The sequence below is a fragment of the Trachemys scripta genome, chromosome 11 (assembly GCF_013100865.1).
Source record: "Trachemys scripta elegans isolate TJP31775 chromosome 11, CAS_Tse_1.0, whole genome shotgun sequence".
Lineage (NCBI taxonomy): Eukaryota > Metazoa > Chordata > Testudines > Emydidae > Trachemys > Trachemys scripta.
In genome coordinates this window covers 49,746,753-49,802,031 of record NC_048308.1, presented here as the reverse complement: position 1 = coordinate 49,802,031, position 55,279 = coordinate 49,746,753, and the positions used below count along the sequence as shown (strand labels likewise).

Here is a 55,279-nt window from a genome sequence, read left to right as displayed (position 1 = left end):
GGAGGGGGAAGAGCGGCAGTGTGCACACAGCTCCGTAGAGGAGGCAGAGAGAGGTAGGGACGGAGCCTGGGGGAAGGGGGTGGAACAGGGCATATCCCTTCCAGCCCCCTGCCTTGAGCTGCTCAGTGCAGGGGGGCTGGGAGCACCCCCACGAGCCGAGCACCCCAGCCTTCTGCCCTGCACCGCCCACCCCCAGCCCTCTTCCCTGACCTCCCCACACCCCCAGCCCTCTGCCCTGCACCCCCCCCAACACCCAGCCCTCTGCCCTGCACCACCCCCAGCCCTCTGCCCTGACTTCCCTCAACACCCAGCCTTCTGCCCTGCACCCCCACACCCCCCAGCCCTCTGCCCTGACCTCGAGTCGCCCCGCTCAGCCCACTGCAGGCCTAGGTGAACAGAACCCCAGGCTGGAAGCGGGCTGAGCAGGCTGGCGGCGTAAGATCAGCATTTTAATTTAATTTTAAAGGAAGCTTCTTAAACATTTTGAAAACCTTGTTTACTTTACATACAAACAATAATTTAGTTCTATAATATAGACTTATAGAGAGAGACCGTCCAAAGAACGTTAACATGTATTACCGGCATGCGAAACCTTAAATTAAAGTGAATAAATGAAGACTCGGCACACCACTTCTGAAAGATTGCCTACCCCTGACATAGATGCTAATGACATATCAACATTCACAGAAGACAAGATTCTGCCCCACCCTCCTCCCAAGGCATATCTGCCCTGAACTATATCAGAACCACCACAGTTCCACTATCAAAATATGGAAGAAGCCACGGAGATACTTCTCTATAACTCCCCATTCACCAGGAAGCAGAGCTCAGCAGTATTGCTCTCTGCATGAGCATGTGGAACATTCCTGGGTGTGGGAAGACCATGGACTAGAAGGTCCTCCAGCCACACAGACCCTTGTTACAGGCAGCAGGTTGCAATAGGGAGGGCTTGGGCCCAGGTTAGGATAGGCATGGATAGGATAGACACAGCATTCTGCCAAGTGCTCAAACAGCACAATAGTCTTAAGAGGAACCGCTACCATACACCTTGAAACATCTCAATATTATTCCTAAACCTTGAGGGAGAAGAGTCTCAAGACTGCTCTTGATATTATGCCAATGCACCAGTTTTATATGTAAAATACTTTGCCAAAGCACATCCAATTCAGACTTCAGAGTGGAAGAAGAAATAAATATTCTTAACAGCATTCGAGATTTTTCCTGTGTGCCTGTGTTAAACAGGGGGAAACAGTGACCACAAGTCACTGCATAGAAAGGCTAGCAGAAACACTTAAAAGCCCAGTCTACAGAGTCAAAACAACAGAAACTCTGCTGTGGCTGAACCAGGTTCTAAAATGGTTTGGTCCAACCCAGAGAGATGGGGCTAAATCTTTATAAAAAAGAGTTGAAGGCACCTTTTCAGGCCTTGGTTACACTTGCAGCTGTACAGCGCTGTGAGGTAAACCTGTCTTCGTACAGCTGCGTAGGGAAAAGCGCTGTAGTCTGTCCACACTGACAGCTGCCAGCGCAGTGGTGTGGCCACACTTGTAACATCTGCAGCTGTGTTGGGAGCGGTGCATTATGGGCAGCTATCCCAGCATTCATGTGGTTGCAACGTGCTTTTCAAAATGGGGGCGTGAGGTGGATTGTGACAGGGAGCGTGGGGGGAGAGAGTGCTTTTTGGAGCATGTCAACTATTTTGCAAGTTCCGAACTCCTGGCCCCCTGCTCATTCATTTACTCACTCAAAGCAAGCTGCAAATTGTTTGCTTTTCTCTGTGGTACGAGCTTTGAAACCAGCACTTCCGCATTCCTGCAGCCGGTCACAACAATGGAGAGGATTGGCCACTTGACAAGGTGATTAGTACAGCGCTGCAAGCGTTTACACTCACACCTGTGAGTCGTAGCCACTCCGCTGCAGCTGTTATTCCTCTCGGAGATGTGGAGTACCTGCAGCGGTGTATCCAGGGAGATATAGCGCTGCAAGTGCCCTGCCAGTGTGGACGGGGAGTGAGTTACAGCACTGGGGGAGGCTTTACAGCGCTGTAACTTGCAAGTGTAGCCACGGCCTCAGAAAGTCTGTTTGGAATATCATTTGGTCCCACTCACACAGACTGAGCCAGATCATGTTACAACCATGTTCCGCCACAAGAGAGTTTAACAGCAGTTGTTCTGCTTGGCTGTTTTGTCTGTGTAGATGGGTCCCAAGACTCCTGTCTTATGTGTGAATAGTTATTGCATCTCCTGCCCAAAGCATAACTGAAAACATGGCAATACTTAAATCTCTCATCAAATGTTCGGTATGTTTCTAGATTAACAAGTCATTCAGAGGTTTCAGTTGCAGCTTGGTTTCAAGGTATCAATCTGCAGATGGTGTTTAGGAACAAAATTCTTCTTTGAAAGGGATAAGTAGGTGTGTGGCTCCCCACAAACTTTCTGAAAGCCACCTGTGAATGGATGTTACGGGGCAATTTGTGGTGCTTTGCAATGGATAACTCTTACCTGAGGGCTGAGACTTTGCCTCACCACTGGAGTAAAGTCGGATCAGGTCACTGCACAGAGGTTTTCCTACGTGCTGCTCTCCATCTAGCGAAATGTGTTGCAACTGTCTATTTTGCAGATTTGACATTCGGAGATTCAGGGGCCTCTCACCTGAAAGAGGTCAATACTGAAATATTCAATATTAAGTATGAATCAAAGCAATGCTAGAAATCAAAATTAAGGCTTAAAAAAAAAAAAAAAAAAAAAGGACACCACCATTTGATCAGTGAAAAAACATTCTAGATTTCAATCATGCCGGAGAGATTTATAGTACGTAAAATGCTGATTTGCAGATGACCTCTCTTCCTCTCCAGGCTGCTAGTGCTGCTACAGATTTGGTATGGCTGAGCATCAATCCCTCATTTTGCTCAAAAACACTTCAAGATCCAACTTTCCCTTCCACGTTGCGCTGCGTTAGTCATAGAATTTAAGGCCAGAAGGTACCATCAAGTCATCTAATCTGACCTCCTGCATACTACAGGCCACCAACACATTAAAGCTAACAATCAAAGTTAGACCAAAGTATCACAGCCCACAAGTGACTAGACTATCATGTGCCACAGCAGAGAATAGAAGAGACCAAAGTGCCCAAGACTCCTGTAGTGGCAGGGAAACAATTGAGACATACCCAGATAGTGAGTGACCCTCACCCACATGCTGTAGAGGTCCCAGTTACAAAAGTCTACATATAGAACATCTCCACTGAAGTCAATGGGGTTTCCCTAGAGTTACTGAGCAGAATCTGGCTCTATATCTGGTTGTATCATTTAGACCAGTGGTTTTCAAACTTTCCAGACTACTGTACCCCTTTCAGGAGTCTGATCTGTCTTGTGTACCCCCAAGTTTTGCTTCACTTAAAAACTATTTGCTTACAAAATGAGACAAAAATACAAAGTGTTGCAGCACACTATTACTGAAAAACTGCTTACTCTCTCATTTTTACCATATAATTATAAAATAAACTGATTGCAATATAAATATTGTACCTACATTTTTGTGTGATACTTGAGCCTGTTTTTCACTTGTGAGCCTTGTCTGAAGCCAGAGTCCCGGGTGGCAGGGCTCAAGCCCAAGCCCAAGCATGTAACTTAGCTTTGCAGGGCCCCCTGTAGCATGGGGCCTCAGGCAACTGCCCTGCTTGCCACCCCTTAAGACCAGCCCTGCACTTGTGATCCCTCTAAACCCATCCCATGACCTTCCTGGGAGTCACAACCCCCAGGTTGAGAAACACTGATCTAGATGAGTTGACTACCCCCTCCAAGTCCTCTGCGTACCCCCAGGGGTACATGTACCCGTAGTTGAGAATCACTGATTTTGACTGTAAGCTCTTCCAGGCAGGGATCTTGTCTTTACTTGTCTGCTTAGCCTCCTCCACACTGCTGATGCTATATGAATAACATCAGTACTAATAATGATTGCATAACACCAGACAAATTGGGTGGCTGCAATATCATGCCTGGAAGCTACTATACCTTGTCCATCCGCATTATCTAACGTCATGCCATTGGGGCTGTGCTCTTCTGAGCTTTGTCTGTAGTACCCTGTGGAAAGGCGTCTCTCTGAGTGTTGTAGTCTCTCTAACCCTGCTTGGTTACAAAGAAACTCCATCTGTTTTGCCATCACCTTTTCAGACTGCAAATAAAGCAAGAATATATATATATGGATGTTGTTGTACAGGAAAAAAATAATACCAGCCGGTAATAAAGCAAGCAGTCTAGATATAGTTCTTTGTTGGCTCATATGTACATGTGTGCTTTACAGCTACCTCAAAACTATCAAGCAAACAAAATATTTTTGCACCCACTAAAGCAATGGAACACAGTGTCATTCAAAGTGCATAAAAACATGTGTTCTCTTTTAGCCGGTCTACATGATATTTCTTAGTTCTTACCTGAGGAGAACAAACTTTCTGCACTCTAGGACTGCAGTCTACACTTAGAGAAATTCCCAAATGCAAGATCTGTCTCTTAATTATCAAATTTAGCCCTATTGGAATAAATGGCTCTACAAAATATTCCAACAGCAATGGCAACATCTGCTAAAAACTTATGCCAAGATTTTACCAGACATCTTGGAGTCTTTATTTTAGGAAATTGCAGTACACAAGTTTAAAAATCTGCCATTGTGAAAGTGTAGGATGACAGTATGTTTGTGGGGGATAAAGGTGTGAAATGTCTGTCTAGAAGATGAAGAAGACCTATACACCTCTAGAGAGTGAAATTAAACAATGTAGAGCAACGTGGGAGGGAATGGTGTATAAATGTTTGTCATCAACTTTAGTGCCAAGAAAATTTTAACTTTCAATATGATCATGTTCTCAAGACTGTGACTAAACATCTTATGGAAATAAAAAAATAAAAATAAAAATAAAAATAAAATAAAAAAATCACCAGTTAAAAAAATGTCTGTTTCAAAGAGCCACACAGAAGCATACAAATAGAAAGGGAAGCAAAAATATGCAGAATTAGCATCCACAGATGCTAGCAAACTGTAAAGTTCATTGATTTCTCTTTGTAGATATTTTATAAGTGTCTCCATTACGAATTGTCTCTATTAAAAAAGAAAGCGGATTCTTGCAAGGAGCTGAGCCTCTCTTGGGAGATGTGAAGCGACCTCAACTCCCACTGACATCTGTGTGCTCAAAAGATAACACTACAAATTAGCTGACAAAGTAAAGGAGAAGACCACATCCTAGGTTCTCCAGTAAACTGATGACAATTAGAGCAGGGAAGGAACCTGTTCTATATTTACTCACACCACTTTAGATATCATCATGTTCTAGAGGAGAAACACAGAACCCTGACCTTAGGTCTTGGCAGACAGAAAATTGTTTCTCCCTTTACCTAACAGTTTGCTTTCAAGTGTATTTTAATCGACGGTCTACCTGAGGATTCTGTTAATATTTTACAAACTGAAATATTACTTTTATTTTTAAAAGGGTTTCACTTCTGTGCGGCATGTACTGTACTATCGCATTTGTTCCCAACAGTAGATGGTGCATTCCTTCTCTTGTCTCAAGCCTAGAAGGTGAGATCCTTACTTCCTTGCAATGAATGAAGATAAAACTATAGAGTGTCATAACAGCTCCAAGAGTTAAACCCATATTAGCAGTGATAATATCTCAGCTAGCCCAGGTGATCTTTGAAAACTGGAGGTAATGATTTTAGTCATCAAAATATTATACAAAATCAACCTAGAAAGCAACTGTTATTATTCTAGACAGCATCTCAGTAGAAAGCTGATAATTTCATGTGGTTTGTCTACCTGGGAATTAAGAGCTGCCAAATCTTCACTTTTGCCTTTGGCCAAGGCAAGTGGTACTTTCTCTTGTTGATAAAGTGTCTGGACTGTGTCCTGGAAATCAGGAAAACCATCCTGTTGAGCAAAAACAAACAGGGCATATGATTTTGTTTTGCTTTTAAAGAAAAAGCAATGTATCATAAGAGTTATAAGAGAATATTCTTTAACTCTGGTGAAAAACTTGAACTGGGATTTAGACTCTGAGGCTTGTGCCACGCCTAACACATCCAAGTATAAATCCAGAGTAACGCCACTGACTTCAATGGAGTTACTCTGGAGCTAAGCCAATGTAACAGAGCAGAATTAGGCCCAGTATTTTGTGGTCTTCTTTTGGATTTAGCAGCTTGGGTTTTTTTGGATTTTTTTAAAGAAATCAATGTTATAAATGCAGACTATTGCTCTAACTTTGACTATTTGCATCTGTAACATCCATGAGGCTTGCTGTACATGCAGAGTAAGACCTTGAGACTGATCTTAGATACACAGCCATGCATGTACTTGCCTATCTTACAGAAAACACAGTAGCAGAATTTAGTAGCTTAGAAAATTGGGCAAACCACCACAAAATTCAACATGCTGCAAAGACACATACAAACTATACTGGTCTCCCTGTAAAATGGTAGTGGCTTATCTTTATAAATTCTCTGCATAACAAGCTGCCCACTGAAAAGTGAAGTAGCATGCACTTTGTATGCTGCAAGGAACAGTTCTGCTCTGCCAGGTGCCTGGATGCGAAGCCCCTAAAATTATTTATCCATCTCTAACTTTTATGACTTGCAAATCTCCTTCGTCTCTTGTGCATGGGAAAATTGCAAGTTCCATTACAGTCATTTTCTGTATGTAGCAAGATTCAAGATTAAATATTCATGCAGGTTAGTGCTGTACAAACAAAACTCATGTAAAGCAATGGCGATGCATCATTATTCACAAGAAAATGCAGCAGGGAAGAGAGCTAAATCAAGGGAGCAGGCTGGAGAAAGAAGTAGGATCTAAAAACAATGAAATTCATAACTAAGAGATCATAGGCCCCTTGTGCCAAAGTAACATTTTTAGGAGGATTACAGGCAGTACCTATAGCATGCTAGGTACTCACACACAGGAAAACAGTGTCTGCCCAAAGAGTTTATAATCTAAGAAAGGGAAAGGTAGCATCCCCAGAAGAAGAAAAAAAACTGTAGAATGATACACCTCCTCTGACTAACAAAGGAAAGGGAAAAAAAAAAGACAGAAATACCTAGTGAACAGGGAGGCCTGTGCAGTCAGTGGCCTACGCAACAGTGACCAGACACATCTGTGTCACTGTGAATGCTGTCAGGAGGTCTGCTTCCCCCTCACAGTGCAACTCCACTCACTTCAATGAGGTTACTCTCGCTCTTTGAGAGGAGAATCAGGCCCAGAGTGTTTTACGCAGCTCTAGCCCACCACACCCCACCCAAGTTTCCCCAACGGAAAAATACAATCCAATGAGTATTTACCACTTTAGAACAGTGTAAATTATCCATAAAACCTCACCTGGAAACAGAAAGATGCTGGAAGTGCACTACAAAACACTAGCTACTTCTACACTTAGACCTTAGTTTATTGTGGGGTGGGAGTTTTGTTTTATTTTTAAGAAGAGGCCTCCACTCTGCCTTTGCATGCCTTCCATCCATATGTACATGTAGCTGAAATTTTGAATGTGGACGTACAACAGCACCAATGATGTAATTTAGTGGTATAAAATGTGCTTGCATAAATTTACACCAGCAATTGTACGCCAGTGTAAAATTGAAGTCTGTTTTTCGAAAGCAGGCCCACTGAGTATATATGGTTTCTGCTGCTTTGTGTTATCCTCACATACATTTCTTCAATAGGCAATTGGATTCTAGATCACCTTTCCTGAGATGTGCCCCTACCACACTGTTCTTTTGTTCACAAAGACTTATGATATAGGAATGGATGATTAAGAAAGAGGTAGCAGGTTAGACAATTCAGTATGACATCCGTCCATGGCCTACTCCTAGCTAAGCATGCCTCTCCCCATTCCTCCTCCCTACTGTGTACTAGGGGTCTGCTCCACACAGCGCATGTGTTTCTTCCATGCTGCTCGATTGTTTTTAAAGTGGTTTCTTATAGCAGATGTTCTCAGTCTCACATGTGTACTTTCTTTCCCGCCAATGACACTTTTCTTACATGAACAGCAGATTTTAGTGCTTCTGTTCTTTTGATCGGGCGAGAAAGAGAAACCCCACACCTCTGATCTTGGTTCTCTTTTCAACCTGCCTGGCAATGGTGTAGGTGGGCATCTGTCTTCCCTCTTCTCTCTCCAGAGCCAGCACTGACTGCAGATGTTTCCTTTGAGCCTCCTCTTTAGTCTCGCATTCCCCTCTGGGTCTTCTACTCCCACTGAGCTTTTTGAACTTGGCTGTCTCAGGCTCTCCCACTCCCCCACCTCTGTTTTAACATTGCCACTCACTTGAAGATTCCTTTGTTATTACCAGCACATGGAAGAGCAATAACTTTATAATTCTCCTCTTCTTTCCCCTCCTGGCTGTCAATACTATATGTGGAAAGCGAACCTCTTCTCACACAATTTAAAAAGGCAGAAATGAGAACGAGTAGCCACTCTCTCTAGGCCATTTGCGCGATATACCTGTGACCTGTTTTGTTTTCTGAGTTGCTGCCACAGCAGCTCATTGCTTTGCGCAGCATTACCAGTGACTCAGAGATGACAAAATAAGTGGTGTCCCCCCTCCGCCATAGCCTTCACAGAATGAGATGGCTGCTTAGTGGGAGAAGAGAATGCTGTTTGCATCTTTACTCTTCCCTACTGCTCTTTTTCCAGAAGAAATTTAAGAGCCACAGCACTTTCTTTTTATTCACGCTCAACTCCCATCCATGTTACTGCATTCCTTCTCTCACTCCCTCTATTCCTTTAGCCTGTTGTTTTCCTAGAATCTCTCTCTTTTCTCTACACTCAACTCCCACAGCCTCGCTGCCCACTCTACCAACAAAAAGGGAAGGGCACACGGGGGAAGAGAAAGGCTTTTACAGGTAATCTGATGTAATTCGTGGTATTTTGTTTCTTTGTAATGCTTGTGTGAATTTAGTGCTTATGAAGAGGAAGGATTTGCAAGAGTGGCTGGAGGCAGGCAATGTGTAACTTTGCCCACACAGCCCTGCTGGTACACCTACATCAAGCCTAACCTGCAAAATCCCAGATTTTTTTTTTTTTTTCTTTTTTAAAAAGGTCACTTTGCCTGTTTCCGAAAGCAGTCATTTACACCCATGCAACGTGAGGTATGAAACACTTCTAAGTCAGCATATTGGCCTTTCACACTGCACTTTGCAGAGGTACGACTACCTAATTGGCAAGGCAATGGCAAATCACGCTCCAATGTTCCAATCCTGCCTCACGCAAGAAGTGAAATTACCTTTTAAAAAGAAAAGCCAAGATCAGGCCTGATGTCTCCACAAGTGAAAAGCCAGAATACTAACCCACCACACTTCCTCACTCTCTGTATTCAGAGATCGAAGATGCAGCAGTACAACTTTCAAAAGCACGGATGGACACTATTTCCATCCAGTATGGAGAGAGAATTCTACAGTATTTGCTACCATGTTTTGTCATACTTCTACCTTTTGTTAGAAAAATACTGCTAACAAAAAATAAAAGGTCAATAGAGAGAGATGTTTTCCCAATAAAATAACCCTGCAAAGGAAATGTGTAGTGAAACAATCTAACTATATATTTTTGAAAAATTAATATAACCTGGAATGTAAATTAGAGCCACAACTCATTAACACAAGTGAAATAACTGTCCTGCCACATAAATGCTATCTACAATAATCCAGAACTCCCAAACATACAGAAAAACGTGGTGGTAAAATTGGGCCTCACCACTTCGTCAGTCATTCTGTATTAGTCGGGACGATGTCCTCTTTAATGAAACAATGTTTTGCAGCGCACAGCAGTAACAGGAAAATTCAGAAAAATATCATTTTGTAGACTGAGGACATTCAGTTCTTCAAGGGGGGGGGGGGGGAAATCAGATGATTGACCTACTAGCCTTTTAAAATAAGTAGAAAAAGAGTGAACATATTTCTTCTGAACTATTGCAATGAAACAGTGAACAAAAAGCCTGAAGGTTCACTACTCTGTAAATACGAGAATACTTTCTCCTAGTGGTATTTAAGTCTCCTCTCCCAAACAACAGCCTTCCAAAGAACAGCCTAAAGTTTCAGCTTAAATCTACTATGTTTTTCCATGTTTCCTTTTTTCCCCATAAAAAAAAAAAAATCCTCCCCCCCACTTCCCCCCAAAAAATCACTCTCTCATGGCTTATCATTTCAGTTGCTTAACCTTTGTTAACTGCTACTGAGCAAAGGAAAAAAATTCCTAATGGTGAGATCTCAGACTGTGGAATAATCTAGCAAGAGAAGCAGTGGAAGCACCACTGCTTGAGTAATTTACAACTAGATTGGGCAAAAGACATTGGAGAATATACTATAGGGAACCACAGTACTGTATATTGGCCATGGATAGTGATGGTGTAGATGACTCAATAGGGCTTTTCCTAGCTCTAAATTCTGGGTTTATAATACTAAAAAGCCAAGACAGGTCAAAGTGAATCCCAACACAAACACAGAATTACTGGCATGGGAGCTGTGAGTAAACCTTCAGAGCACACATTTACAGAATTCAAATTACTGTATATATTTTAAATGCTGTCCAGGGCTGTAATCCATGTGTTGCACAACAAAATGACCAGGCTGCAATATGACTAAATTTTAAAAATGCTTTTATTTATATCTGGCTTTCAAACTAACTTCTCATTTTCAAGGAGAAAAAATGCACTTGTTTGAGTATTTGCCACATGAGACTGGCCGTTGCTTAGATAACAAATGTAAATCCTTGCACTACTTTGAAATAGTAGATTTTACATATGACATATCATTCCTCAATGAAGGAATTAAATATGAAAAAAGTGCTATTTCAGTGTATTGCAAACCCTTACATTACAATTACATGATGAAGAACATACCACATACCTCCATGTTACATGCTATTATAATGCAGACCCATACTTAGCACATCGTAACGTACTATACCATTTATTTTAGTAGATGATATAAGGAGAATTGTAGCTGCATCAGATGATACCCAAGCAGCAGTGAAAAGGCTAATCGGTTAAAAAAAAATAACATAAAAGAAGATGAGCCAGTCATATTGGATACTTATCCATATCTATGTAATGAGCTATTTAAAATGGACTTAAGTTTCTGTGCTGGAAAGTAAATTAAGATACTTAAGACTTTAAGTAATCCTTAAGGTACTGCATATGCTGTCAGTCTGACCTTGAGAATATTTCCTCTTAACAAAGAATTTCCAATAGAACTTATGTTTAATTAAAGTTGTGTGTAGATGTGAATTTGTGTGTGTGTGTGTGTGTGTGTGTGTGTGTGTGTGTGTGTGTGTGTGTGAGAGAGAGATGCATGCAGACAGATATAAGTACACACACACTGTGTGTGTGTGTGTGTGTGTGTGTGTGTGTGTGCACACGCGCTGATAGATACATTTTCATTTGCAATTGATTTCTCACTTATTGACAGTTTTGGTGATTTAGTTATAGGCACATATGACCCATATCCTGCCATCAATTCCTATGCAAAACTCTCAATGAAATCAATAGAGAGTTCTGCATTTTGGATTTGATCCAAAGCCCACTGAAGTCAATGGAAAGACTCCCACTGACTTCAGTGCAATTGGGCCCTACAAGAAAAAAACTGATGGGAGGATATTGCCTAGAGCTTGCAGTACATTTTCCAATGGGAAGAGTCCCACTCACACATGGAAAGCAGAATACTTGGACTAGATGTTCCATGGGGATCACAGGGCAGAATTCTGGCCTATGTTTTTATAATCTAAAGAAAACCAGTCCAATGCACTTTCTATATATTTAATTTTTTAAAAAATTAAAAATAGGATACAAACAACAAGTATCTGAGTAATCTATTTGGTATTTATTTTTCCTAAATTAATATTAATACTATGACAGAGGTGCCTAATTAAAAGTAAAAATTATTTTCTCTAAGTTTACAGAACTATGTCAGAGCCTTATAAGAATTTCCCTGAGCCACAGAAAAACAACATAAAAAACACACAAGACAACTGAGTTCAAGGGAAGGAAATCTCCATGAGGAATCTCTGATAGCTTCCCCCACATTGGTCTCTCAGGGGTGGGCAGGATTTGTCTCCCAATCTCATGGCCCAAATCACAGAGACTGCAGAAAAAGCCTGAATATCCCTTGGGATCTGAAGCAAGCCCTCTGCACAGCGGTGGCCATACATCTATGTCAGCTCTGCCCCAACAGTGCTATCTCCGGTCCCTCTTCCCCTACTCCACCTAGTATTTTCCCCCTCTCCACACACAGATCCCTGGTCCAAAAAGGAAGAATGTTATCACAAACAAAATGGATACTGCTATACAAAATTGTAAGCCATCAACAAATCATAAGCCATCAGCATATCAAGTGCTCTCTAAACTATTTCTTTTAACAGGTTCTCTAACTTCGGGGCAAATCAATTTTTTTAATGTAAAACTTGGCATGTAGGAGTCACAATATCATACCTCTAGCTTAATTCTCTTCGGTGACAGTTCATCTCTATCTCCACATTTAGATCTAGAAGGAAAAAAAAAACACACACACACACACACAATATTGATAAACAATATAAATATCCTGTCTTTACATATAAAAAGAGAGACAAATTTATCTCTGCTATAACTCACTAGATTCAACACCATTAAAATCAAGGGTGAATATGACCCAATGAGTGGGGGAAAACATTAATTTAGGGCCCCATCCTGCAACTCTTAACCACCCAACTGATACAGTGGAAGTCATTGGGAGTACTCGGCAAGCAAGGATTTGCAGGATTGGGCACTTAGACAGGAAAGCAGTTGAAACTCAACTAAGGGCAAGAAAGTCTGGTCAACACGATGAGGTGACAGAGCTGAAAGGTCTACTGTTTGTGCTGATCAGCTGTTAGGTAGAAAGGGCATTATTGGAGGAAAACAAGGGGAATAGAATTGGGGCAAAACCAGAAAAGATCATGCAGTGGGACAAAAAAAAGCCCCCCCAATAAATTAACCCAAATTAGGGTGAAATTCAGCCCTGTGCAGAGGAGTAGCAGAAGGTGCATGCATCACTTAAGTCCTCAATAAAGCAGTACGTAGGCTTATGTGCTGGTGTTTTGAACAGAGATGAATTTCACCTTAAAGCAGAAAGTTCCAGCATGATCTTTAAGACAAAACGCCCTTTGGCGTCTGTTACCCAGGATGGGAGAAGACGCTAGCACAGTCGGGCATGCGTATTAAACAATATTCTTAAAAAATTCCTGAAAACATATGAAAAATATATTTTCAACACTGTGTGTAATATCCAAGATATATCAACTTTTGATAGTAATATATAGAACATACTGAAAAATATTAGTCATATCTATGGACATGTTTTGTAAAATGCATTTATTCTGTAATACAGACAATAACCTGATATAAACACGTATCCTGTTTTCCACTGCTTGATTTGATAACTATTTTAAAAAGGGACATTGTCCATTTAAATTTGGTCCCAAATTATTAATTTTTAAAACAAGTGTTTATAAACTACCCTTGACTACCTTTGTCTTTCATACATGCTCTGGGTAGGCTGTTTAAGCCCTGACGATTTATATTAACCTTGAAATAACAAATGACTCAAAATTTAAAATGCTTGCTTCTTAGAGATGGTATATTGAAGGGTACTGTATACACAGTTACTGAATCTGGAGAACCAAAAGGCTGGTGAAAGGATTAAAATAGCTCCATGCCAATAAAAGTGATTGTAACAATATGAAAGGTTCCATGGTTTACACGGGATTACTGATGATTTCTATTTTCCATATGTATATGCTCCCTCCCGCCTAATGTAAACATTTTGCTAGCAGCAGAGGAGGAAGAATGAAAAGAAATTTCTAATGCTTCACAAGAAATTCTATTAAATGGATTACTTCATAGAAAATAAAGTTCCCCTGAGTTTATTAAAGCTTACTTGGTGGTCCTGTAAGTGTACTTGTATGTAACTTCTCGAGAGATCTGCCGAGCCAGCGCAAAGAGTTCATCTCTCCTGGTTAACAATGCATTATCTTTAACACACAGCTGAGCGGCTGCTTCATTAACTGTTAGCTGGAAGTTAAACACACAAAAATATTCTTGACTTCCTCAAAACATCACCTATTGACCCTTGTAAAAGTATCCAATTGTGTGACATGATGACAGATTTCAACAGAGTCACATTACTTACAATTTTATAATGAATCTGGAGGATTTCCTCAAATTGTGAATACTCATCCTTTCCCAGATACTTGCCTCAGTTATAAAGAGACATAAATATGGTAGATACATTTAATGTTCTTTAAAGTGTTTATTATAACTCTCTCTGATGTAAGCTACCTTTTCCTCACTCCAATGTTAACTAAACCCCAGTATGAAACAGCACCTCCTAATGTTCAAAGATTTGGCTCCCAAAGATTATTTTTTATAAATGCCAGTGCAGAAGAACATGCACAAGGCTTGAAAAATCCACTTGACAGTGGTGCGTAGGAAGATTTCCCTGATGAATGACGTGTAAGCCATCAGTTTCTGCAGAATGTAAACGGTCTTATAAAAAAAGTATGTTTCTCACCCTTATACTTGTGAAAATTATATCTGAATGCAAATCAAATCTAAACCAATGCAGTGATGTCTTCCTGAGCCTGCTGGGACACCATCCCAGTGTGTCTGAGGCTGCCCATAGCTTTACAAAGCAGCAAAACGAAATTAACAAGGCTCAAGTCAGTTTCACTACTGCTATGAAATCATGTAGGGCAGTGGTTCTCAACCTATTTACCATTTTGGGCCACATATGAGGCCCACAATGTGTTATGTGGGCTGCATCCAATATTCTCTGTATGACCCTGGGAGCAGGACAGTAGGCTTGCAGTTACACTGAAGCATTGGCAAAAACTATGAACAACTTGTCACCCGCTCCTCCCCTCCCGTGCTTTATACCTTGGTATCTAGGAAGCCATCCCCACATCTCTCATGAAGAACCCTTCGTAAGCAGGCTTTTTGAAAAAAAAAATTGCCTTAAAGGATGAAACTGGTCACACAAACTTTTTATTTATCAGACAAGTTTATTGGCTTCAGTTGGAAGTTCTTTGGAAATATACCTTAAAAATTATCTTCAATTCAATTAGAGTTTGTGACGTGGCCTGTTTTGTGGATTTAAAGAATATTAAGAAGCGGACCAGTCCTCAACTAAATCATTCCAGCCAGGGCTTTGTCAAGCCTGACCTTAAAAACCTCTAAGGAAGGAGATTCCACCACCTCCCTAGGTAACCCATTGGCCTGCTAAACCCAGGGTTTTGAGTTCAATCCTTGAGGGGGCCATTTAGGGATCTGGGGCAAAAATCTGTCTGGGGATTGGTCTTGCTTTGAGCAGGGGGTTGGACTAGATGACCTCCTGAGGTCCCTTCCAACCCTGATATTCTATGATTATATGACCGCAGAAGTAACTACTGTTCATAATTATATTTCTTAAGCATATTTCATGTACTCGGTGTGAATTTACACTAAACTACACTATTTAAAATATGGACCTGAAGACCCAGGAGAGGCATTCTGGCCTAGTAGTTACTGCACTACATATACTTAATAGATAAACTACATGTATTGTTTGATCCTACAGTCACTGAAAGACCAAACCGCTTACTGAAGTCAGATGCACTAGAGTGACAGGATCAGACCCATTTTATCCTGCAGTTACTATATATTGTCAACACAGCAGACTGTATTAAAATCATGAATAAGACAGTTGCCTAGCAGACCAGAAAACTCAAGGGGTGATTTAAAAAAAAAAAAAAAAAATCAAAAAGAAACCCATCTTATATATTCTTTTACAGAAAGATTACTGCAAAACAAATAAATGGAAAGGCAAGAGATTTATGAATACAACACTCATATAAAAACTGATATTCAAGTGTTAATCTCTGTATATTGCTTTTCATTTACTATGTTTTAGATATCCTTTGAGGATCATTCTTCACACACAATGCTTACTACTTCAGCATCAGTATGTTATTCATACTGTACACTTGCATAACAATTCACATTACTTCATAACTGGATATAGTCTTAGAAGGTTGCAATAATAAAAAAGATAACGAACACTTTTGTTTACTCCTGGCAAGTGCTTTATCATAATACTGAAGGATAGCCAACTATTTGATGGGGTTTTGTTTTTGTTTTTTTTTGGGGGGGGGGGAGGTTTGTTTTCCTTTCTTCTCTTAGTCAGTTTCTCCATGATCACTGCAAACCCAGCCTTATTGAGCCAGAAGTACAGGTCATGGCTTCCTCCCTTTTCAATAGGCAGCAGACTGCAGCTAGCAGGTAGAAAAATTCAGTGCTGTGTGCCACAAAATGAGAATCCCTTCCTGGGAATTCTAATTGTAAAAAGCAGGGATTTCTAGCAACCATTCCAATTAAGTATACATTTCCATCAACAGAGTTAGAAGATTCCCCTGCCACACAGACAGAGAAAATTAAATATAAAGTCTCTCCCCCAGCTCCTATAAGTCAAAAAAAGTAAATAATTTAAGTGAAGTCAGACAACATATAATACTCATTTTTGATATTCCCGTGTTTTCTTCACCCCATAATTTTCTTGTGTTTTACACGTAGTCATACGAACACCAAAATATTAAATACACAAAGTTACATTTGTAAAACGGAGCTGAATCAAACACCTAAGAGCCACCAAATTCAAGAGTATGGCCAAAACAAGCTTCCTTTAATCCAATCCATTGTGCCTCAGTCTCATAGCCCCATATTTGGAAACCTGTGCAATACTGAGACAATGGGATAGGTTAAAGACAGTGTTTTAATATATTAACTCAGAACTTCCTTGTTCTGAGGGTTTTATGTCAGACCTTAACATTAAGTCAATGTTGGTTTTAGTTTTTTTCTTTTTTCCTTTGTAGATAGTCATGATTAAAAAAACCCCAATAAGTCCACACCTCTCTCTGGCTTCTACTGACTGCACAGCACTTTTGAAAGTGCACCTGACATGGTAAAGAATGAGAGGTCTGAAGAGGAGCTCTGTGTAAGCTTGAAAGCTTCTCTCTCTAACCAACAGATGTTAGTCCAATAAAAGATATCACCTCACCCACCTGGTCTCCCTATTATTATATATTAACAGAAAGGAGTGAATCCTGCCTCTCTGCAATTCTTCAGCATTCTGTTTAGCTTGTAGTGTCAACATGCAACCACATCATTTGTTGTAGCAGCTCCTTCAGAGCCATGCACTCACAAGACAACTTAATGTTCAGTATGGGACAAATCCTCTCCTCAATATTCAACCCAAGAAACTCAGCTGGATGATGGGGAATTCTCCACAGGAAGAATCCCCTTCCCAGGCTTCAATGCCTCTCTGCAGCTGCTACTCCAGACAGAAGGCTAGAGTAGAGTCTGCAAGCCTTGTGTGCCTCTATTCTATGAGAGGGAAGAAAATGAAGGGTCATTGAGGATCCACCCGGCCCCAAATCCTGACTGTGCAGCAATGTACACAGATCTCCCAGAGCCTGCAGGGATTGCACATGCCTGGCAGGGACTCTTCAAATTCTGTCTCCAACACCGGTGCACTGAGACTGCACTTGGCCTGCAGTCATAAAGTAACAGGACAGGATTTGCATCTGTATGTTGGATGACCTCATAACACTGAGCTATGCATTTTCAATGTAGTGCACAAGTAGGAATTGCACTGCTAAATGGGCATGTTAGACACATGGCCAAATCGCCACAAGTTTCATCAAAATGTATCACCAATATGTAATAAAAATCCCTATGAGAAGTTATTACTGGTGTGACGTTGCAGTCTATATGGTTTTATAAAAATATGTTAATGAGTGAATATAATGTAACCAGAATACGCTTCATGCAAAAGGTCTTTTGTAAGGTATCATTACAAAGCTTATAATCTACTGAGTGTAATCATCCTATTTGTATAAATGTACCACTCTTGTATCTGAAACTAGAAATATGAAATACAACTCTGAGGGCCTATTGTAATTATGCAAAGTGTGGGCCATTAATGGGGGTGTGGAATCTTGATGACTCCAATTAACCAGGACAATTGTCTGCAGATGGTTGTGTTTTACCTATAAGTCTTCCTGTATACGTGTGTGCTGGCAAGTGGGCAATGAAGTTTTGCAGTGACATGTGATCATGTCACCTGAACTGGAATCCATTTTTAACCTGGTGTCTGTCCATTGAGAAAGAGGGGATGGGAACCCAGAGAGGGACAAAGGATTCCCGCCTTATGCAAAAGATATATAAAGGGGCGGAACAGAATAAAGGGGGAAGAGGAGCCATCATGAAGAATCCCCTAGCTACCACCTGAGTTGGAACAAGAGCTGTATTGGGGAAAGAATTGTGCCCAGGCCTGGAAGGTATCCAGTCAGAGGAAAAAATTTACTGAAGCATCTCTGAGGGTGAGATTATCTGTATTCAGTTTGATTAGACATAGATTTGCGCATTTTATTTTATTTTGCTTGGTGACTAACTTTGTTCTGTCTGTTACTACTTGGAACCACTTAAATCCTACTTTCGGTATTTAATAAAATCACCTTTTACTTATTAATTAACTCAGAGTATGTATTAATACCTGGGGGAGCAAACAACTGTGCATCTCTCTATCAGTGTTATAGAGGGCGAACAATTTATGAGTTTACTCTGCATAAGGTTTATACAGGGTAAAACGGATTTATTTGGGTTTAGATCCCATTGGGAGTTGGGCATCTGAGTGTTAAAGACAGGAACACTTCTGTTAGCTGCTTTCAGGTAAACCTGCAGCTTTTGGGCAAGTAATTCAGACCCTGGGTCTGTGTTGGAGCAGATGGGAGTGTCTGGCTCAGCAAAACAGGGTGCTGGGGTTCCGAGCTGGCAGGGAAGGGAGGGGTAGAAGTAGTCTTGGCACATTAGGTGGCAGCTCCCAAGGGGGGGATTCTGTATTCCAACCCATCACAACTGGGTATGTGCAATTGCTTCTTAAAAGTAAATATTAATTTTAACTGAGCTTGGTGTTTTTTTCCAAAACACCAAGAGGGTCTAGTTTACATTATGGATGACACACCTACAAAAACTTCTTTTTAAATTGTCATTTTAAGTTACAGAAATGAAAACAAGTGTAAAACCAGTAAGCTTCTTTGGCACGCCTATAATGTGAACATAACCCTTCCTTTTGGGAAGTACACCTCATGACAAATCTCAAATCAGACTGAAATGTTGCAATCACTTAACTGTCAAGTGGTGATGCAGCATTCATTATATCAACACTTATCTGGCACTGCTTTAGTTTATGTTTATTCTTCTGTAGTACCCTACTTGAGCACTAAAACACCAATTCCCAATAGAGACAACCCTATTGCATTACAACATATACAGTTACTAGCTTCCAGAAAGAAGGCTAGAATGAAAAAGGAGTACATGCGTGTGTATGTTTAAAGCAAGGTATGTAAGCAACTCTGCTATTCTTCAGGCATCCAAGGACAAGCCCTCAGGTCAGAGCCTACTCTTCACTGGGGCTATCCTCCACCCCTGCAGATGACAACAGCACATACTTTTTACAGCCTAGGCAATCACCCCAGATTACCTGTACTGGGCCCAAGGAAATGCAAAGGTTTTACAACTAATCTCGAACCCAATCCAGAGAATAACTAGGTCTTGTGGGCCCTTGTCTGCAGAATTCCCTCTGCCTCACACCAGCTACACAGTGAGGCCTAGAGCAGAGGGAAGGCAGTGGAGCTGTATTAATCAAGCCAGGTAACAAGGTCACCTGAAACAAGCAGTTTCAAATATATACAGAGGAGACTTGTTTACTCTCTAAAAGTGGAAAGAGGTACAGAAAGGCAAGACTGGTCTGGAGAGAGGCCCAGCCTTTAGAAGCCTTTGTATAACAACGATTTGCTGTTTAAAGGGTTGATCTGTTCATTTCTATTTGTTCATGTCTTCTAAGTCTCTCTGAAATAGATCTCGGAAGATGTGCATTTTAAATCACTAATGCAAACACATACAAACACAGGAAAAAGAACAGGAGTACTTGTGGCACCTTAGAGACTAACAAATTTATTAGTCTCTAAGGTGCCACAAGTACTCCTTTTCTTTTTACGGATACAGACTAACACGGCTGCTACTCTGAAACACAGGAAAGGTTTCCTATTTCATCCCATAACTCAGTGGCAGTGCTGACTTGCACAGACACACACACACTCTTCTCATTATATAATAGGAAGTGAAACAAGTGTCCATAGGAAAACAGCATCCTACCATCTAAAAAGGGGGATGGTAACGAGGAAAGCTCATTCCAGACTCAGTTATTTTTACCTCATGGAGGGTGAGATGTTTGCCATCCTTTCTTTTCGAGTCAAATCTGCCATATATTGCACTGTATTTCCTAATCTCCTCCTCTTTGCGAGGGTCCTCGTCATTCATCTCAAAAATGTGACCAATCATCTTTGCCAGCTTCTTGTTCGTTTTCAGTAACTCCTTTACCTCATTCAAGTCACTTTTGGGCAGGGAGGGAACCATACGTTCCACGCATTCGGCAACTGACAGAGCAGCCGCAGCATCTAGAGTCTCAGTGTTTTCCTTTGGTGAAGCTGGAGAGCCAAGGTCAGCAGGGGAAAGGCTGTGTTCGCTCTCTGTAGTGTGGTGACCTTGCCAGAGTCTTGGTTCATTGCCACTCTGCAGCGCTAAGTTTCCTACCACATCAGATTTGCCCGCACCCACACTTTGCACGCATGTGGTGGCAACACATTTTGGAATCTTCAAGTGAGGCTCCCTGGTATTACTATTCCTTTCGTAACTAGGGCAGGATATTCCCAGCCAAGCAGGGGACCCTTCTGGTAATTTATAGATTGGAATGCTACTGACTGGTAAAGAAGTGAGAGGCTGATTAAAAAGACCAGGGTTTGTGACCCAGTCCCTCAAAGCCTTTTGCAGTCTTCGGACATGAAGAGGCTTGCTAGCCATGCCTACGAGAGCCATTATCTCCAAGAACTCCTCTTCGCCTGCTTCACATAGCTGTTGCACATCATCACCTCCCTGCTGAATGAAGGCATCAAAGTAGAATAAGAGATTTGCTTTTTGTAATATTCGATAGAGTTGCAACTCCCCAAGGGTTCTGGGTAAAGCTGACGCCATCACAGATGATAGAACCTGCAAAGAGTAAGAATGTTAATTACAGAATAGTCTTTACACTACAAAATCTTACTCATATTCCTAAACCTAAGGATGTTAGAGAGACCAGATAGGTGAGGTAATATCTTTTATTGGACCAACTTCTGTTGGTGAGAAGCTTTCAAGCTTACACAGAGCTCTTCTCCTGGTCTGGGCAAAGAAGAGCTCTGTGTAAGCTCGAAAGCTTGCCTCTCTCACCAACAGAAGTTGGTCCAATAAGATATCATCTCACCCATGGCTACAACACTGCACAGACTTCAGGTTATTAACTCAGAGGGGAGGATATTTTCTCTCATTTTAAGATCTTTAACAGCTACAAAGAAAGGTGTTGCATTTTGCCCTTTGATCAATAGGCATGCTATTGGATAAGGTGCTTTCATTTTTAGGGATGAAAATCCATGGCTGAAACATTTCTGAATAAAGCTCAACGGACCCCAGGCTGAAATTTCAATGAAACCGTGAAAGAAAAAAAGTAATTCAAGGATGGACTTAGCTTATTTTCAGTTTCCCCCTTCAGATTTGTTCCTAAGACCACCACACTATATTTCTTTTGCTGCTGCTTAGTGGAGCTCTTTGTGACTATTTCAAGTCAAAACATAACAGACTACCTCAATGGTAACATAGTATTTGCCTACACAATAAAGGAAACAGACCCCCCAACTCTGACTTCTCTTACCCCTGGACTCACGCTGTCCCCAAATGCCTGGATTAGGGCTGGGAAAATAACCTTTCAGGCATGCTGTAACACCTATCAAATTTGTGCTCTGGTGGACTGTGATGGGAAGGTGCTGAAGTATCAAGAGTTCCTCAGATATCTTGTGAAGACTTCCCATTTTCAAAACAGAGGGGGACCTAGTGCCTGCCTCTGCTCATTTCAATTTTGGCAATATCACCCAAAGGGACAGAGAGAGGGACTGACTAATACTCTCTCTCGGTTAGTGAAGTACTGAAGAATTCAGGGCTGTTACAGCTTAAATCCACATCTTGAACTCTGCCTGGTAACTAATAGGCAGCCCATACATATTATACTGATGTTCATGCCCTTGACATGAAGCCCCATTCAGTAAAAGGGCTGTTGCATTCTGAATAGTCCCAACATGCAGCCCCACCTCCACGCTCCATGGAAGAAGTGATCTACTTTCATATTTGCAGACAGAGTATTTGTATTTGTTTCACTATAGGGAAAGGGGCATCAAAGTCCCTTGTTACCCATAAATCCTGTGAATGTTACTGCTGATAAAAGCCCTGGGGAATTTCAATTTTTTTTAAATTATAAATATCAAATCAAAGGTTAGTTTTACAGATTCAATGGGGTAGTTTCCAGTATTATTGTTTTAAGCTAAATCATTGGTCATGAAAGGCTGGATTGCATAATTTATAGTCTGCTATGGAAGTACTGGGACTACAATGTGAAACAGGACAGCTAATATTCTTCCTGATCTCCTCTCACACAGCACTTTAAAATGGACAGATTAGAAGCCTACAGGGAAAATTTTACAAAATGTGATGAATTCTACAAATTACTGGTCAGTGCAATAGCTTTCAAAAACACTTAAATACCAGAATGAATAACTGTGTGTGTGCAGGGACGTTACTAAGAAAAAATTAAGAAGAAATTATTTTTACATTTTTATGACCTTTTGCTATCAACAACAACCCTTAAGCATCCCAAGAAAATTGCAGGAACCAATAATGTTAGAGCTGAACTTTGGTAACAAAGATTTAGTTTTTAGATGCCTATTAAAAAAAGCTTTGATTTAATACTACCAATGAAACTGAAAATTAAGAGAACTATGTCAACTTCTCAAGCCAGATATGGGAGTGACAGGACGTGTGTGAACATTCAGGTAAGAAAAGGACTTGCACAAGTTTTATTAAATTTTCTCCACTGGTGTGTCTAAATCACAATTGATAGCATTAACTGTTTTGAGCAGCCACCTTAAGTGTCACAACTGGTTAGACCAGAACCTAACAAGTTATAACCTATGAAAAGGTAATATGAAATTGTATAGATTTATAAACATTAAATATTGCTGCAAAATAGTTTAACTTACTGCAGATACCAATACAGATAGTCATCATCCTCACATGAAAAGTTATGCATTTGACAGATTTCATTAAAAGTTACATAACTCAACAATTTATGAACTTTCATTAACAGAATGCCAATATACTAAATGGACTTTGTTCAAATTTTGGGAAAAAGCAGCAGTGGAATTACATCCAGCCCATAAGCCCTAGGCAAGGCATGGACCTGCCTTTCTGGTCTATAGGCTGGAAGGGTGGCCACAGCCCAGCAGCCCTTACCCAGAGGTTCTAACCAACAAATCTGCTCATGACAGATAAAACTGGATTCATATATACTATGGAGAAATCGGTAATGAGTCCACAGTACTGGCTGTGCTGGATTCGCATTTAGAGCAAGAGTAAAATCCCTCTGTCTTGCACTTTAGAAACTGAATTTAGTCTTCAAATTTAGCATTATAACTCTTCAGAGGATGAGTAAATTTTCTACATAATTTTTTTAATAAGATAATTACTAATGTTTGCAGAGGAGACATTTACAAATGGTCCTTTTTGAGATATTGCCCTCTTTTCCCCCTGTCACATTTATCTGGGTTCTTCTAGCTCAATTTCACACATACTAATAACATCTCAGATACGGGCCACCTCTGGATTTTTAAAATTAAACAGAAACTGTCATTCCCCTTGCTGAAGTATAACCTTACACGGTCAGATACTGCCGTTTTCTGATGCTGCCAGCCTGCCTCCCTGACTCACTAGCTCCATTCAGCCCACAGACCCTAAAGCCAGGGGGTAGGCAGGATGGTCAGGAGCATGGGGGAAAGAGATGGTGCTTGAGCAGGAAGGAAGGCTACAGGAAGGAGGACTGTGAGGAATGCTGTGCAGGGAACTGGAGTCTCTGTGGGAGCCCATATTAGATCTAAGCTCACAGACTGGACTCCCAGATGCATTGTTGCCTGGACTGCTGAGGGAGTCAGGCATCACTGCCAAGGTGTCAGCGCATCCATCCAGGGTCCTCATGGCATTGTTGCTTGCCATGCCAGGGAACTTGATGCATGTCTTGTCTTGACATGCTGCCTCATCAGTACTTCAGCGTTGCTGACATAGCTTCCTAGCATGGCAAGCAGCAGTGATGAGGAGACCATGAGAAGCAACTATATAAAAAAAGGCAACAGTGAGACCTCTATGCACACCCATCCAAGACCCTCATTTATATCCCCCACCAAAGGGAAAGAGTTGGCGATTTTACCAAAGGAGGCATGGGGGCCATATATGTGCCCTCCTTCACACCCTTCTTGGGAGATCTCAGCCTCCCAATCTCTAGTCCCAGTGCTATGACCGGCTTGGGTCCGGTAGATTCATACTCTCCTCTGGCAACACACAGGAACGTGCCCAGAAAAAGCTGACACTGCAGGAGGCAGCCAATAGCTCCGTCTGTCAGACACTTCCAACTGCAAGTCTCTGCCCTCTGTTGTGATGTGAGAAGGAGACTTGAACTACCAGCACACTGGCATTACAGCTGGGGGACGTGAAAACCTCTCCACAGAGTCTGTGGGGAGCATGGTTTCCTCCGCCCCCCATCCTCTATCCCTGCTAACCTTTTCGTGACAGCTTCAAGCCTCATTCTTCCTGTCAACTCACTGTGGGGGAAGAGGCAGGGAAGAGCATAAGGGGAGCAGGTGTGTGTGTATAATTAAAGAGCAATCCAGACTGGGCATGGAGGACCATGGGACTCTACAGAGGGGATATGGGAAAGAAACGTGTAGAAAGCCAGAACAGAGAACAGGGTTGGGACACAATGAGGAGAATCCAGATTAACATTCATGTGAATAGGTACAAATAACACTAATGCAGATTTTTTTAAACATACAAAACACCTAATCTAGGGAATTCCCCTAAACAAGAACACTTTAAAATAAATTTAAGGTTACATACATCAACAATACAGCCACTAGTTAAATCGTTACCCATCCTTTGCAACCCACAGCCATGCATTCTTCTTCTGACATCTCCTCACTCTCACTCCCCACCCACCGTGTGTGTTCTCCCTCTGAACACCACGTCATCTGAACTCTGACCACAAATATTAAATACTAAAAAAACAAAATACAGCGTTATTACAGACTTTCAACAATAACTTCCCAGAATGCTAAAGCTTTATTACAAGCAATTCCCTCCATTAACACACAAACATAAACAATCAGAAGTCTACACCACACATAATCATTTACTTCAACGCCACACCAACATCCTGAACAATCAGAAAGCAACCATTTCTAGCCATTCCAGCTGGTAGGAGCAGAGGATGCACATTTTGCGTGGAGATAGAGGGAGGAGGCATACTAGCTGTACACGGTGGATGTGGGGAGGTAATGCAGAGTAGAACTCAGGGTTGTGGGCTTCAAGTGATTTCCCAGCTTTTTTATGGTTGTGTTTTTGCAGTTGAGCAATTTTAACAGTGTTTTTAGTAGAAGTTTTTGTTTAGGAGGGATAGTATTATAATTAAGCCATCACTAATTTAAATAGGAGTTGGCATAAGAAAAAAAAAATGAAGTGTCTTGCTTTTTCTTAACCTGTAAAGTTAAATTTATTACAGCCAAAGCATGTTAGTACTACAGTACTTCTGCATCATTACAACCTGAGGCAAGAAGTTTTGTTTTTGTTACCAGCTTGTATTTTTGAAGAATTTTGAACTGTGACATCAAGTTCGTTCTGCCCTGAAATGGAACAAAAGGCCTAAACCTAAGATTGTGTTTAGAAGGAAACTGGTGAGGTTAGCGGGTCCAAATTTGGAAAATCTTTTCAAGTGTTTGAGCAGACTGTGCTAATTTACTGATTTCCCCACTATGGCTATGCCACATTCACCTGCTCCCCGGCCAGATTCTCAGCTCACACGCATTGAAAATTAGGTGCTACGAGTTGGATGTCAGTGCCATCTTCAGCGAACAAGTGTGTGCACATGTTGGGAAGTTCAATAAGAGTTAATGAATCTTCACTGCATCTTTTAGATTTCAAATATAATCTAAACTGCGTTAGTCTCTCTAAAGGGAGACAAAAATAGGGTACCAGTGCTCTGATCCTGCAAGCTGCTCAGCACAGGTGGACACCTGATCCTACATGGAGCTCCACTGACATCAATAGAGCTTCACGCGGGCATAGGGGTCTGCTGTGCAGAGCATGTTACAGGATCTATTCTAGTCAGGGTCCTACATCACCATCCTTACTGTTGTAGCTTTGCTTCCAGGCTTGGGTTATTACAACAGTACCCATAAGTAAATCCTGCATATAAAAAAGGCAATTATTCCATAATATATTCTGATCACTCTTGGTGTTTTGAAAAGTCTCCAAAGACAAACTACATTCAGATTTGAGAGTTAGCTGCTATGCATATTCGTTATATTTTTGTAGCAAGTCTTTCTAAAAGACTTTTAACTATGGAAACAAGTTGCAGTAGCCAGACCTAAAAAGTGATAAGAGGTAGACAAGATTATTGTACCAAAATAAAAAAAAAAATCTAAGGTGATTCTCTAGTCTATTAAATATAAATTTCATAGTCAAATACAGCAAGATGTGTATCTACATGATAAATATTTTGAAACTGTAAGACAACCAGGTACTGGAAAAAATTACACCACTGAACCTAAACATTTATTTACCAACTACGAAATATTCACTACAGATGCTCCATTTTTAGTTAACCTTGCTATGCCAAGGTAATCCATCAAGTTTTGTTTATGGCTGCAAACATATTAGTTACAACCAAATTCATAGATCAGATGTCCCGTCTTTCACACAACTAAGGTGCAACTTGGATCATAACAGAATTGGCCTGAAAGGAAAAACAAACAAACCAGATACCAGAAACATATTTTTCAGTTTTATATTTAAATTTGTATGTAAAAATCTCTTCACAATCCCTGAATTTGGGAGAAACAAGACACCTAGAATCAGTAACCCAACACTTTCACCTAGGTTTTGGAGATCCCTATAAAGACACATGACCTTTGTAGGTCCGTTTATTAAGGTGGTTTTGATTTTCTATTAATGACGTGTGTACACAAGCATGAACAGCATATTACTGCACATGTGGGTGTATGTACTGGATATGAAGTAAAACAGACACCCAAGCACAAAAGAATTGCACTTATTTTTACCTAATCTGTGTTTCTACAGATCAGATGAAGTTATTTTTGAAGACACAATGCCAAGAGAGATTTTTAGTGTTTCTTTTAGCAATGAGATACAACAAACCCAATCGAGACAAAACAACTAATGAAGCAGTAAATTAACCTTTACAATACTTTTTATGAAGTAAAATCATTAACATTTTGTGCAATTGCAAAATCCTTCTATTACCCAGAGCTCTGGGACACAGAGCCCACAGCCTCACACCCAATGCCCTAACTGGTACAGTTGGGATTGCACCCCCTCCCCCAACTCTGAAGGAAGAGACAATGCAAGGATGTTTCTGTACTTTCCGCCTACTCCCTCATCCCTTTTGCACTGGATTTCTCTGGGAATCACCCACACACACACACACGAATCCGCCCTCTCCTTCCGGCAATCTGCAGCAGCAGCAGCAGGAATAAACTCCTCAGCAGCAGCAACGAAAACACCCCACAGGGCAGAGAAGCAGCATTTTTTTTTCTTTTTACAGTCCATTTTATCCTTCTCTCTCCCTTCCCACGCCCATCCTTCTCGTCCTTAATGTATCTACAACTATAGTACACAGCCCCTCATCATCATGGCATCCGAGCACCTAAGCAAGGCTGAACAATAACTTTTCACTTCCCTTGCAGTAGCTTTCACAGACCCTTTGCTGTAAGATATATAAACACATACACGCAAACATATATATATTCACACACTTTCCAAAAGATAAAGCACACTTTGCAAGAGGAGCCACACTCCTGCGCTGCACGCTACATCCACTTCACAAAAATACAGGTACGTATCTAGACGACACATGATTTGCAACAGGGTAATGCCGTGGGTTAACACACACTCTGCAACAGGCTGTCTGCACGCGCACCCCCGGCCAGACTTTGCAGCGGATCCCAAGTTTTGCAGCAGGCAGCGCACACGCTCGCGGGGCACTAGCCGTCTCCATGCACCCTCGCCGCGCAGGGGGGACATACATACTTCGCAAGAGGATGGTGCCGCTGCTGCCGCCGCCGCCGGCCGCCCGGGGGTTTCCTCCGTCCTGCCCCGCCGCTGCAGACTCAGCCCCGAAGTTACTGCCAAGGACCCCCCCGCCTGCGCGCTGCCAGCCCAGACTCCTCCTCTCCCATGGACGGGGCGGGTGGGCGAGCCGGGCCCCTCCACCTCTTCCCTGGCCGGGGCTCGCCGGGCGCGCACGCAAGGAGGGCGGGTCGGAGGGAGCCGCCTCCCGCCCCCGCCGCCCCCTCCCGCGCGGTCACATGGGGAGATTCCGCTCTTGCTCCATGCGCCGCGCTCCGGCGCCCTCCCACGCGCGGCCGCGTGACGCAGATCCTGGCGTGGGCCGCGGAGGGGTGGGGGCGGCTGCGGGCCCGGCTGGCGCGGCCTGGGAGGGAGCAGCGGGGCGCGGCGGGCCCGGCCCGGGTGGGGGAAGCGGAGCTGCTTTAGGCGGGGAGTTCCGTCCTCCGCCGCTGCCCCGACCCCCGCGGGGGTTGCCGGGGAGAGCCTGGCTGAGCCGGCTCCGGGCGCTGACGGTCCCGTCCGCCAAGCTCTCGTTGTTCCCCTCAGCCCCGACTCGCGGGCGGTCCGGCCTGGGGCCGTTGAGGGAGGAAACCGGCTTTTCCCAGGAGGTTTGCTGGGCGCCTCTTCAAACCCGCCCCTGCTCACCCACCGGCTTGTGAAGAATCGTCTTTAGTCCCTGCCCTTCTCTTAGCGGCCACAGTTTTCTCCTTTAGCTCAGCCAGAAACTTTCACATCCCCAAGAGCTGCTGCAGGAGCTAACAATCCAGGGGGGTCTGTCCTAGAGACAGCAGATGGTTCGCGTCAGATGCTTCTGCCTCTTTCACATTTGTTTTCTTGGTGAATTCTTCTAACCAAAGGACAAGGCAGGCAGCTGAAAACAGACGTTATTCTGGGCGCTTCTTAAAATTCCCTCTGAGGCAGGTTGGGTATCCATGATAGATCTTCCTCGCCCAAGTTAACAGGGGAAGGTGGAAGGGTTCTGCCACTGGTGTCTCTGAACTGGGCTGTTGTAAATTTAGCCAGTGTGAAAGTGGCAGAGATGGAAGATGCAGGGGTGGAATTGATAATACCCCAGTTGAAAAACAGTCTATACAGATGCATGATTGAAAATCAGAAGTGAAGTTGAAATGCTGCTCTTCTAAGTGAAAATAGTGCTGATGACATGTGCCAATGTGATAGTCTTTGGGAATGAAATTCTGTATCCAAAGCATAGTTAAAGGCTTTCCTACATCAATCCTCAACACTGACCCAGAAGAACCACATCTAGGGATGAAAAAGCAATTAATTGGACTTGGCCATCCAGTTCCTGCCCTCTTATCTGAGACTGCCAACAAAGATGCAGATTATTATAATTCTATTATCATTGATGATTGACAGTTGTGATGGTGGCTTACTAAGAACCAGACCACTTATACATAGGCCTTCAAATGCGAACAACTTCCAGTGACTTACCAACATGAGCTGCATTCAAACTGGGGACCTAGAAGGGAAAAACTCTGCCTTTTGAGCCAACTGACACCCAGTATATTTTCAGATTTAGCCATTATTCCTTTGTCTAGATCTGAAAGCAAGTAAATGACTGTGTCCTCTTTCTCCTCTCCCATGTCAATGACTATAAATATACAAACATTTATTCTAAACTAGTAATCAGTCAAACCAGTAATAAAAAGTGAAACTTTTATAAAAGTAAAGGAAGTATTTGTAATTCAATACTATGTTAATAATCTTAAAATTATTGTCCTGATAATAGTGAAATTATGCTTTATATGAAATTGTTCTTTCCATTTGTTATTAGACAGCTCTTTAATGGGAATGCAGTCTGTTATTTACAGAGACTTTTACTGGTTAGGATCAAGAATCAAACTTGTAATTTAGGTAAAGTTTCCTGGAAGTACTGATAAATGTAGTAATGACACAAACCATGAATTAATATAGACTATTAATTTGTTGCCGATATTAACTATGCAATGAATCAAAATACTATTCCCAATGGAACCAGCAAAAAATAGTGAGGTGTATACAGAATAAAACAAACTCTGTACCGAAATCTTCCAGCAAGGCTATTTTTTACTGTCTCCTTGATTTTAATAATGCCATCTAATGATGACAGCTGCAATGCTATTTCAGGGAATAGTTTCTAGTCTCTTTGTGTACCAGTTTGATTAGAATATGGTGAATTGATTCCCTTTTTTGTAGATTTTTCTTTTCTGTGAAAACTTGACAAAAAAACCCAAAACAAAAAGAAAGGATTTATTTTTGTTCAATATCAAGATGAGGCATTGTGTCCTGGCTCACCAATTATGTGATTCTAGGCTGAACTGAATTACAATTTTAATCTAGTTCTCCTCCATTATTGCTTTATTAGAAGTTCATTTTAATTTTATGGATTTTTAAAACATACAAAGTATCCTCAGACCAAGTAAACTGAGGGAAAGCTATATAGTATACAATATTTAGCCAATATTCAAAAAGCAAGGCCAAGCAATTGATTAAAGGATAATTTGAGAATGTGAAACAATTTAAATCCTGCTTAGTGTGTAAGAGGGGAAAAAGGACAAAGTGTAAAGAATGAGAACTCAAAACAGGGGAAATCTAGAAATGTAATAAAACAGGTTTAATTAATGTTAGGTGCTCACCTCAAATACAGATTCCTTTCTTGCAAATTTTAGACTACATGTGATATTTTTAAATAGGAGAAACTTAGCTCTTTTCTTTTTAGAGAACATTTTTCCATTGCCTTAAAATTACTACATTGGTTATCAGTATGCTACTAAAATTCATACTTGTTCGTTTGCATATGTACTTGCCTGCTAGGAGGCTGAGTCATGTGCTAACTCTTTGATAACCACATTCAAACAAAACTGAGTTTGTTTTTCAATTTTTTAACTATCATGTCAGACAGCTTTTAAAAGGATTTATTCAGGAACTCTATGGTAGATCATCCACCATATCAACTACATACTTAACAGCATCTGAAAACCAAAATGTGATCTAAACAAGTTTGTAGAAAATAAAACATACATTTTAAATGGATATAGGGCTGAATTCTGCCCTCAGTGACACTCACGCAGCCTCTGTGAAGTCACAGTGAATTTGGACTGATATAACAAGGCAGAAGTTGGCCTGCTGCCTTTTTTATGTTTTCTTACAGGAAACCTGCTTTTTGTCCATGCTAGTTGCCCATTTCAGAAATCTTAGCAAAATAACAAATACTGTCATAATGGAGTTGGGTGAAACCTTGTTAAAGCTGGTGAACAAAACACCCTTCATACAGGATAAAGCAGTTAGGCTCCTTTTTGGAGTACGGTAGCTGAAACATTATAAGCCACTGATCAAAATGGAAGGCCATATGCAATGTTAGTCAGAAGCTGAGCTACATGGGTAGAGGAGTTTTGCTGTGGACTGAATGCAAATAGGGAGCTGGGAAGAGGTTGTTTGGGTAAGTCAAAGCACCCAGAAGCAACTAGAGAAGGAGGCAAAGAGAAGTAGAAAGCCAGCAAACAGCAAAAGAAGCACTTGTAGCATGATTCTGAGGGAAAAAAACACTAGAGAGCTTTTTGGGCAGAGTGCTGGCTGGAAAGAGATTTGGAACTGTGAGCAAAGAAACTGCCTCCTGTTTCATTCCTACTGTGTTCAGGAAAACAGAACTTTGTGTACTTCTTTCTTTTTATAATTTTTTGTAAATAAACAGGATTGCATCAAAAATACCTAAATCTGTCATCAATTTCCCCTCTTAACAGAAACAACCCACAACCTCCGAATGTTGGCTATCCATCCAGGTCAAAAGGGGTAACAATAACCATTGCCCTGACAAAGGTTGAAAAGGTGGTTTTCATAGTGAGCCTCCTTGTATCTAAGTGGTAGTGCTTCCTCACTCAAAGGCTGCTCTAAAAGTGTTTCCATCCCTTTTTTCTGAAGGTAACTTTTCCCTCTTCAACTGGATTGGAGATTTAAGTATCCTAAGCCTCCTAGATAATTTTCAGAAAAAGCAAGACTAATTAACTGCCTCATTTTTATTTTGTGATACAGTCACAAAGCCCTGTGTTTGTCTGTCTTTTTTCATTATAACTCTTTGGAAATAATTGTGTTAACCATATATATATATATTGGCTTGTGTAAAACCTGTTTACTTTGCTATAAAGGTTTCTATGGCAAATTCTGTCTGAATGTTTATGATCCAGATCCTTTGAGTGCCAGAAATGCTACACAAGGCCCCTCTGTTTTTCTCATTGTCTGTCCCTCCACCCACACACACATAATATGGATGGGTAGGAGTTTAGAAGGCGTGCATGCTCCACTTGCTTTGTGTCCTGAGATCAAGAAATAGGCAGGTTACTGTAGAGGTTGCTGTTTTCAGTCTAACAAACTGGTGCCACAAATCAGCAGTTGTTCAATCCTGAACTCATTCCTCAGGCAAAACTGCTACTGACTTCAAAGGCAGTTTTGCCTGAGGAAGAACATCAAGCTTAGGCTCTAGGTGCATGTACAGAAATGGAATAGTCACTGTATTTAGGACCGCTGCAGGGGATGGAAGTAGAGATAGACGAACTCTTACTTAACACAGAGATGGCTGTTGTAATATCCTTTACCTTTGGGTCTGGGCCATGAGTCTACCAATGGACTAGACACAGAGGTGCATGCAGCTTTTCTCTCTGGCATACTGCATGGTTCCCATGAGAAAACGCGATTGTGCATTGCCCTGCAAAACCACAAAAATGTTCACAGTGCTACCTTCTCTCCTCCCACTCAAAATGGTTTTGCATACGCCCTTAGGCACTACAATAATGTTAATTAGGGTTGTAAAATATTATCATCACACTTTGGTAGCACTTTCATGCCAAATGCTTTAAATACTGTACATACAGCACAACAGAAATGCAGCCACCTCTGGGAGCAAGGGGCAGCGACATTGCACAACAGTGTGGGGAGTGAAATTTTGATCAAAGACATTGCAATAAACCTTTACTCTTACAAAGAGTTCCAAAAGCTCTTTATGGTGCAGACATACAAGGGATTCATGCAAAACATTGTCCACACATCAAATTGTATGGAACTCAATTTATCTACTCTGTAAGGAAGAAGGGCTAAGTTAATTCCTCTAGAGCACTTGAACCCAGGGATCACAGTGTTTTATTTTCTCAGTCTGGTGCTTAGAACACTTAGCCTCATCTCCAGCTTCTGATGTGTGCCACTGAAGCCGGGGTAAAATCACAGCCTTCTCCTGGGTTGCCCTAGATAACTAGTTTGGGAGGTAAGGGTGAGGTACACTTGTCTTACATGCCTTCCAACATGATTAGATTATGGGGTGGAACTGGAAGGGAGAAAGCCTGGAGCAAGTGATGTGACAGCCATAGCACTCCCCAAGAGAAAGCAGGGTAGAAGTGCCTTTTGCAATGCTTTAAAGGAGAAGCTCGTATTGTGCCCTGGTCATATCTCATGCAATGACACAGCATGGAAGCTGGTGCAAAACCTGGCCCTACCAAAGGATTTTCTGATCTCGAGGGCTTAAGTGCCATGGATCTGTTTACAGCCCCCCTGACCTTTGGAAACCTGTTCTCCAAGACTTTTTCTGGGGCCAAGGTAGGGTGGTGGGATTGGCTGGCAGGGGTTGAGGAATAATGGAAGGAATCTGATTTAGGATTGGGATTTTGGGACTCTTCCTTAGGAGACTGTGGCTGGGATTTTGGGACTCTTTATCAGGAGATCTGTTCTTTTTTGGTTGATTATGTTTTACATTTTGTATTTTAACTGGTTGTAATATGCCTAAGGCATTGGATAGGTGCAATAGGGAAAATGGCAAAAGAAAGAAACAAAATCAGTGGGATCCAGTGACCTGTATACTACAAGCTCAGCACAAAGAATACCACACCTTCATAAGAGCACCTCACATCTATTTCAGACCTTCCTTCCTGAAGTGTTTACAAGCTGTGGGCTAATTTTCATAGATTTTAAGGCCAGAAGGGACCATTATGATCATCTAGTCCAGCAGTGGGCAAACTACGGCCTGAGGGCCGCATCCGGCCCTTGAGCTCCTGCCAGGGAGCAGGGTTGGGGGCTTGCCCCACTCCACGTGGCTCCTGGAAGCAGCAGCAGGTCCCCCCTCTGGCTCCAATGCGTAGGGGCAGCCAGGGGGCTCTGCATGCTGCCCCTGCCCCAAGTGCGGCCCCCGCAACTTCCATTGGCCAGGAACCAGAGCCAATGGGAGCTGCAAGGGCAGTGCCTGTGGACAGGGCAGTGTGCAGAGCTGCCTGGCCACGTCTCCGTGTAGGAGCTGGAGGGGGAAGATGCCGCTGCTTCTGGGAGCTGCTTGAGGTAAGCACCGCCCAGAGCCTGCACCCCTGACCCCCTCCCCCAGCTCTGATCCCCCTCTCATCCTCCGAATCCCTTGGTCCAAGCCCAGAGCACCCTCCTACACCCCCAACCCCTCATCCCGAGCCTCACCCCAGAGCCTATACCCCCAGCCAGAACCCTCACCCCCTCCCGCACCCCAACCCCCATTTTCATGAGCATTCATAGACCACCATACAAGTTCCATACCCAGATGTGGCCCTCGGGCCAAAAAGTTTGCCTACCCCTGAACTAGTCTGCCCTCCTGTGTAACCCAGACCATAGAATTTTACCCAGTAATTCATGCATTCAGCCAACAGTTTGTGGTTGAAATTCAGAAACGATGCATAAAAGTGTGTAAGTTAGAGTCACTTATATGCAAAAGACCTACTTGAACCTACTTACACCTGTTCTACTGATGCATAAGGGTGTCTGAGTGGGTGTAATTTACATGCTGAAGAGCTGGAAGAAGGTGTAAGTTATTCCATTAGGTAGCTGGGTTCCTCGCATCCCTCAAAGACTGAAACATAGATTCACTTCCAAAACCCACAGAAACCCTTGGATTGTTGCAAAGGTTTAGTGACACTCTGCAACCAAGAGCCCTCGATCCCCAGCCATAGTTGGTCCAGGGTTCCCAGCCATGAAGGGGCCAGGAAAGGGAATATAGCCCAAATGTGAGCTCTGCATGGCTGCAGGGTGCATATGTGGGTGTGTGGAATGAGAGATCTGTGCCCCCCTAATTATATCCCCAACCTACACAGACCCTCCTATCTGCCCAGCCAGCTCAGTTCCTCCCTCTTCCCCTTGCATGGATCCCAACCCTACTGAGTGCTCTCTTGGGACACCTAAGAAGATAACAGGTAATATTTCTGCAGAGGCGGCTGCCCTTTCCTTCCCAATTTACTGCACAGATCTAGAGAGCATAATCTGTGTTTTTCATTTTATTTCCGATTTCTTAAAACAGATTAAATACACACATGGTATGGAGGTAGCATATAATATACACAAGAATATGTATGGGATTGATTCCTTTTATTCTAACCCCTCCCCATCCAAATCTTAGAGTTTATCATGGGTCTGTATAAGATCTGAGTCTCAGATTGATAACCATATACATTCCATAGAATCGAAGAAAAATCAACAGCAAGCAATTATATTCAGGAAGACAAGACAGCAAAACTGCAAGGCTGCCAACACAGCAGCTGGTATAGCTCCCTTAAGAGCTTCAAGCAGAATGTCTCCCACGGTTTGGTTCCCAGCTTCCCTGACTGCCACCAGAAGAGATGAAGTGGGGAGGAGGAGGAGGAAGAACACAGTGTGAGGGCGTATGTGGCACTTCACCTCCTCATTACAGTCTGTTTAATTCTGCTAGGTCACAACTACTAGTGGTCATAACACAATTATTATTTCAAATGTATGTTTTAAACATATTTCTTGGGGAGGCTATTAATGTGTGTGAAGAAAACACTCAAACTGTTTGCTTTTAATTATGAAGACCGAAAATTAATTGCATATGCATTTATGTTTTTATTATCTATCATTTAAATAGCGCCAAGTGTCCATAACACTGTGCAATGAGTGGGATGTGCCGAACAGATGACAGTGCCTGTTGAAAGTCAATGCCCCAGAGATTTTACGTCTAAAGGCACACATAGGTATAAGCTAGTGTAACATACTGCAGAGCAAACACAAACACAGAACAGGGTGTAGTTTTGATAGCTGGAACTCCTCCCTATACAGGGGAGTAACAAAAAAGTTTATGAAGGAGGGTGCATAATGAATATTAAGCAACAAGCAGTTCCAATCAGAAGGGGCAAGATGAAAGTGCAAAGTATAAGGAGTGGGTGAAGTAGACAAAAGGAGCAATCATGAGAGAAGCTTGGGTGGAGACTAGGGAATGGAGTGGTGTGTAGGAGTTGATGAGGGCAGAGATGTAGGCAGGGCAGAGCTGTGCAGAAAGTTAAAATGAAGAGAAGTTTTAACCTGATGGGAGGGTGGAAGCCAGGGAGATATGGTCAGAATGGCAGGAGAGGAAGCAGTTTCAGTAGCAGTGTAGTGTGAAGCTTCCTACTGATTCTCAAGATATAGACTGATAGAGTATAAGGCCAGAAGAGACGGTTACAATCATCGAATGTGACCTTATAAACACAGGCCAAAAAATTTCACCCAATAATCTAGTTACTTAGGCCCTTGTCAATGAAATGGCATAATAAAATAATAAATAATAATAACTATTATTATCATTACTCCAAAGTTTGGATTAATCCCTTAAAGAAATTCTCAATCTTTGTCAGACTTTAGACATTTGAGTCATGTCAGTCCTTTTAGGGAAACAAACAGAGAACTCTGCAAGCACACGATTAATAATAAAAAAAAAAAATACTTTTCCCTTGTATGGCACTGTTCACCTGAGGATCTGACAGGACTTCACTAACATTAGTTATGTAATGATCTTCAACACCATTCCATTTGCAAAGCTTTGCATGTGTGTTATTTAGCAATACCTATTTAAGTCAATAGAAACTGTTCAGCAAAAACTTTACATATCACTTTGGAAATGGAGGTCTTTATGGTCTTCTCCCATGGGGCATGGCAGGAAGTCAAAGCAGTTTGTACTAATGGGGGGTCAGAAGGCAATTCATGAAGAGGAAAGGCAGCTAGGGTGACCAGACAGCAAGTGCAAAAAATCGGGACGGGGGTGGAGGGTAATAGGAGCCTATATAAGAAAAAGACCCAAAAATTGAGACTGTCCCTATAAAATCAGGACATCTGGTCACCCTAAAGGCAGCTAACACCATATTGCTGATGGTGGCATCTGCTTTGTGCAAGTTAAGCATCAGAGTCATTCTGAATTGTGCAGAAAGGGCGTAGCAGAAGTAGGAAGGAGTAAGGAATAGCGGCTCTCTATGACAGGTTCCCTTCCTTAAACTGCATAGGCTCTAGAAATAGAACCCAAATGTCAGTGGCGCTATGAGCAACTTCCACATGTTCTGTGACCTCCAGTGGCCACAGTCACATGACCTCCTCCACCACTGAGAGATTAACAGTAACACTGCACAGGGGCCAGCGGTGTTTTCACCGCTGAGAGTATGGGAGGTATATGGAGGTAGGAAGGACTCATATGAACAGGCCTACATCCATAAGGTTTCCACAGCCATCAGCTGTGAATCACAGACATAAATGTGAATGCTTGGCCAGAATTCCTGCCCAGTCCACACCCCTGCCTGCCACATCATAGCAACAGGAGGATGTACCAGTGCTGATCTCCCAGCTGTCACTCAGGAAGTACTCCAGGTGTGTTCTCCTGAGCTGGGTAATTTAATGCAGTCTCACTGAGAGAAAAGAATTTTCACATCTGCTAGGTAAAATATACCTTAATGAATTACAAAAAGGTGAGTGAGTTTAATATGCATGGACTGAGGGACAAATAGGATTAGTTAGAACTACACAAAATGCAGGAGAGGACTGTGAAAACTTCCCCCATGCAACTCTGCCAATTCGGATCAATCTGGAATTACAACCACCTTGCAATAACTATCCTGAGCCTCTCCTTAATAGAAATAGATGGTAGTTCAATGGGTTTAGGATACTGACAAATGAAGATCAGAATGGGACCACCAAAAAATTCACTCCTTAAACAAAGCCAATATGTGAACTCCTATTTCCAGAGGTGCAAGGCAAGTGCATTGCACTAACACCACCAACTAAAACCCCACGCATGTTGCTCCACACCTTTTTTCAGTGTAAAGAATATTTTTATTTAATTCTTTGGTCTGTAAAAATAGTGGAGGTGGTGGTGGGGGGAAAGAAAACCTGGTTTGAGTGACAGCGAGTGTGGCTTTGCACCCCAGGAGTGGGTGTTTGGCTTAGCATCCAGTCACTTAGATCTCATCAGTACCCTGAGGTAGTTTTAATCTTTAATCTTTCTCTCTCCCTGTGTGTGGGAGAGCAGCTCTTTGGTGGGTAAATTCTATAGCCTTTCTCTCTCTCTTTGCTTCGTGCATGTATGTATTGTGTGTTCTGTATGACTTACCTAATTTCGACACCATGAATAAAAACTGAGACCACAAGCAAACAATGATCATTCCCAGTGCAAGAGCTTGCATATGGATAGGTATGGAGACAAAATACCTAAAGTTCCTTAAAAACAAGGCATGTCAGGGCCAGCAGCACAGGCCTTCTTTGTCGGAAGGTGATTGCCCAGGGAAATGAGCAACAACTAATAAAAACTCTAACCTCGTAATAAAAAACTTAACTACACACAATTTTGTATACTTGTATTTGAGAATAATAGAGCTGCTGCAAATGCAGCGTCTATGCAGTGTCTTTGACAGTGTCATCTAAAAATTAGAGCAAAGAGTGAGAAGTCAGGATTCCTGGCTACTAAACCAAGATGATTGGCTTGCTGTGTGATCTTAGACAAGTCACTCAGACCAAACGTGGATGCCTAAAAACGGGGGTGAAATCCTGTCTCCTTTGAAGGGAGTGGCAAAACTCCTATTGACTTCAGTGGGACCAGGATCTTACCCAAGGTAGGAAGCTATCTAAATCCATATTTAGGCACTTTAAAAAATGGTCTGGTTTTCAGTTGTGCTGAATACTCTCAGCTCCCATTCCCCCACTGACTTTTATATGGATTTAGGCACCTAACTTTAGGCACATACATGTGAGTATTTTGGTTCGAGCCACCTTGTACTTCAGTTTACCCATCTGTTAAATGTGGATAATACATATCTACTTCACAGGGGTTTTGCAAAATCAAATATTTGTAAGGAACCTTGAATCTTCAGGTGAAAGGCGTTATAGACTTGCAAAGTATAATTATGAACACATTCCAGGTCCTTTCTTGGAGTAAGAGAAGGCTTCTACACTCTCCAGCATCTTCCCCCTTGGCAATGATTTAAGTGTAGGCAGTGGTCATAATCAGGAAGTGCCTCCTCCAATTTACAGCTGGTGATACCACCTGTGCCTGTCTAATTCCAGCCAAAACAAACCTCCTCATGCCCACTTGCAAGGAAGGGCAGAGGATCCAACAACGACAATTCAGAGTCAAATGGAATAGTGAAAGTAGTGGTTCTGGTTTAAGAACTGACTCTTTTCTGGAGGTTTGTTGCTTTTTTACCAGTGGAATATTTTCTCTTTCTTTGTAAATACAATAGCACTGCCCAGTGAGAGAGAAAGACTCTGTAGTACATTGACTGACGGGTGCACTTAGCAGCAAGGGCAGCATCTTAGACCAGGTCTACACTATAAATTTACATCGGCATAACTACATCGCTCAGAGATGTGAAAAATCCATAGTCACACCGACCTAACCCCCAGTGTAGACAGCAGTATGTTAATGGGAGGGCTTCTCCCATCGCCATAGCTACCACCTCTTGATGATTACCTGTTCTGTTCATTCCCTCTGGGGCACCTACCACTGGCCACTGTCGGAAGACAGGATACTGGGCTAGATGGACCTTTGGTCTGACCCAGTAGGGCCGTTCTTGTGTTATGTTCTCTTGTGGAGGTGGATTAACTATGCCAATAGGAAAAGCTCTCCCATCAGCGTAGTAGCATCTTCTCTGGAAGTGCTACAGTGGTGTAGCTGCAGTGTTGTAAGAATAGACCTGCCCTTAGTTATTGCCTAAGGGGTGGGGATATGACCTGGTTGGACAGTCGATTATTATAAAGGGCTTTATCAACCAGGATTGAATTTAAATGTACTGGGCACTAGGGAGACCACAGTGGTGGGTATACTAGTTTGTAAGGCCACTACTCTTTCCTTCAGTTCCCTCAAGATGGGAGAGTTTGCCACAAGGCCTACAAGAAATTAGCCAATTAATAATGTAGTAATGATAAGGCAGAAAGTCAGATTGGGATAGTATGTACATGTGTGTGTTTATAAATTGGTTGTATATTTTATCTCTCTCTCTTACCTTTAGTTTGTTGCTCATCTTCTCGGAGTATGAGCTCTTTGGGGCAGAGATTGTGTCTTATTAGTTGCTTTGACAGTGCCTAGCACATTGTGGGTGCTACTGTAATACCAATAAATTATAACAATAGAAGTCTTGACTAGAACTGGGCGAAATTTTTTTGCTGAAACTTTTTTCAGCAAAAAAATGCAGGTTCAGTGACACGAAAATGATTCATTAATTCGTGATGTTTTTGCTGAATTGTTCTTTGTGGGGTGGAGGGGGATTCAGAAAAAGTCAAAGTGTTTCTGTTTGACATTTTTTAAATGAAATGTTTTGATTTTTCAATTCAAAATGCCTTTTCCTTTTGAAAATTCCTTCCATTTTATAGGGGAAATAACCCCCTCAAAATCGAAACAAAACATTTAGTGTTAGATTGACCCAAAATTTATTTTTTAAAACTTTTTGAGTCACCGAAGAATTTAAAAAATTTCACTTTTGAGTAACTCCAAAATGACTTTTTGTTTTTGATTATTCAATACTTGCCAGCAAATTGAAAAAATAATGTATTCAACCCGGTCTAGGCTTGATTACTCATCATAATTAAATAGCTTGTGGCACTTTTCACAAGACTAGGAGTGTTGGACCCATGTCCTAGACATTGCAATTTGAGGTAACTGCATTCTGCCTACCTAAATCCTCTACAGTTTTAATTGGATATGGCAATCTTATTGACTGCTTCCTAATGTGCAGTATTGCTATGCACTGTTAAACAGCTACCGCAGTCCACTCTAGACCTGCACTTCAGTGCTAGTTGAAGTGATTCCTGGAACTTCTAGGATGACCATTTATTTATTATTTTAATATATCTCCTGTCTCTGTATGGGGTACTATAACCTAGTCTCACTTGGGGAACCAGAAACTCAAGGTAATGTATTCTTTAGAAAGGATCATACATGAATTCTGCTGGGGAAACCAATATTAGCAAGGAAAGTCTAGCTCCTGACAGTTATGTATTTAGCAAGGGATCTTCCTAGAATTCCAAAGTGAGATAGTCCAGACAAAATGAACAGAGACGAACATTTTAAAAAGTGCTAATTAATTCTGACTTAGTGTTCCAGGTATTCAAGCTGAGATGCATACATTAGGGTCCAAATTCTGCTCCAAGTGACATCAATGATAAAAATCCCATTGATTTCAGTGGTGCTGGATCTGGTGTTTAAGCCCTGATTTTCAGATTTACTGAGCACCTGCACCTCCTATTGACTTCATCAGGAGTTGTGGGTACTCAGCTCCTCTGAATGATCAGACTTCAGATGTGTAGGCTGGACACCCAAAAAAATAGTGTATTCTTTCTATAATTTTGGCCATAAGAGCATAGGAATTGCCAGACTGGAGAAGAGCTGAAGTCCATCTAGCCCAGTATCCTGTTTCTGCCAATGGCCACTACCAAATGTGTCAGAGGAAGATGTAAAAACCTCACCATAGGCAGATGGAGAGTAAATCTCCCTTTCCCCTCCATCTTGGTCTCTAATAGTTAGATATTGGTTTAAACCCCAAAGCATGAGTTTTAATGGCCCTTCCAGAATATTGTTATCATTAATTAAAACTCTGGATATTCTTGATAAATGTCCAATCACATTTTGAATCTTGCTAAATTCTTGCCTCAGTGCCATCCGGTGGCAGTGAGTTCTACAGTCTAATTATATGTTGTGTGGAAAAGTATTTCCTTTTATCACTTTTGGATTTCCCACTTTTTATTTCTTTGAATGTGCTATGAGATGCGGGAACAGAAGCTCTAAATCATTCATTATTTTATCATGTTCCTTTTTGTCTTTTTAAGGTAAACAATCCCAATCTTTTCAATCTCTCTTCACAGCAGAGTTGTTTCAGGCCCTTGATCAGTCTCATCACCCTTCTCTAAACCTCCTCTAGTTCTGCAATATCTTTTTTGAGAGGGGATGACCAGTACTGCCCGTGGTATTCCAGATGAGACAGCCCCAATGATTTATATAAAGGCATTATAACATTCTTTATGCATCCTAACAATTTGTTAGCTTTGTTGACCGCAGCTGCAAACCGAGCAGAGATTTTCACTGAGCTTTCTACAGTGATGCCTAGCTCCCTTTGTGGAGGAGATACAGGTAATTTAGAATCATAATATTTATAATGTGCATAATTTAGCCATACTGTGCTCACTTGTATCAGCTATGCAAAGGTGGCACTTGGGGAGCAGACATCAATCTAGAGCTGTAGGATCTGAGACACCTTCAGAAACTGAGTTATAAGGAAATATGATAAATCGGGTGGTGCAAGACCTTGAATTACTGATTGTGAATAAGGATAAAAAATTATTCTGCACTTACAGACTGGGAGACACAGTGTAAGGCCGTAGCTCAGGAGCCACATGACCAGACAATTTAGTTGTGGCCAGGAATCTGACTGATGCATTTAGAATCTTGTTTATTCGCGGGGAAATGGTCCAGAATTTAGAGATAGGTTGGAAAATGACCAAGTGGTTCACCAATAACAGATTGGGTCAAGTGACTGCTTTGCCAGAGAATTCTGGGAGGAAGTGAATCAGAAAAAGAAAGGAAAGAGAGGGCTGTGGCTGTAATTTATCTAGTGTGGGTTCAGTGAGGCTTTTGATAAGATATCGCATAGAAAGTTAGCTAAAGTCAAAAGTTCATGCATCAGCTCTTGAATCTGGACTGAAAGTTTGTTGGCAAAAAAAGGGTCCAGAGAGGCTAGAAAACTGTCAGACCTCAGAAGAGTTAGAAGCCTGGTCAGCCAGAGGTCCTTACCATAGGCTGATCTGTGTTTTGCATTCCATGCAATTCCAAGAGGCCAGCAACAGGTTCCACGAGTGACCCCTTCCCCTCCAGTTCATTTGCTAACTGGACCTTTATCTTTAAATCCCCACCTGCCTGACTGTCTCGGGACAGATATCAAATTCATCACTGAACAAGTCTGACAGTTGTTATGAACCAAAATTTTCAATCCTATCAGAATTCAAATTCAGATCAACCCAAACCTCAAAAGATACCCCCACTCTTGTTACAAATACAATTTCAGCCTCTCCTAGTACCATGAGAAGGGCAATACTTACTGTAACAATTGATATGCAGCTAGAATCTTGTAATTAAAATTATGTCCCACTTGAAAGTATTTTAACTAGTTATTTTAATTCTAAAAAACATACATGGGGAGAGGACAAAAGGATTAGAATAAAAAACAAAAACACTTTCTGACATTGGATAAAGCAATCAGCTTCATCAATGTTTCCCCCTTTTTAATGCCTGTCTATTTCATTTCCCACACCCAGTATAACCTCAAAGCTGTTTCTTGGATAACCTTTATACTTTTCGCCATGGATTTTGCTGAATAGGCCCATTTGGCTACAGCAAGCATTTACTAGTCTCTGTTTGAAAAAGTACATTCCTGTTGTCTGATCCTATAATTATCTGGGTATGAGTTTGTAGTGGGCAGGTTCTCATCTTCCAATTCAGATTTTTTTTTAAAATAGACAAAGACAAGAAGAAACTGTTCAGCCTCACGAATCTATAAACTTTTTGATCTTTAGTGTTTGGGTTTTTTTTTCAGTTGAATACAGTAGTGACAAACAAGCATATGAGTAACTGACAATCCAGCATACAAAGACTGACAAACACGCATATCTAAAATTCCAAAGAGACAGTCAACATTTTTTTCCCACCTCACATGGGAAAATCTCTCTGTCAAAATTTGTAAAGTTGCCACCCTCTCTTCTTTCAAATCCTTCTGTAAAACCTACCTCTGCCACGATGCCTGCAAATCATTCCCATCTGGCATTGGTTAGGCAAGTGACAAGTTGTGACTCTGCTTTTCTGTTAAACTCTGTTTGTTTTATTGCTATCTCATCCTTCCAACCTATTTCCACCCAATTTGTCTGTTAAATCCACCTACAGTGTCCTGTCTGACCAAACAGATTCTAAGTTACATGGGGCAGGGGCTTTGTTACTTAACTGTACAGCAGCTAGGACAATGGGGTCCTGTCCTTGATAGGGGTTCCTAGGCACTACAGTAATACTATCCATTAATAACAACAACACTTTTCTGGCTGCATCTCCAAAAATCAGCCACTCTTTCTCCTGTGACTCCATATCCTAGTGTCATAATGTCTGCTCCTGAGGCATCTGAAATGAGACACCAGTTCCATCAGCAACTCAAAGGACTCCTGGCAATTCTACCCACTATCTTGTCTTCTCCTCTCATGGATTTAGAATAGAGGCCTCCACTTTCTCTCCACCCTATCTAGCTTCTTGGAGCAGGGGTCAATTTGTTGTACTGTCTTGTCATCCCCTTTGTTGGGACCTCAGACGGAATGAATGAGGCTGAAATAGGCAGTACCCTTGTGATCCCATAAAAACATCCGGCTGCTAACTCACCTTGAGGTTGCAACCAATTGTTGTTGTGCAATGACACTCCTGTAATACACTTTCTTAGAAGGGGGCAAGCTAGGCAGAGGGGCTGAATGACACTGGAATAGAATGAAAAGAGAGATCTGAATCATGTCTCAGCAATATTTTAACTTGATACAGATTTAGAGGTATACTTCATCTGAGTTCCTATTGCATGCAAACTTCCACCAGCCCCTCCACTGTCCCCCCTTCCCTTTTTAACTTTTACTCAGTGTGCAGACTGGAACATACAGAATGTAAACAGTTTCTAGAGCTGACAGCTATCACATAACAGTGTTTGACTTGTCTGACTACAGGCCTGATTCTGCAAGCATAGAGCTCCCACGACTCAGCACTGCAGCAGAACAGTTACTTCGGCCCAGATTTTCAAAGATATTTATGCATCTAACTCCCATTGATTTAGGTGCCTAAATCCCTTTGAGGATCTGGGCCACAGACCCCAATTCAGCAAAATAATTAAGCATTGGTGTAATTTATGTGAGTATTCCTACTGACTTCAGTGGTGCCGCTCACATGCGTAAGTACCTTAGTGAATCAGGACCTTACCCTGTAAGCGCTTTCAGGCAAGGAATATGTTTTGGCCTATGTTTGTAAAGCACCATGCAAGTTTATGGTACAGTACATTATTATTATTATTATAGTAGAGCCTCAGAACCCCCATCAAGGATGTGGGACCCATTGTGCAACGTGCTGAACAGACAAATAACAAAGAAGACAGTCCCTGCCCCAGATAGCTCACAACCAACATTCCAGACAAAAGGCAGCAGGTGGACAATACAGACAAGTGAGGCTGGGGGTGGGTTGAGGGAAAGGGGGATGAGGTTACAATAAAACAAACAGAAATTAGCAAAAAAAAAGCAAAAGTCTCAGCTGACCACTTCCCTACATGTGATTTTTTTTTTTTATCAGAGTGAAAGTTCACAAGCAGGTCCATAGCCATAAATAAAATACACTAAAACCTACTCAAAGGGCTTCTTCAAAGAACAGAGAAATCGGTACATAATCACAACTGCACCATGATCCCCTTCAGGTAGTCTCAAGTATTATTCCATTGCTCATTACACAATGTCCTTTTGTTCTGGAAATTAGTAGCCAGCTTTCTAAAGGCCACAAAATATTTGAACTTCTTAATGCTTGGATTTCCAGCACACAGTGAGGTCAGGGTTCTAGTCTTGCACCAGCACTCCCTGCGGGTGTTGTTGGGGTTGCATACTCACTCCGGGTCAGGTCGCTCAAGTGAGGGCGCTCCATAGCACTCTGAAGGGGCCAGAGTCTCTGATCTCAGCCCTCCAGTCAAGTCCCTCTGGATGCTCACCCCTTCCAGGATCCCAGGGGCAGACAACTTAGGAGCAAGAAAATAAACGAAGAAAAAGGAAATATACAGTCAGTCCGGCTGCTGGCACCTCTTCTTTCTGAAGGGCCCTGGACAGGCCGCAGTCCAGCTCCAAGTCTGGTGCTTTTCCTGCAGAGCAATATGGTACAGTCCTGTTCCTCTGTACCAGATAAGGAGTGGCTACAGAGCTTGCTTATGCATATCAGATGCGTTCAGTACAAGATCCTTTAATGCACTGCCAGGTATGGCTGAGATACATTTAAATAAGATATTTTACACCTGAATAGTATCATACAGTTTTGCATTCCATTACATCTCCCTTTTTAAGTTCTACTTTCCTACCATTTACCATATTTACACTATCATGCTGTCTTCGCAGTTCAGTACAGATCAGTCTGTTAAGTGTCTGTAAAATCGTACTGGTTTTCAAATTACATGACCTGAACACGTAACAACTTGGTCATCTGGCTGTCCATTAGTTTCAACAACTGGCTGTGGTTTGGAATCTTTGAGTCTTCTTTGTGTTCTGCACTGGCCATCTGTAGAGTTTGCTTTGTTGATTGTTCTTTCTGAGGAACACATAGTAGACGTAGACAGTTTCTGTTGAACTGTCCACTGTTGGTCTTAATCATATACAATCTGGGGGTTGAATTCTTTTTCTTTATGACAGCTGGAGTTGTCTATCCTTTTTCTCCATCCAATTTGACATAAACACTGTCACCAGGTTCTAGAACCGGCAGTTCTCTGAGTGATGTCTGTTTTAAAAATATTCATGAGCTCTTTTAGTCTTTTTATCTGATTTGGCTACTCCCTTCATGTTTGGCTACTCTGGAGACAGGTTCTTTTCCAAAGCTGGAACAGTAGTTCTGAGTTGTCTTCCCATCAGGAGTTGTGCTAGACTATATCCAGTAGCTGGTATTGGTGTTTATCTGTATCTCAATAGAGCAAGGAATGGATCTTCCTGCTGTAGGATAGTCTTGGCTGTCTTACAGCTCTCAGCCTCTCTATTCTCTTGTGGGTAATGTGGGCTACTAATAATATGATCAAAAATATATTTCATTTGAAATTACTTAAATTCTGCTGCAGTGAATTGTGGTCTGTTGTCTATCACTAGTTGTTCTGGAATACTAAAGTGAGCAAAAGTGCACTTCAGTTTCTCGATAACACTGCAAATGTTACGTCTTTCAAGTACATTATTTCTACATACCTGGAAAAATAGTCCACAACAACCACATAATGATGTCTTCTGAATTCACATAAATCTGCAGCTAGGCTCTTCCAAGGTCTGTCTGGTAGAGGTGTTGTTATTAAAAGTTCTTTGTGTTGTCTTGCTCTGTTAGTTCTGCAGTGTTCACATGCAGAGACTTTATTCTTTATGTCCTTGCTGCTGCACAGCCACCACACTGACCGGTTGGTCCATTCACAACATTTAGTTAATCCTTGATGTCCTTCATGGATGAGGTTTAGGTTTTCTCCTCTCATTTCGTTTGGAATTATGATGCAATTGGCTTTCATCATAAGTCCATTTGACTCACTTAATTGTCCACGCACTGCAAAGTAGTATCTTGTCACTTCCTTAGTGTCCTTTAGATACTGGGGCCAGCATCCCTTAATGCAACTTCGTTCCTGAAGTTGCATGTCTGTCAAGGTTGCTTTTTGTAGCTGGAATAGTCTCTTTTCTGACACTGGTTGTGTGTTCACAGCATCCACATACGCCTTTATGTCATCTTCGAGCTCACAAGTAGTTGAGTGTGATGCTGGACTCCATGACACTGGGTCTACTACTACCAGATTTTTCCCAGGAACATATCTAGCAATGCGTTTAAATTGCATTAACTTTAGCAACAGACACTGGCATCTCAATGGCTCTTGATTGTCTGTAATATGAGTCAATTTCCTGAGTGCTTTGGTGTCACAAACAGCTGCAAAATGTCCATATTTCTTGCATTTATTATCCAGCGTGCCTCTGGACATGCATCAGCTCTTGGAATATGACTTTATCCACACCTTGTGCACATAAGCTGGAATTTGTCCCTCTTAGCCTGGAAGTTCTTTCACCTTGCCTCAGGGGTTTTATGTCTGTTTACAGTTTCTAAGCTTGTTTCAGGGTTTTCAAGTTTGTCAAATTGCTCTAGATTTTGCTGTTTCACTAGCTCAGACTGCTTTGCTTTCTGTGTAGCTGTGGCTAGGGTTAAATCTCTCTTCAGTTGTAGATGCTGTGAAAGACTGTTATCTAGTCACCCAACAGCCAGCCTGTCTCTGATATCTTCATGTTTTACATTCCCAACATTGCAGTTTTCAGCCAATGCAGAGCTCTTATAAAACATTCAACATTCTCCCCTGGTTCTTGTATTCTCTGATGAAAACATGTTCTTTCATAAACCACATTTCTCTGAGGTGTGAAGTATGCATCAAACATAGCTAGAACCCTTTCATAGTCATCTTTGTGACTATTACCAGTAAAGTCAACAGATTTAAATATATGATCCGCTTGCTTCCCCATAGCATAAACTAAAGAAGATACCTGTATATCTCCAGTTTCTTTGTGGAGTTTGTTTGCAGTTCAAAATCTTACAAAATACTGCTTCTAGTCTGTCCATTGTGAAGATTTGCCAAAGTTTATGTTCTCTGGGGCATTGAAAAGTGGCACCTGGATGAGATCTTGCAATTTTTGTTGCTGTTTTCTTTCAGTTTCTGTTTTTAGTTTACTCCTGACACTATGTACCATATATGAGCTGGTCACAGAGCTTGCTTATACACACCAGATGTGTTCAGTATAAGATCCTTTAATGCACTGTCACGTATTGGTGAGGTTTATTTATATAAAGTATTTTACACACAGTGCCACTAATGGCTGAATAGTATAATACAGTTTAGCATTCCATTACTGCCCTCTTCACCACAGGGAGCTTGGATCTTCTTTTAGGGAGCTGGGAAGTTCCCCTCCCAGGGCTGCCCACTATTGAGCTGAGCTTTCCCCCCAGCCCTTGACCTCCTTCTCCTTTCTTGACATGACTTGCAAGTGCAGTAGTATGGAGCCACTCCACCCCAGAGCAATTCCTTAACACCTTCCTGCCTGGTGCAGGATTTATACCATATCACAGGTGATTACTGTAGACAGGGTAAAGTTGCTACCTCTGAGGTACAAGAGTCCAGGACATTGAGGATGATCCTGAGTCCAGAAAACTGGACAGCTGGAAGTGTGTCCTGAGCACCCTTACAGATTTCCCTGGAAAGCTCCCACAAAAGATGGATGATCCTGGGAAAATCTGGATAGGTGACAACCCTAGACAGGGCTGAAATTTTATTTGGGCTGAAATTTTACATGGGGGAGGTTTGCCTCAAGCTGAATATTTATGAAAAATTCCAGCTAAAATGGGTCAGCCATTTCCAAGAACAAGACTAGGGAAAATATGTTGTGTTGCCTAAATTAAAAAATTCTGGCTATTTCTTCTTAGAGAAACGTTAGTATTCCAGGCTTTGGAGCAGGTACTTGTGATTTGGCCAGGGAGTGGCCTTTGTGTCAGGGATGTTCCTTTTGCTAGCCCTGTGACAATCCACCCACATTTGGCCAAGTTACAAGACTTTGAAAAATCACAAGTCACACATGCTCTGTAGAGACTTATTAAAGCTTTGCAGTTTAATTCCCCAGAGATTCCATCTGCACTGAGCATGCTCCAGCTTTCCATGCAATTGCAGTCATGGCTGCTGCAGGCTGGGACCGAGTCCTGGTCTTGGTCTGGGTGCAGGTAGCCTGTTTCCTGTGCTCCCAATGCCCCCCTGCTGGGCGCAGGTAGAGTGGAGGAGGAAACTGCCTGATCTGAATGCAGAAGGGACAAGAACCTAGGAGATGTGGGGGGACAGATTGGAATGAGGAACCTGGCAGGGGGGAAAAGGGAAACCTGCCTCACCTCCCATGGTTGCTGTGAAAATAAATTAATTCATGTTTGTGAAGCACTCATGCTATAGTGATGACTGCCACAGAAAAGCCCAAAAAGAAATTAATAATGTGTGTTCAGAGCAGGGTTGAATAGTGTGCAGTACATAGGGCCTGGGGTCACCCACTGAACAGCAAGGAAAGAACAAAATATAGAATAGATGCTCAAATTGAGCACTGTCCATCCTGTACACTAAATGAGGCAAGGACCCATGGAAAAAGAGTATGGGATCATGTAATTAAAGACTGAATCATAATGCATACACACAAAGGGACAAATTAAGGATGGATGGACAACCTTAAATCAGGCATTTCCTAGCTTTTGAGTTCTTGACTTTACAACCTTAATGTTCTCTTAATGTTCTCTTAATAATTTTTGTATATAATACGACTGCTGTAGGCATGGCCATCCCATAGCACCCTCTTCTGCTCAAGCATGGTACTGTCAGCACCCCTGCCTCAGTTTCCTTCTCCAAGATGGGACTCCTCAGCTTTGCACACACAGATCAGTTCTGGAAATGTGGCTTGGCCTTCCTGCCAAGTCCTAACAAACACAAAGGCCCTTCCACTCTTCATGGGCTTCTCTTCAGCCTACCCTCTGGATCCTATTCTCACCCCATTTCTGGGCTAACTTTGAGCCTTTCCTCTGTTCTAGAATCAAGCATGAACTAGCCTAGTCAAACATTTCATACCCCAGAATGATCTTTCTTATTCCTTTTATGAGGCTCAGGTGTCCATTAAGACCCCCCGAGTCCCACCCCCTCAGACTGGGAAGCAGCTAATTAATTAATGTTAGTGAAGCTGGCCCCATCTCCCCTACAGGGGCCTGTCATCCTGAAACAGTAACAGAAGGTGAATCATTTGGGCTTTCTGATCCTCTACCCCAGTGTTTCCCAAACTTGGGACGCCGCTTGTGTAGGGAAAGCCCCTGGCGGGCCGGGCCGATTTGTTTACCTGCCGCGTCCGCAGGTCTGGCTGATCGCGGCTCCCACTGGCCGCGGTTCTCTGCTCCAGGCCAATGGGAGCTGCTGGAAGCGGCGTGGGCTGAGGGACGTACTGGCCGCCGCTTCCAGCAGCTCTCATTGGCCTGGAGCAGCGAACTGCGGCCAGTGGGAGCCGTGATCAGCTGGACCTGCGGACGTGGCAGCAGGGCCGGTGCAACCTATTAGGTGACCTAGGCGGTCGTCTAGGGCACTAGGATTTGGTGGGCAGCACTTCCTTCGGTGGCAACCATGGCGGCTGGATCTTCGGCTGCCCCGGTCGCTGCTGGCATTTAGGCGGAGGGAGCTGGGGCAGGTGGGCGCGGAGAGGGCCGCCTGCAGCAAGTAAGGGGGCAGGGGGTGGCACGCAGGGGAACTCCCTGCCCCAGCTCACCTCTGCTCCGCCTCCTCCCCTGAGCACGCCGCCCCGCTCTGCTTCTCTCCCTCCCAGGCTTGTGGTGCCAAACAGCTGATTGGCGCCGCAAGCCTGGGAGGCAGGAGAAGTGGAGCAGCGACGGTGTGCTCGGGGAGGGGGCGGAGCAGAGGTAAGCTGGGGTGGGGAGCTGCTGCACAGCTCCCCAGGCGGGGGCGGGGAGCTGCCGCAGGGGAGGGGCGTCACGGCAGGGGGGGGGGCGGGGAAGCTGCCACAGGGCTCGGGGAGGGCGCAAGGTGGAAGTTTCGCCTAGGGCGCAATACATCCTTGCACCGGCCCTGCGTGGCAGGTAAACAAACTGGCCTGGCCCGCCAGGGGCTTTCCCTACACAAGCAGCGTCCAAAGTTTGAGAAACACTGGCGTAGAGGATCAGAAAGCCCAAATGATTCACCTTCTATGTTACTGTTTTAGGATGAGAGGCCCCTGTAAGGGAGATGGGGCCAGCTTCACCAACACAAGCGGCGTCCCAAGTTTGGGAAACACTGCTCTACCCTAAGTGGAAAACCTTTCTAATTTCAGAAACTTCCCTGTGAACTTTTCAATATTTGTCAGTACCCATTTGCACAAGTCTCAAAATGGGTGCGCTTACCAGATGAGATATTGCAATCTGCAACCCTTCCTTGCATCCCCTGCACTCTTGAGCTGAGTAAGGAGGATTGGTTTTCCTACAAGAAAGCAGAAGCTGTAAAATGTGATGCAGAAGACTGATCAGTTCTCGTCTCTGTCTATAAATGAAAACTCTTTGGGGGCATCTATACATTTTTTTGCCCCATCTGCCTTTAAATCCTAAATACATTCTTATTTAAATCTTAAATACACAGTTATGTTTGGCATTGGAAGACCCAGCTCATTAAGTTGGTCAGATGTGAGTGATATTTTTAGATTCACTAATATCCTGGTTCATTATAATGGATATCCAGTCTATGAAACTGTGCAACTATCCTAGAGTGGAATGTATTTAATTTTACGTTTGAGGGGGTGTTGTACACCTTTCAAATGTACTAATCAATGATGGCCAGATTGCAGACCCCCTCATATGTCCACACCCTGGTGGAGAAGCAAGGAAGAAGCCTAAGGTCCCATAAGAATACCTACCAAGTTGCTCCCCCACATGGAAATAGGACAAGGAGTACGCAGAGCTCTGGCTCCACCCCCACTGCTCACCAAGCAGTGGACCTAGCCACCATGTGCTGCATGAGTATGCTGTATCACTTAAAGTGGCATCACATAATACTTTCTCTCCTCCCTGTAACCAGGCAGCAGAATGCTTTCTAGTGTTCCTCTGAGACAGTATAGCTCCTGGCTCCACCCTGCCCCAGCCCAGGCCTGTGGCAAAATGTCACAATCTAATAAAATAGATAATGCTGTGTGCTACTATGCAATTATTACCAAGATTTTAACTGAATGATTTCCAGTTTTCTGGGAGAAGGAGGGGAATTATAGAGAAGATAGAAAAATGTGTAAAATTGGAAATACAGAAAAAAGTGTCGATGAATAATTAAAAACTGCATTTAACAGTTTAAAATTGTCTCAGAGAAACATAAATATCCCTCTCTATGCAGCAAGAGAAATTCATAGTCCCCACTGCTTTCCTATAGCTAGCAAATCTCTGGTAAGCAAGGGTTACATAGATATATAGGTCTGGAGTATTTGGGCAATGATAGACAATCATTTCCTCTGGCTTTTCTAATGTTTCATAGCATCTGACTGTAAATTCTTCATCTAATATTTCATTCATTTCTATTTCTGCTGAAAGTCAGCACTGAGCTCCAGTGTATATCCAAAAAGCTAAGACTACTTCAGCGCTCTCTCAAACCGTAATCAGGTGACTTCTGCTTTTTGATTAATTGTTTTGCTTTGCGCAGGCTCCCCCTCCCTCCTGAATGCGGCAAGACAGCTGATTGCCCCGGCCAGGAGGGAGGGGGGAGGAGCGAGGACTCGGTGCGCCTCCTCCCTCCCTCCCCTGCCTCTTGAAAGCGGCAATCAGCTGGCTTGCGGCGTTTAGAAGGGAGGGGAGGGGAGGGAGGAGCCAGGATGCAGCATGCGAAGTAAAGGGGGAGAAGGTGGGGGAGGCGAAGAGGCGGGTTAAGGGTGGAGGCTTGGGGGAGGGGATGAAGTGGGCAGGTTGAGGGTTGAGCCCCCAGCCCCTGGTGCTTGCAGAGTAGGGGAAGCTGCCCTGGAACCTAACCCCCCCATTTACATTAATTCTTATGGGGAAATTGGATTCGCTTAACATCATTTCACTTAAAGTCGCATTTTTCAGGAACATAACTACAACATTAAGTGAGGAGTTACTGTACTGAAGGTGACAGAGCATAATAGAAAAAAAACTGCTAGTGAAACTCAAACTAATGCATTATATTCAACATTATATTCGACAGTTTGGGATATCCAAAAATCCATTTGGGAACAGATGTATAAATAGATAGATATTACTCAGAACAAAAATATAAAGGGTTTCAGAACACTTTTTGTTTCTGAATCTTGTTCAACCGGATAGAATATCATGACTCAGTTTTGTTTGAGAAGGGCTGGGAAAGCTTGTCACAGTTAAGAATGAAAGAATTAGGCTGACATGGCATTTAATATCTGAACTCCCATCAAACAGAAAACTGCACTGTCACTTTAAAAAACCCAATGGGATAATTTATATTATGGGCCAAATTCATTTCCAGTGCAATCCAGTGATACAATGGATGAATCTGCCCCTATATTCCTCTGATATTAAAGTGTGGTTCTCCTCTGAAAAAAGCCTGTAAAAATGGCACTTCAGACTCAACTTGAACAGTTCCTTGTGTGTATTCAGTGACATAACTGCTTCCATAGCTAACGCAACTTTTTAATATATTTACTCCTGTCAGCAGTGCAGGCCCCATACAGCTCCGGGAAAATAAGTAGGATTCAGTTCTGGTTCATGTATCATCAAGAGGGTTGTTAATTAAGTTTGATTGTGGAAACTTTATTGATGGGGATGTGTCAGTCAGAAAGAACTCAGCTTGGCTATTGGAGCGTAGATTGAGTTTGCAGGGCTGGCAGATAGAATAACAATCATTTAATGTGTAAATGGAACAGAGTTGACCTGAAATCGTTGAGAAACAATAAACATGGAACCCTCCCCCCCGTTTTTTCCTGAAGTTACTGATACATATCATTAACTATAAGTCTAGCATAATGAGGTTTTTTGCTTTGGAATTTAATTCAGCATTTGTACATATTTTTTTTAAATAATTGCTCTGTGGCAGGACTCCATAAAGGGTTAATAAGGCCTGCACTAGGTTATGCGGGGCTAAGTATGTTAAGGAAAACTCCATGTAATAACTAAAGGCAACATTTAGGCTCAGTCCTGGGTTCCAAGTTTGCACACAGCTGCAGAGGAAGCACCGGGAAGAAACTATGCCTCAGTTTCTGTTCCTTCACAGTCCTGGTGTGTGTTTGTGGAATATACTCCAACAACCATTACACAATGTAGCATACTCCTTGCTTTGCCTCTAGCTAGCTCCACTTGCCTGCAGGCAGGGACAGAACTAGTGCCAGATTAAACAATTTTGAGGCTCTGTGCACTATGGC

At 42.3% G+C, this 55,279-nt stretch overlaps 1 protein-coding gene across 1 annotated transcript; it reads right to left on the bottom strand.

Moving 5' to 3' along the window:
- Nucleotides 1-2,501: 2,501 nt before the first annotated feature.
- On the bottom strand, nt 2,502-21,118 carry NAB1 (NGFI-A binding protein 1; the record flags this gene model as incomplete). The annotated part of the gene is given in 6 exon segments (XM_034786347.1): nt 2,502-2,651; nt 4,013-4,172; nt 5,805-5,915; nt 12,452-12,503; nt 13,917-14,050; nt 20,285-21,118. Coding segments are annotated over 6 exon segments (1,426 nt in total), but the record flags the coding sequence as incomplete, so codon positions are not given.
- Between the last annotated feature and the right edge of the window lie 34,161 nt (nt 21,119-55,279).